This window comes from Primulina tabacum, chromosome 8 (genome assembly GCF_025594145.1).
Source record: "Primulina tabacum isolate GXHZ01 chromosome 8, ASM2559414v2, whole genome shotgun sequence".
Classification (NCBI taxonomy): domain Eukaryota; kingdom Viridiplantae; phylum Streptophyta; class Magnoliopsida; order Lamiales; family Gesneriaceae; genus Primulina; species Primulina tabacum.
Genome location: NC_134557.1, coordinates 15,179,958 through 15,252,046, shown reverse-complemented (window position 1 = coordinate 15,252,046; position 72,089 = coordinate 15,179,958). Strand labels below are relative to the sequence as shown.

At 37.5% G+C, this 72,089-nt stretch overlaps 1 protein-coding gene across 2 annotated transcripts; it reads right to left on the bottom strand.

Moving 5' to 3' along the window:
* Positions 1–70,209: 70,209 nt before the first annotated feature.
* LOC142554827 (histone H2A variant 1) lies at positions 70,210–71,663 on the bottom strand. 2 transcript variants are annotated; one of them, XM_075665500.1, is made up of 3 exons: positions 71,433–71,663; positions 71,153–71,275; positions 70,210–70,656 (listed from the first exon to the last, which is right to left on the bottom strand). In XM_075665500.1, the coding sequence occupies exons 1-3, from the start codon at positions 71,541–71,543 to the stop codon at positions 70,360–70,362; spliced, it is 531 nt and encodes a 176-aa protein (XP_075521615.1). In that variant the 5' UTR covers positions 71,544–71,663; the 3' UTR covers positions 70,210–70,359. The 2 variants fall into 2 exon arrangements, with proteins under 2 accessions (XP_075521615.1, XP_075521616.1); XM_075665501.1 differs by having other exon boundaries at positions 71,153–71,279; positions 71,433–71,572.
* Positions 71,664–72,089: the final 426 nt, after the last annotated feature.

Here is a 72,089-nt window from a genome sequence, read left to right as displayed (position 1 = left end):
GACCGACCCCATGATTGCCGAGGGCTGGATCAAGTCCCTCAAGGTTATCTTCGAGTTTATGGAGCTTGGAGATGCAGACAGAGTCCGTTGTGCCACCTATTTATTCGGAGGAGATGCCCGCTTATGGTGGGAAGGAGCATCAGTAGCCCTGAACTTGGCTACCCTGAGTTAGACTCGCTTCACGGATGTATTCTACTACAAATATTTTACTGAGGAAGTGCGCACCAGGTTGACCACAGAATTCATGAGTCTGAGACAAGGAGATTTGACTGTTACGGAGTTCATCCGGAAGTTTGAAAGGGTTTGTCATTTTGTGCCCCTGATCGCGAATGATGCTAAAGCCAAGTTGATGCATTTCTTGGTGGGTCTACGGCCGATCTTGCGCCGTGATGTTAGGGTGTCTGACCCTACTACTTATGAGGTCGCTGTCTCCAAGGCTCTAGCCGTAGAGCAGGATCAGCGTGATATCGAGAGAGACCGTCAGGGCAAGCGCCCAGTGCAGGTACCACACCGCCCTCCTCCTCAGCAGCACCCTCAGAATAAGAGGCCATTTCACGGCCCGCCTAGAAACAGAGGTCAGCAGCAGCAGCAGCAGCGGGGACGCACAGCCCCGAGGACTTTTGAGCATTCAGTTTGTCCTAAGTGAACTCGCCGCCATCCTGGAGTATGTATGTTCAGCTCAGAAAAGTGTTATAAGTGTGGTAGTCCAGACCACGTGGTACTGCAGTGCCCTCAGAGGAATCTGCCTACCCAAGGTAGGGTATTTGTTCTCCATGCAGCGGAGACGAACCTTGATACCATGCTCATGACAGGTACCTTTAAGCTTTAAGTTTTTATTTGGGATTTATTGTTTTGGGTTGAAATTCTTAACTTAGAAATTGTTATAGGATTGCATGCTCTACTCAGTATTATTTTGGGAATTTAAGTTAGAAGAACTTTGACCTCTGCATGTCTATAGGATAGTTCTTGAGATTATTGGGTTCAGCTTATGTTCCAACTTTCAGGGAGAATCTTTATAGCGGGGTCAGCAACGAAAGCCCTGATAGATTCAGGGGCTACTCATTCCTTCATTTCGGAGACCTTTGCTAATTTTCTCAAGGTCAAGACCATTGGGCTAGACATAGCCTATTCAGTAGTATTGCCTTCAGGAGAGGAGATGGCAGCTACCAACGTGATCCGAGACATAGACCTGGAGCTGCATGGCAATCTTGTGTATGCGGATCTTATCCTGTTGCCGATGCCATAGTTTGACATCATCCTGGGAATGGACTGGCTATTGCGGAACATAGTACTGATAGACTTCCAGCGGAGATCAGTTCTAGTCCGACCGCCTGGAATGGAGCAGTTCTTATTTGAGCCAGACAGGTACTTTCCCTTACCGCGCATTATTCCTTATGTCCAGGCTAGGAAGCTCATGCATAGAGGGTGTCGGGCATTTTTAGCGACCTTTATATATGTCCCCGAGGCACTCAGTCAGTCAGCCGCAGATGTTCCGATTGTCAGAGATTTCTTAGATGTTTTTCCTGAAGACGTCTCTAGTATGCCACCTGAGAGAGAGGTAGAGTTTTCCATTGAGCTTATGCCAGGTACGGTTCTGATCTCAAAAGCACCGTACCGATTAGCGCCGACAGAGATGGCAGAGCTTAAGAATCAGATTCAGGAACTTCTTGACAAGGAGTTCATTCACCCAAACATTTCACCATGGGGCGCACCAGTCTTGTTTGTGAAGAAGAAGGATGGCTCTATGAGACTTTGTATTGATTATCGGGAGTTGAACAGGGTTACAGTGAAGAATAAGTACCCACTTCCGAGGATTGAAGATCTATTTGATCAGTTGCAGGGAGCTTCGGTATTCTCCAAGATTAATATGCGTTCTGGTTATCACCAGTTGAGGGTGAAAGACGCCGATGTTTTCAAGACTGCTTTCAGGACTCGTTATGGCCACTACGAGTTCCTTGTGATGCTGTTCGGTTTGACGAATGCGGCAGCGATCTTCATGGATCTCATGAATCACGTATTTCAGCCGTACTTTGATCAGTTTGTGATAGTATTCATCGACGACATTCTCGTCTACTCGAAGAATCAGGAGGATCACAGCAGACATCTGACCACAGTGTTGCAGACCTTGCAGAAGCACAGATTGTTCGCAAAGTTCAGTAAGTGCGAATTCTGGTTAGAGAAGGTGGCGTTCTTAGGCCACATTGTTTCTAGCAGTGGCATTGAGGTAGACCCCGCGAAAGTCGCTGCAGTCAGAGATTGGGTTGTGCCACAGAATGCATCTGAGATTCGCAGTTTTCTTGGCTTAGCAGGATATTACCGAAAGTTTATTCATGGATTCTCCTCTATCGCAGTTCCACTCACAGCATTGACAAAGAAGAATGTGAAATTTGTGTGTAGCGATGAGTGTCAGAAGAGCTTCGATACTTTGAAGCAAGCTCTTATCTCAGCACTAGTTTTGGCCATGCCGTCGGGGCCTGGAGAGTTTGTTCTATATACCGATGCTTTGAAGCTCGGTCTCGGCGCAGTACTGATGCAGCATGGGAAGGTGATAGCGTATGCTTCTAGACAGTTGAAAACTCATGGGAAGAACTACCCTACCCATGATCTAGAGTTGGCCGCCATGGTTTTTGCCTTGAAGATTTGGAGACACTATTTGTATGGAGAGAAGTGCCAGATCTTTACCGACCACAAGAGCCTCAAGTATTTCTTTACGTAGAAAGAGCTGAATATGCGTCAGAGGCGATGGTTGGAACTTGTGAAAGATTATGATTGCGACATTAGCTACCACCCGGGTAAGGCTAATGTAGTTGCGGATGCATTGAGCAGGAAAGTCGCAGTAATGGCCCATTTGACGATTCAGAGACCTCTTCAGCTTGAGATGCAGAGATTTGATCTAGAGTCTTATCCCCAAGGTAGAGTTCCCTGTCTATCTACCTTGACGATTCAGTCCTCTCTTATTGACCGTATTCGCAGTGGTCAGGCAGCAGATGAGCAGTTGGCCAAGTGGAAGCAGAGAGATGAGGCCAAGGGCAGTGTGTTATATACAGTCAGCGACGGTATAGTGAGATATCGAGACAGGATGTGGGTTCCTAGCAGTGATACTATCCGAGCAGATATTCTATCAGAGGCCCACATGTCGCCGTACTCTATTCACCCTGGGAGTACGAAGATGTACAAAGACCTGCAGTTATTGTATTGGTGGCCAGGATGAAGAAGGATATCACACGCTTTGTATCCGAGTGCCTGACTCGTCAGTTAGTGAAGGCAGAGCATCAGAGACCAGCATGTTTGCTCAAGCCTCTCCCTATTCTCGAGTGGAAGTGGGAGAATGTTATCATGGACTTTGTGACCGGGTTGCCGAAGTCAGTCAGAGGATCAAATGCTATCTGTGTGATTGTTGATCGTCTTACCAAATCAGCGCACTTCTTGCCCATTAAGACGACTTTCACCATGGTTCAGTACGCAGAGTTGTATATCCGGGAGATAGTCCGACTTCATGGTATTCCAGTTTCCATCATATCTGACAGAGACCCCAGATTTACTTCCTCATTTTGGAAGAGTTTGCATTCGACGATGGGTACGAAGTTGCTGTTTAGCACAGCTTTCCATCCTCAGACAGATGGGCAGTCAGAGCGAGTTATTCAGATTTTGGAGGATCTTCTCCGTGCTTGCGTTATTGATTTCTCAGGGAGTTGGGAGTCGAAGCTGCCATTGGTGGAGTTCACCTATAACAACAGTTTCCAGTCTTCTATAGGTATGGCTCCGTATGAAGCGCTGTATGACCGTAAGTGTAAATCTCCTGTTCATTGGGATGAAGTATGGGAGAGAGCAGAGTTGGGTCCAGAGATTATTCAGCAGACTGTCGATGTAGTAGCCCAGATCCGTGATAGGATGAGGATTGCTCAAGTCGACAGAAGAGTTATACGGACTAGCGGAGGAGAGATTTAGAGTTTTTAGTGGGTGACCATGTCTTTGTGAAGGTGGCACCTATGAAGGGTGTCATGAGATTTTGGAAGAAAGGGAAGCTCAGTCCGAGATTCAATGGACCCTTTGAGATCCTCGACAGGGTTGGGACGCTAGCTTATCGTGTTGCTCTTCCGCCGAATCTGGCCGGAGTACACAATGTGTTCCACGTCTCCATGCTGAGGAAGTATATGGCAAATCCGTCGCATGTATTAAACTTTGAGCCGTTGCAGCTTACTTCGAACCTGTCTTATGAGGAGAGACCAGTACAAATCCTAGACAGCCAGGAGAAGAAGCTTCGGAACAAGCTGGTTAAGCGAGTGAAAGTCAAATGACTTAACCATTCAGAGGAGGAAGCTACGTGGGAGTCGGAGCCAGAGATGAGGAGTCGTTACCCTGAGTTATTCGGTGAGTTTTAATTTCGAGGGCGAAATTTCTTTTAAGGGGGGAGGATTGTAGAACCCGAAAATTAGACTACGTATAAGCCATGCATAATTCTAGTATTTAAATTAAAATTATTTTTATGGCATGAGTATTTAAATTCTCTTCTTTAAATTTATTTATTTTATGCAGTAGTTTAATTGTTAGTTTTTCAGTTAGTTAAGTGAGGCCGGACTGGAGTTGGAGTAAAGTGATAAATTTTAATATTTAGAAAATATTCCTAGAATCTAATTAAGTTAAATAATAAGTGGATTTAATGTAAAAGAATGTTTAAGGAATTATTTGAATAATTTGAGATAAGTAGTAAATAAAGTTCAATAATTAATTCCTTAATTCTCCAAAATATTTAATGAGTAGATAAGACACTAGAGATTTAAAATTCAATAATTAGGAAATATTTTCCCTTTATTTTACTTAAGAATTTCGGCCCTCTCATTTTTGGTAGGATTTAAAATTGGTCAACTCACCATTTAATTGAGTTCCTTCCTTAGCCATTTTTAGGAGATAAATCCCTCACTTTTTAATTCTTCAATAATTAGTAATTAAACCATTTCCTATCCTATTTTAATAAATAAAAAATCGATCACCCCTCTCCCTTATTTTAAAAGATTTAATTTAGTTGACAACTCATTCTTAATTACCTTCCCTTAATCTTTTCTAGGTAAATATTCTCCCCACATTAAATCACTATCAAATAATTTATTTAAGCAATTGTTTCCCTTGTTCCTAGACCATAAAAACGTCCAAATGCACTCCTTAATATCCCTTGATATCAACTAATATCCCAACCATTTCCTTATCCCTCAATCTCTAAGATAGAAAAGAATTTCCTTGCCATTTAATCTCCCACAATCTTGCAACCTCCCCTTTTTATTTTCCCTAGCCATCTCTCCACTACCATACTCGAAATTTCAGAATATTTTGAGAGAAAATAATTGAGAGGTAGCTAGAGAAAAACCGAGAGAAAGAAGATAGAAAAGGGCACTCCTCTTCCTCCTCCGCGCCGCACCGTTGTGTTTCTTTTGTTTTCGTCAAAACAAATTTCCAGGCATCTTTCTATCATTCTTGACTCTTCAATCAAGTCGTATAACTAATTTTAATTAGCATCAGTACATGATTATGAGGGGAAAACGAAATACTTGACAGAATTTTCAAGGAAAGTTGCACAGATTTTTCTCGGCCCCTCTTGTCTTTCACGTTTTCGGTTGTTTCTGTAGTTGCAGGGCATGGCTCGATCCTAGGCTCACCAGGCTGCATCTAGATATGTACTAGGACATGTTAAGATCATATGGGTCCATTCGTTCAGCCCCCATGCTTGCTGGAAATCGAAATGACAGCAACCTCCCCATAGTGCAGAATTGGAGTTCGAAAAATCTGTTTTGCTTGTCTAAGGATGGTTCGAACCTTGGTTGGCTCTTGGGCCTGTAACCCTAGTTTGAACCCTTACCTAGCATGTCTAGGACGTGACCAAGATGTCCTTTCATGGCTTGGTTCACGTCTCAATTGGTTTCAAATAAAAAGAAACAAGAACAGCGCCCCCCCCCCCCCTTCTCGGCCCTTCTCTTTTTCCAGCAAGTGTAGTTTTGAGTTTTGGGTGTCAGTGTGGATCTTTGTTGGCTCTTTAGCCATTAGCCATGGTTCACACCATGTCCCATGAAGTCTAGATTGTGCCATGGTCAATCAAATGGCCACTGAGACGATCCATGACAGCAAAACAATAGCAACACCCCACGCGCACAGAATTGCTCTCGGGTGGGACTTCTCGATAATTTCATGGTGTGGTTCGAATTGTAGCTGGCCTAGGGCCCTTAGCCATGGTTCAAATCATTCCTTAGGGTGTTTATAAGAGCCTCTGGTCGGTGGTTCAAGCCCCAATGGCCGCTAGTCTCGAAAACGACACAAGAAATCGAAGGCACAGCTGCTCTAATTTTTAACAGCAAGCGTGTCGCGGGTCAGAGGCGTGTTTCGGGTTCTGGGTTAGCTTTTAGCCTATGGCCTTGGACTGGACAGTGCCTCATCAAGTTATGAAGGCCATGTTTTTGGTCGTTTGTGATTCGGATCATTTTTGAGGTCGTACAAGAATTTACGGTTCAATGTATTAAAAGGACTCTCGAAAGAGCGTTTCACGTTTTTGGCCTCCATTCACTAAATTTCAAGTACTGTAAATTTAGGAGCATTATTTCATCATTTTAGGCGTATTTTAATCATGACCATATGATGGTTCGGTGTTGGTTCGGGTTGGTACGGAGTCATGATTAAATACGAAGTCGTTAGGCGCAATTGTCTCAGTTTTTGGATTCAATTGCAAGTTTGGTCAAGTTAAACCATATGCATAATTTTCATGTTAGATTAAGGTCGCAGCGAGCCTGGGAGCGATCCAACTCAATCAGTAAAATTTTTTTATAGGATATTTAATTATGTTATTTAATTATATCACGTGCAAAAATATCCATTTTGAGATTTATGCGATATTGCTTGTGGCCACTTTACTATCATTACTTCACCCGGTCGCCAGTTACCGGTCAGTTCAGTTTTGTACCACCCAGTATACTGTGGCATTAGTCTGATCAGACGATTATTATTTCACCCGGTCGTCAGTTACCGGTCAGTTCAGTTCAGTTCAGTTCAGGGGCCACTTGCGTAGACCATAATCTCACCAGAAAATTATTACATGCTATTTCATTACAGGGCTCCAAGGAGCAAACATTTTCACTATGATTTTCAGTTCAGTTATGCACGTACTATAAATAATCATGACACGATATTTTACGTTATGCCTCAGGACATGATATTTTCACTTGCATGCGATTTTATTATTTAATTTACTTGTTATTTACGATATATGCATGCTGAGTCTTTAGACTCACTAGACTTGATTGTTGTAGGTACTCACGATGTCGGGACCGAGGGCGGGGACCAGTGAGCTAGCTTGGGTTGGCAGTAGTGGAACCCGAGGACCTCCTTTTTCAACATTTATTATTTTATGATCATATATTTTTATCTGTCGTTGGATTTTTTTTTTACGGTTATTTTGCAAACATTAAATTCTTCCGCTGCCATTTTGAATATTAAACATTATTTATCAGTTTAATTTGTGAATGAGACATTTTAATTATTTATAAAAGAAAATTTTTAAATTTTTCGCAAATTTTCAAGTACGTATTTTCGTGCCTTTATAGTTTTTGATGGAGGAAAGTACTTCAAGAGGAATGCCTTGGCCATATCCTCCCAAGTTGTGATTGAACCTACAGGCAAACAATTCAACCAAGATTTAGCTTTATCACGCAAAGAGAACGGAAATAAACGTAGTCTAACAGCATCATCTGAAACTCCATTAAATTTAAAAGTATCGCAAATTTCTAAGAAGTCGGCGATGTGAGTGTTCGGATCATCTAGAGCATTTTCCCCAAATTGGACAGTGTTCGGGATCATTTGAATTATTGCTGGCTTGATCTCAAACTGGTTTGCCCTAACAGTTGGTCGCACTATGCTTGGACGTGCTCATCAACCGATGGTTGCGCATACTCAAGCATGGGTATGCGCATTGGCTCTTCGATCCTTGGATCTTCGTGATGCTTCTCCTCACGTTCGTTCGTGTTCATTATGTCTCTTAGTCTTTGCTGTTGTCGTCTTCTACGTAAGGTTCTTTCAATCTCGGGATCGAATGTCTCTAGTTCAGACTCTAGAGACCTTGGCATGCACAAAAGAGATATCTGCGAAAAAAATCGAAGGTGTCAACCAAAGTGAAAATAGAGAATACTAAAGAAAATAACTAAAAATAAAATTGTGAATTAACAGTCCCCGGCAACGGCGCCAAAAACTGATAGAGCAAAACTTGCACTGTGGAATCCTTAATACAATATGGTTTTGTATGCTCAAAAATTAATCGCAAGTGCACGATGTCAAGTAATAGTATAATGTACGTAAGTACGAGTATCGTTCCAGTGAAGACTGTATTTAACAATTATTATTTTCAGTTATTAAATCTTTAGCAACGAAAGTTGATTGGTTGATTATTACTACTCTACTTAATTAAACATGCAAATAAAATGAGTCAAAAATTAGATAATGAAATATAATATCTAAAATAGTTGATTAAAATTCAATGAGAAATGAATTTGTTGGGAATATCGGTTCACCTACCCCTCGTTAATTAATTAATTTGTTCGATAATGATTGTATGCCTCCGACAGGATTTCCTATTCAATTGAACACACTCTCTCGAGCTATGCCAAACTAATTCTACTCAATGAAGTAATTAAATGTCTTTAATTATTTATCAAGAGTGAATTGCATGTCGATTTATGAAATCCCCTAGTTTTCGACCCTCAGGACTATGACTATCGGCGCGTATCCAATTTCATATGTCTATGTAAATTGTAAATCCACGGATTATACTACTCGTTCCTATCACAAGTTATTCTCTCGAACTCACTCGCAATATAAAATCGTTATTAAAGTTAGCTACGCTTTAACAACACGATAACACAGTGGTATAATCAAGAATAACGCAACAATCGAAATATAAATTAATTAGATCAATGTTTGGGGTAGGATCCCCTTAAATCCCAACAAATAATAAAAGTTTAGCTACTCGAGTTCATATTAAAACTAAACCAAACAAAGTTTAAAGAATAGAAACTAGATCAGAAATACTAGGCGTGACGAAAATCGCAAAGACGACGCCCAAAAATCTTCAAATCTTCAACTTCTGGCGCAAAAAATCTCCAAAGCTTGTGGCGGCTCCGAAATTATGTCTGAATATCCTCAAAAACGTCCTCCTCCCCTTTCCATATCATCCTCTCCTCCAAAATAAGGTAGGAAATCGGACAAGAAATCTTCCCAAAAATAAGTGGCGCTCGGGCGGTAGAATATTACCGCTACCGTCCGAGCGCCACACTCTCTGTAAAGCACTTGGGGAATGCGGCTTCTCGCGCTCGGGCGGTAGAGAATTATCGCTCGAGCGCCACATCTTCTGTAACTTTTCTCTTCTTGGATCACTTCTCGCGCCCGAGCGGTAGAAAACTACCGCTCGAGCGCCGACCTCTCTGGACTTAGCTCTTTGCGTGATTTCTCTCGCGCCCGGGCGGTACAATTTCACCGCCCGAGCGCCGCCTCTTCTGCACATTATCTTCTTAGCTTGACACTTGGCTCCGATTTTAGTTTTCCGACCATTTTTCCTGCAAATTCGTCACGCACAAGTGAAAATGATCAAATGCATATGCTTACTCTAAAACGAACAAAATGTGAACAAAATGTACACATGCACAATGCAAACACACACAAACTAATGCAATAAAACACGTAAAAACCACACCTATCATATTCATAGACGAAATTCTCGTCTTCTCAAAGAATCAAGAGGATCACAGCAGAAATCTGACCGCAGTATTACAGACCTTGCAAAAGCACAAGCTGTTCGTGAAGTTCAGTAAGTGCGAGTTCTGGTTAGAGATGGTGGCGTTCTTAGGCCACGTCATTTCTAGTAGCGGTATTGAGGTAGACCCAGCGAAAGTTGCAGCAGTCAAAGATTGGGTTGTGCCGCAAAATTCATTAGAGATCCGTAGTTTCCTTGGGCTAGCAGGATACTATCGGAAGTTTATTCAGGGATTTTCCTCTATCGTAGTTCCACTCACGTCGTTGACAAAGAATAATGCTAAGTACGTGTGGAGCGATGAGTGTCAGAAGAGCTTCGATTCTTTGAAGCAAGCTCTTATTTCAGCGATGGTATTGGCCATGCCTTCAGAGCCCGGAGATTTTGTTTTGTATACCGATGCTTTGAAGCTCGGTTTAGGCGCAGTGTTGATGCAGCATGGGAAGGTGATAGCGTATGATTCTCGTCAGTTGAAGATCCATGAGAAGAATTACCCTACCCACGATCTAGAGTTGGCAGCCGTAGTATTTGCCTTGAAGATTTGGAGGCATTATTTGTACGGAGAGAAGTATCAGATCTTTACCGACCATAAGAGCCTCAAGTACTTCTTTACGCAGAAAGAGTTGAATATGAGTCAGAGGCATTGGTTGGAGCTAGTGAAGGACTATGACTGTGACATTAGCTACCACCCTGGCAAAGCCAATGTAGTTGCGGATGCGTTGAGCAGGAAAGTCGCGGTGATGGCTCATTTGGTGATTCAGAGACTTCTTCAGCTTGAGATGCAGAGGTTTGATCTAGAGACATATCCTCGAGGTAGAGTTCCTCGTCTATCTACTTTGACGCTTCAGTCTTCTCTTCTAGACCGTATTCGCAGTGGATAGCCAGCAGATGAGTAGTTGGCGAAGTGGAGGCAGAGAGATGAGGCCAAGGGCAGTATCTTGTATACAGTTAGCGACGGTATTGTGAGATATCGAGACAGAATGTGGGTTCCTAGCAGCGATTCTATTCGAGCGGATATTTTATCTGAGGCCCATATGTCACTGTACTCTATTCATCCTGGGAGTACGAATATGTACAAAGATCTGCAGTTATTGTATTGGTGGCCCGGAATGAAGAAGGATATCGGAAGTTTTGTATCCGAGTGTCTGACGTGTTAGCTAGTGAAAGCGGAACATCAGAGACCAGCAGGTATGCTCAAGCCTCTTCCTATTCCCGAGTGGAAGTGGGAGAATGTTACCATGGACTTCGTTGTCGGTTTGCCGAGATCAGTCAGAGAGTCAAATGCTATCTGGGTGTTTGTTGATCGTCTTACCAAATCAACGCACTTCTTGCCTATTAAGACGACTTTCGCCATGATTCAGTATGCAGAGTTGTATATCCGAGAGATAGTCAGAATTCATGATATTCTCGTTTCTATAGTGTCTGACCGAGATCCTAGATTCACTTCCTCACTTTGGAAGAGTCTGCATTCAGCTATGGGTATGAAGTTGTTGTTTAGCACAGCTTTCCACCCTCAGATCGATGGTCAGTCAGAGAGAGTTATCCAGATTTTGGAGGATCTTCTCCGTGCTTGTGTCATCGATTTCTCAGAGAGTTGGGAGTTGAAGTTGCGATTGGTGGAGTTTACCTATAACAACAGTTTTCAGTCGTCTATAGATATGGCTCCATATGAAGCACTGTACGGTCGTAAGTGTAGATCGTCTATTCATTGGGATGAAGTAGGGGAGAGATCAGAATTGGGTCTGGAGATTGTTCAGCAGACTATCGATCTAGTAGTCAAGATCCGTGATAGGATGAGGACTGCTCAGAGTCGATAAAAGAGTTATGCGGATCAGAGGAGGAGAGATCTAGAGTTTGCCGTTGGCGACCATGTTTTCGTGAAGATAGCACCTATGAAAGGTATCCTACGGTTCGGGAAGAAAGGAAAGCTCAGTCCAAGATTTATCGGACCATTTGAGATCCTCGACAGAGTTGGAACGTTAGCTTATCGTGTTGCTCTTTCGCCGAATCTGACCGGAGTACACAATGTGTTCCACGTCTCTATACTGAGGAAGTATATGGCGAATCCTTCGCATGTATTGAACTTTGAGCCGCTGCAACTCACTCCGAACCTGTCAAAGACCAGTGCAAATCCTAGACAGACAGGAGAAAAAGCTTCAGAACAAATTGGTTAAGCTAGTGAAAGTCAAATGGCTTAATCATTCGGAGGAGGAAGCTACGTGGGAATCTGAGCCAGAGATGAAGAGTCAATATCCCGAGTTATTCGTAAGTTTTAATTTCGAGGACGAAATTTCTTTGGGGTGGGGAGAGTTGTAGAACCCGAAAATCAGATTACGTATAGCCATGCATAATTGCTATTATTTAAATTAAAAATGACTTTTACATGTATGAAGTGTTTACTTCATTTTAAAATTTTAAGTCATAATTATTTATTTTAATCGCGGATGTTTAGTTTTATCTTTTCGGATAAATACACGAGGCCGGACCGGAGTTAGGAGATCGGAGATAAGATTAATAATAAGAAAATATTCCTAAATTTAATTTAAGCCAAGGAATAATTTATTTTAATGAAAAAAATGGTTTTTTAGGATTTATTAAATTAATTGAATTTAAGTTATTAAATTATTCTTTTATGTCCAATATTTAATTAAAGCCTAAAGTAAAATGTGTAACTAATTGGGATAAATTAACCTAGGCCCTAATATAGCCAAGAAATTAAAACCTAGTATTTTAATACATAATTTTCGAACCAAGCCATGCCATGCAAGATTTTATCCTATTTTAATTTGTTAATTCACTAAAATATATAATGGGTGTTTAAAACCATAAAAAAAATACAAGATTTAATCAATAATATACCTTGCAATATTGATAGCAATTTTTCGGTTATCATGTCAACTCATTCATAAGTCAATTCAAATACTTGGTAACTCCCCCATTCAAGTCACCCTTCAATGGCCCTTCATGGTGTATTCATTCCCTCACCTTTAATTCACCAACTATTGATAATTCAAACACCATAATTCACCTCATTTCCCTCAATCCACTAGTCTAGCATATCAACCTTATTCATCACGTGCAACAAGAATAAGAAACATTTCAATTGTCATTCAAATTCCTCACATGTAACTCCCATCTAAATGCCTTTCATGACTTATTTATCAACTCTTGTAAACTTCACCTTCATTATCTAGCATTACTCCATCCATAACTTCAAAAATTTCTGAAAGGATTAGCAGCTGCAATCGAGAATTAGCAACAGAAATATAAGAAAGAAAATCCGACTCCGCCGCGCCGTGTTCGTCGTATTATTTTGTTTTCTTCAAACAGATTTCCATGCATGTATATATTGTTTATTTTCTCTTCAATCAAGTCCTATAGATATTTTTAAACCATTATATGTTCATGATTCACGAAACAACACAAAATTTGACAGCAAACTTTGCAAAAATCTGTACAGGCCTTCTTGGCCTTTTGTTCTATGCTTCATGGTTGGGGTATTTTGTTGGTTCCAGGAAGTTGGTTCGGTTCCAAGCACTCAAGGCTGCATCTAGGCATGATATAGAGTGTGTTAGAGTATTGATGGTTCATTGATTTAAGTCCATACACTCAGGTTAAAGATTTGACAGCAAAACATTTCCATAGTTGCAGATTTGGCCCACGATTTTGTTACTTGGAGGTTTAAGGTGAGTGTTCGAACCATGGCTGGTCCAAGGACTCTAACAATGGTTAGAACCCTTCCTTAGCATGTCTAGGACGTGACCAAGTCAAAATTTCAAGACTTGGTTCACGGATCCATCAAATTTTTACAACAACAATGCAAAGTGTCCCTCGGTTTTCATTTCTGGTTTTGTGTGTGAGTGGGCTTGCGGTTTTGGGTGAATTGGGTGGATTTTGGCTGGATTTTAGCCCTTAACCATGGTTCACACAATACCTCATCATGTCTAGATCGAGCCATGGTCTATAATATGGCCACTGGAACGTACAAGATAGCAAAAATGTTCAATATAAAACACTGCGCAGAATATTGGTGCTCTCGGTTGTGAGCTTCGGGTTGTCCTAGGTATTTGCATGGATTGTGGTTGGCCTACTGCCCTTAGCCATGGTTCAAGCCACGCCTTAGGATGATGGTAAGGGACTCTGGTCGGTGGTTCGAGCCCAATGGCCATTAGTTCTATAAACTATCCAGCATATGCACAGCTGCTGCCACTGCATTTTTGACAGCAGCATTTCTTCGGTTCAGGGGTCTTGTTTGGGTTCTTGTTTGGCTTTTAGCCTTTGGCCTTGTACTAGACAGTAGCCCAATGAGTTACCAAGGTCATGTTTTTGGCCGTTTGTGATTCGGTCGAGTTTAGATGTCGTACGAGAATTTACGGTGCAAAGTGCCAAAGTGACTCTCGAAAGAATGTTTCATGATTTTGGCCTCCTTTCACTGTTTTTCGTGCATTACAGTCCTTATGGATATTCTTTCAATCATGGCTAAACGTTGGTTCAATGTTGGTTCGAGTTGGTACGGAGCCATGGTTGGAAACTAGGTTGTTGGTCTCGTTTGTCTCGTTTTTGGTTCGGATATGAGGTTTTTGTCAAGTTAAGATATTTACTTATGTCTCATGTTAGAATTAGGTCGCAGCAAGCCTGGGAACGATCCAACTTAACCGGCAAAGCAGGGTTGTAAGTATATTACGTGCATAAGATATAAAATGTTTATTTTTGAGATATATGCAATATGTCTTGTGGCCAACTCACGTTTATGGGTTTGGAAGCCGACATACGCAGTCGGGGACCTCTCCAAGTAGTATGGGTTTTGAAGCCGGGATGCGTAACCGGGGACCTCTCCACCCGTTGACTTACGACCGGTTTAGGATTAGGTAGGGGTACAGACATCCAGTCCATGGGCTGTGGTAATCTCTGTCGCCCAGTATACTGTGGTTTAGTCTGATCAGACATTCATGTTATGTTATGGGCCACTTACTTTGAAACATTATCTCTACTAGAAAAATTACGATATGATATGTTATGACAAGGCTCTATCGCGCAAAGCTTTTACGTACAATTTTCAGATATGCACGTAATTATATTTACTCATGTTACAATTTTCACGTTATGCTTTACGATACTACATTTTTACGTTGCATGCGATCTTATGATCTATATTTACTCGCAATTCAATATATATGCATTTTGAGTCTTTAGACTCACTAGACTTGATTGTTGTAGGTACTGATGAAGTCGAGACTGAGGGCGGGGACCAGTGAGCTAGCTTGGGTTAGCAGTAGTAGGAACCCGAGGATCTCATGTTCCAGTTTATTCGCTTTTTATGTTCAAACTCAGTTTTTAATACGTTGGATTATTTTTAACTTGTTGTTTTGAAACACAATATTTACTTCCGCTGTTATTTTAAAGTTAAATCTTTTATAGGTTTACTTTATGAATGAAGCAAATTATATATATAAAAAAAAAGAAAAATTTTAATAATTCCGTAAGAATACGAATACGAAATACGGACCTTTACAGTTACAATCTACCCCCTTAAATTGAATTTCGTCTCCGAAATTCGCTTATCCTCGATAATCAAAAAGTTTAGGTTTATAATTCTAGTTTCATAATAATTCACGCTTCCGTTACGTCACTCTGATAAAATAAGTTTTAGGTTTTCCTTATGCCTCCTCAATCTTAATTAAATTTGCCTTCAAGATCCTCGTTTGCAAATCACGACTTAACACGACCTATGGTGACTTATTTTTATTTTACTATAACCTCGAATTTTGAATTTTTTTACCATTCTTAATATTAGAAATGAAGGTCCAAACCTATTGTATCTTATTTTCCTTATATTATACCCAAGGTGTTCATCAACTTATTATATTTCGAGGTTCTAAATATCCTTTCAAGTCTAAATCATCGAAAATTCATATCTTTTAACCTATTCAATTCCCACTTATTGCTAAACTAGTCCCCAATTTCTTAACAATTGCAAGATAAATTCCTTATTTTCTCAAAAATTCACCATTTCACCCGACATAATTTTCGAAAGTTGCGTTCCATCCCCAAAGATTTCAAATTCTTACCATTTAGTCCAAATAGTTTCGACGATTTATATCTCAGCCTCATGAATTTCACATTCTATCAAATTGGACCCTAAACTTTCGGAAATCATTGTTTCAACCACTAGATTCCAGAAATTTCGAAGACACCCCTATTTACCTAAGGTTTGCAAAAGAACCCCTAGAATTTTTATAATTTGCAACTTAGTCCCTGACTTTTTTAAAATCCAGATTTTACCCTAGAAATTTCAGTTATCTCAATTCAGTCCCTCGACTTTTAAATATCTCGGGTTAATCCTTGAAACCTTGGCAAAGTACAATTAGGCCCTCCTAGTTTCCGTATTTTGCAATTTGGCCCCTAGCTTTTCGAAAAAGTGCCATACATGCCCTTAAATTCCTAACAATTGAAAAATAAATTCCTACTTTCCTCGTGTATTATCCAATTGGTCCTAAATTTCAAAAATTCTACAATTAACCCATAAGTTCTTAGCATTCTTAATTTCCTTCTATAGATTTCCCATAACATAAATTTCAATAATTTTAAACTTATTAACTCAAAAATGAATATAGTCCAATCATTTCGACCTTTCCTAAGGCCTATTAACAAAATTCTTAAACATGTCCAATTCCACCACAAGGCCACCGTGCATGAAAATCATATAATTTTTTATTTCATGTCGTAATATGCTTAAAAATTCTACAACATCAAATCTTTTACCTTAAAAAATTATTAAACGATGCATGTTTAATCATAATAATCATTTATCATGCAAACTTAAACATAAATGTCATTTAACTTCAAAATTTGTTTAAATATGTAGCTTAAACATATAAACCATGTAAAGATGCATGTGATAACATTGAAAACATTTAGACTAACAGAATTGAAGCTTGATGACTGAGCTTTCCGGAACTGATGGTGGCACAACCCTTCGCATGAACATTTCTCTAATACCAACTGAAACATCCACTACTCGTTTTGCTTAAAAGTACTAGAATTTTTTTCCTACTCCTAATTCGGCCGACACATATATATAAAATATTTTGACATCATTTTAAATTAAAACAACCAACTATATTTGAAAATCAAAAGAAGAATTCAAAATATGAAATCATCAACCGTTTTGCCAAACATAAACCATCAATATTTCAAAATATATTAACACTATCAACCTCTCAAAAACCACTCAAAACCAGTCATAATAAAAGTCGTAAAAATCTTTAATATAAACTTTAAAATCATAAATGCGGAAAACTAGCGCTGGTCATCGGGTTATGTGCACCTTCAGTCCAGCAAGATCAACCATCAAGTCCCTCATTAACATCAACATCATGCTCACCTGCATCGATCACACCTAGTGAGTCTATTGACTCAACAAACCTTAACCATGATAACAAGTAATACATATATATCCACATGTAATAGTGAAAATATTTTTACTAAAAATAAATTTTCATGAACATGCATAAACTTAAACATTTTCATATCATCATCAACATATTCCATATCAACATATACGTATACGTTTTTCTTATCGTTGAATTCAGATCGTTAATTGTGACTTTCGTATTCGTATTAAAGGTCGATGGATCCATCTACATGTAACCATAGTATTGGGTGGCGGGGACATCAACGACACTCTCACCCGTCAACTGAGCCTTGACCTTACGTATTATCATATCATCGTATCATCGTATTAGTCACAATTATTTCACTTCGTTCAACATTTCATATTTTCATCACTTTATCAAATTCATGCATAAAATAATCATTTTTCTTTTAAACCAAGCATGCAACATATCATGTAGAGTTAACGTTTCATCATAAATTTCCATAAACATTTAATAAAATAACATTAACATCTTTTACAGCATTCAGGTCACTGCCAGGACGCCTAACACTTTTCATGTGTAAAATGACTGTTTTACCCCTAGAAAAATAATTTTTCATATTTAACCTCATATTTAGAATACTTTATATTCCAAATAGTTCCTAGTCGATTCAGCCGTCGTTAAGAAGGATAAAAGCCCGCTCGAGTTTGAGACTAGTATATGCGATGTGAGTACCATGTTTCATTGGTGGGGGACATTGTGATGTCCGAGCATGCAGATAGGTGCTCCTCATAGAGTGCACTGAACAACCCTCCATAAAGGACTTTCCAAGTGGTTCTCACTTATCGAGTGGAAACGTCCTAGTTTATGGTTGTATGCCATTAGTCCGTGTGACCCGGGACAACATTGAGACTCTATATGATAGCATTACACTTTGACTTGTTTACCGACTTCATGGGGTCATTAGGTGGCAAGGTTGGGTGTTCTGTCAAAACATATAGGAGTCGATGCATTGTAGTTGGGGATTCACCGCTTACCTTCGGGTATGGATATCCTATGTGATCTCATGTATATGTAGTTTGAAATATCTGATCAGAGTGTTAGTGGTAATTAAGAAAAGGGTTTCTTAGATTACATCCATCGATGCAACTACGACATGACACATAGTATCGATTCTTTGACAACTCTCGATATACCAATTGTTGTCGAATTGGTCGGGATATATGAGATGAAGGGACCGTACTGTACGCTAATCATAATGGAATAGTTCTTACAGGAACTATCATTTGACACCTGGGGAATCATGTAAGTGATGCTGCTAGGTGTTTAACATGATTGGTTGGGTACTATCAGACTTGAGTTCTGACGTTCTTATTATCAAGGAGTTGATAAATAAGAATGAAGAAATTGAGGTATGCTCATATAGGGACATGTTTAGTCTTGAATAACATTGAGATGTAAACCCACGGTTTGTTGTATTATTGAACCATTGAAGGTCACACAAGTGCTAACTTTTTAGATCCCGTTGAGAATGAAAATAGTTCAATGTATTGAACGGCTTATAAAGGAGTTTATAAGCGCAAAGAAAAATAGAAGTATGACTTATATAAGAGGATTATGAGGAATGTAACTTCTAAATTGTAGAAGTGTTCCTAAATTAAAAGATGGATTAAATAAATAATGTATTTTAAAATTGTGATTTTCATAAACATTATTATGGACTAAATTAAATTAATTCAAGTGTTGACTTAACTAAACACTAGTGGACCTAGTAGAGTCCAAATAATTAAATTAATTCAAGTGTTGAATTATTAAATAGCATTGGGTCTTGTAGAGCTCAATATGAAATAATTATTGAACTAGTGGGCTTGAGTAAATTCAAGTAAGATTTAATTGATCTCAAATGTGTTTGAGATATTTAAATAAAATTTCATGGACTTTATAATTGTTACAAGCCCAAATAAATTGCATGCTTGGGAGGTGAAGGGTTGGAGACTACTTTTTCAATAAACAAGGCACGACAGGCACATGCAACTTTTAACTTTTTCAATCACCAAGAAAAATTTTCCTTCCCTTCTCTCCAAGCACTTTGGCCGAAATTTTCATCCTCTTTTCTTCAAAATTTTGCTTCTTCAATTTGTTGATGAAATCACAAACTTCTCAAAGAAAAATGTTGTAATTTTTCTAGTGCAAAATTAGAGTGTATCTTCTTTGTTAGTGATGGACCTAATTTGAAGGGAAGAGTACATTTGAGCAAGGCGTGCTCTTGGAAAGCTTGTAGATTGTCTACCCTCAAGAGCTAAGTTGTTTACAACTTAGTTGGAGCCAAAACATCAATCCTTGTGATTGATAGGTTTATTTCTAGACACACTTTGTATGACATTTGTGAATGTTTTGTTATTTGCTACACAATACACTTGTGGTGCTCGGTTCTTTCTTTTGAAAATATGATTTTTTTTCAAACTTCCATTGCGCTTCTGGGCACCGTAACCGATCCCCTTTCAAGTGGTATCATGAGCTAAGGTTACTTTATAGTGTAGCAAATACATGATATGATATTGAAAACAATGAGAACAATTTCTAACCGCATGAGATAATCGTTGCAACAAATCGAAGGCCAAATGAGGGATGTTCTTCGGCCCCATGTTGCTGCCCATTTCGGGCAGCAAGGGCAGCCCACAGCCCCTCTTTTAAATTAATTTTTTTTGTGCATGTTGGCCGGAATTCGGCGACGGAGCTCCGGCAACGATGACGACGACTATGGTTTCCAAAAGTCTTTTGGAATATCAAAGTGTCATGGGCCTTGAGTTTTTGGGCCATTAGATGGTTAACATATTTTGTGAATTTTAAATGTGCCAAAATATTTTTAGTGAAAAATGTCTTTTTTGGGCCCTTAAGTTTAAATCTACACAATTTGTATATATTTTCTCATAAAATATATAATCGAAGTTGGACTTTAATTATTTATAGCAAATTGAGATTTACAAGAAACTCGGTTATAAATAAATGAATTAGAAAGTAAACAAGGGAGTTTGTTTACTTTGTTGATTTAATTTATAATCGTGGCGGTTAGTGATTGGATAAAGATATATAATATTAGATCAATTAATTATTGTGATAATTAATTGATGGTGTATGATATGTGATATTATGCATGAAGGATGATCAAAAGCCCAAGCCCAATTTTCTAGGTGTATGTTGGGATATTTTGTGTTGAATGATTGTAATAATTATTAATTTATAAGTGGGCTTGGTTTATAGCCCGTTCCCACCCCATGAGATATATACCTATTTGCCATGGATATTTATTTGTAAATATTAGTATAGTGGAAGATCAGGATTGGAAGATGGTGGGCCTTGATAATTATGAATATCGAAGACATGTAAATATTGGAAGCTTATGTAATTATGCATTTGCATCACATGCATTCCCTATAATTGGACCTGAGCCCGTCTTTGGCTCACATGGGCCATTAGTGTTAGGGCGATTGATCATCCTTGTTAAGTTTACTGTTTATAATATATGCATGATATATTATAAATAATGAGTATGTGCGTTATTATTATTATAATAACTAAGTTGCATGAATCCGGAAACATACGATCAAACATGGCAAGATTTTAAATAAAATTAATGATGGGACCTTTCAAAATTTTAAAACCCTCATTCTGAATAAGATTCAAAATTAATTTCAAGCCCGAAAATGAGAATTGTAAAGGTGTTTATAATTTCCTTGTCTTCCATCGACAATGGATGCATGATGAATCCTACCCGTGCTCGGTGCTCGGCTCATATTATTGGGGGAGCCCTGGACGCCAGAAAGCTGTGACATCCATTGACATAGTGATTTGAACTACGTGGAACTCCATTGCAAAGATGAACGACGTCATATTATTGGGTACTAATCAAACGTGAGACAAAAGTTTACGTAGAGGGTTGCATGGAGATGCAATTGAAAACTACCTTTTAGGAATTATGATTTGCTGATATTATTTGGATCATAATTTGCTAATTGGACCTTACATGCCTACCGAGGAAAAGATTTTCCAGTTTTCACTAGAGGGTAGTGAAAAGTGTCAAAACAGTGTGAGTTAAAATTTATGAAGTAAAAGTCCATACTTTATATCTTACTAAATATTTAAATAGTAATTAACATTTATCTGTTCTTACTTTTCAGTACAAATTTGACAATGTCTGTCTTCGATACACAACCCGTTATCTGCTATACTCGACAAACATATTTTGACAGGATCTAATTATCTCAATTGGCTAAGAAACCTAAAAAATTTCTTAAATTCGGAAAGGAAAGCATATACACTGACTGAGTCGCACCCTGTTGAGGCTCCGACTAGCTGCACTCCTGAGGAATTGCAGATTTACAAGGATTGGTGTGACCATGACTTGAAAGCCAAGTGTTATATGCAGGCTTCTATGAATGATGAGCTGCAGAGGCGTTTCGAGGATGCAAAGAGTGCTGCTGACATTCATTTGCATATCAAGAAGATCTTTGGTGAGCAAACACGGCCTCTTAGGCATGCTACCGAAAAGGAGCTGATCACTTTATGCATGCGAGATGGGGCCTCGGTCCATGAGCATGGCCTAAAGATGATTGGGCTTGTGGACAAGCTCGTTGGCATGGATCTTACATTGCCATCGGAGTTGACCACTGAGGTGTTGCTTTTGTCGCTACCTAGCTCATTTAATCCTTTTGTGGTGAATTTCAACATCAACAAGCTGGAGCCTACCTTTGAGGAGTTGGTGAATATGCTTGTTACCTTTGAGTCCACCATCAAGAAAGAGAAATCGGTTCTTTATGTGGGTTATTTTGGTACGAAGAAAGGACCACATGGGAAGGGAAGGAAGCGTTCTTTCCAACATCCCAAGAAGAACATGCCCTTGAAGAGGCAAACTCCGAGTCCCGCTGTGGCAGCCACACAGTTAAGTCTGACAAGACTGTTGATTTCTCTCATCACTGCAAGAAGGCTGGACGTTGGAGGCGTAGCTGCAGAGAATATCTTGCCCAGAAAGGTTCTGGAAACGGTGTGTTCTATAATGAAGTAAACATTTCAATTAACTCTACTTCTTGGGTATTAGATACCTGCTGTGGCTCACATCTCTGTAATGATTTGCAGGTGATTGGAAAAAGTAAGGAGACTTGGGGAATGTGAGAAGTTCTTGAGGATGGGCAATGGAGCAAGAGTTGCTGCCAAGGCTATTGGAGATGTTTACTTACTTTTGAACAATGGTTTTATGTTAATTTTAAGAGATGTTTTGTTTGTACCTGATTTGGTGAAAAACATTGTTTCCATTTCTATGTTTGATAAAGATGGATATTCTTGTTTATTTAGCAAAGGTGTTTGCAACATTTACAAGAATGAATGTTTGATTGGTACGAGAGAACTTGAAAACGATCTCTATAACTTAAAACTGAAATATATTCCACTAAACAATGTCCAAGCTATAACAACAACAAACAAAGGAAAACAAGATAATCTAAATTTGGCACAATTACGGCATGCTCGATTAAGACATATTTTCCTAAGAAGGAAGAACAATCTAGTGGAAGTAGGCATGTTTGATATTTCTGATATTAATTCTCTAACGACTTGTGAATCCTGTCTAAAATGAAAGATGAACAAAATTCCATTTAAGGGCCACGTGGAGCGAGCCAAAGGATTATTGGATTTGATCCATACTGATGTGTGCGGTTCGCTTAGCATCACCATTAAGCATTGACATGCCTACTTCATCATCTTTACCGATGATTTTTCAAGGTATGGGTATGTGTATTTGATGAAATACAAATCTGAAGCCTTTGAAAGGTTCAAAGAATTCAGAAGTGAAATAGAGAAACAGTTGGGACGAAGCATAAAGTCACTTCGATTTGATCGAGGTGGTGAATACTTGAGTGCTGAGTTCCAAGAGTATCTTAGGGAGAATGAGATTCTCTCACAGTTGACTCCGCCTGCTACACCTCAGTTGAATGGTGTTTCAGAGCGTCGTAACCGGATTTTGATGGACATTGTTCGGTCTATGATGGGGTTCACGGAGTTGCCACAATCCTTTTGGGGATATGCACTTGAGACAACGGCACTGTTGTTGAACAATGTCCATTCAAAAGCAGTTGATAAAACATCATATGAGATATGGATGGGTAAGCCTCCCAAATATTCTTATCTTAGAATATGGGGATGCCTTATTTATGTGAAGCATGCAGTGAGAGATAAATTGGATAGTCGATCCATTTTATGTTGCTTTGTGGGATATCCAAGGAATTTAGTTGGATATTATTTCTATAATCCCCAAGAAATAAATGTGTTTGTTTATAGGAATGCAACTTTTTTGGAAAATGAATTTCCATTAGATAGAAAAGAGGATATGATAGAACTCGAAGAGGTTCTAAAGACACCCAAAATTGTAAAACCCACACCCGAAGAGCCAAGAGAGGATATACAAGCTCCTAGAACATCCGAGAGAATCTCGAGACCACCTATGAGGTATGGTCTGCTTCTTGAAGAGGGCCATGATGAACCTAACCATGGATGTGATCCGACTCATCCAAATGGCTTGAAGCTATGGAATCTGAGATGAATTCCATGCATTCGAACCAAGTGTGAAATCTTATCGATCCACCTGAGGGAAGTGTTGCCATAGGGTGTAAATGGATTTACAAGAGGAAACTTGGGGCGGATGAGAAGGTATTGACCTTCAAGGCGCGATTGGTAGCAAAAGGCCATACTCAAATACATGGAGTTGACCTTGAGGAAACATTTTCTCCAGTTGCAATGTTAAAGTATATTAGGATATTGCTAGCCATAGCTACATGGTATGACTATGAGATATGACAGATGGATGTAAAGACAACATTTCTTAATGGAGATATTAAAGAAAAGATTTACATGTCTCAATCTGAAGGGTTTACATCTATCTGGAGTGATCATATGGTATGTAAAATTCAGAGATCTATTTATGATCTAAAGCAGGCATCTAGGAGTTGGAACCTCAGATTCGATAGTACAATCAAAGAGTTTGGCTTTACTAAGAATCCTGAGGAACCCCGTGTGTATAAGAAGGTCAGTGGGAGTGCTGTGACATTCTTGGTGCTTTATGTTGATGACATTCTACTCATTGGGAATGATATAGGGATGTTGCAATCAACTAAAATATGGTTAGCGAGTAAGTTCTCGATGCAGAACTTGGGTGAAGTATATTTTGTATTGGGAATTCAAATCTATAGAGATAGATCAAGAAGATTGCTTGGTCTCACCTAGTCCACATGCATTGATACCATCATTAAGCGATTCTCGATGGATGAGTCTAAGATAGGACATCTACCAATGTATCATGGCGTGTCCCTATCCAAGTCTATGTCTCCCAAGACTGATGCAGAGATAGCGGCGATGACAAGCATTCTGTATGCATATGCAATTGGTAGTATCATGTATGAGATGATATCTACACGTCCTGACGTGACTTTTGTACTAAGTGTAGTGAGTAGATATCAATCGAACCCTGGTCTTCCACACTGGAAAGCTGTGAAAGACATTCTCAAGTATTTGAGAAGTACCAATAATTTGTTCTTAGTCTATGGGGGTGGAGAACTGAAATTGGAAGGCTGTACCGACTCTAGCTTCCAAAGCGATATCGAATGACTCAAAGTCAACCTCTGGGTTCGTATTCATGCTCAATTGTGCTGCTGTCTCTTTGAAGAGTTCCAAGCAAGACAGTACTGTGGATTCCACCACTGAGGCCGAATACATTGCTGCATCAGCTGCAGCAAAGGAGACTGTTTGGTTAAGGAATTTTGTCCAAGAGTTGGGCGTCATTCCTAATGGAGTTGCTCCAGTCCCGGTGTTTTGTGACAACACGGGATCCATTGCTCAGGCGAAGGATCCACGGTCTCATCAGAAATCCAAACATGTATTGAGAAAGTACCATATCCTCCGAGAGATTGTGAAAAGAGGAGAAGTGTCGATTGACAAAGTCGGCTCCGCAGATAATGTTGCTGATCCATTAACTAAGTCTTTACCATGACCATTATTCGAAAAGCATCGCGAATCGATGGGTTTGAAGCATATGGGTAGTTGGCTCTAGTGCAAGTGGGAGATTGTTAGAATAGGTTCCAGTCAAGCCAAGTATTGGCCGAGGGTTCATGTTTAAACTCTATGTATAAACAATCTTTATTTTAATAATATTTATAATTTATTGTTTTGGCACATCTTTATCTGTATACCCATGCTAGTTGCATAGATAAAGTCTTTGAATATACAAATAGTATAAAGAATATGAGATGCTCGTACGATGAGTATCATGAAACTCATATTTAGAATACTTTATATTCTAAACAGTTCCTAGTCGATTCAGCCGCCGGTAAGAAGGATAAAAGCCGCTCGAGTTTGAGACTAGTATCTGCGATGTGAGTACCATGTTTCATTGGTAGGGGACATTGTGATGTCCGAGCATGCATATAGGTGCTCCTCGTAGAGTGCACTGAACAACCCTCCATAAAGGACTTTCCAAGTAGTTCTCATTTATCGAGTGGAAACGTCTTAGTTTATGGTTGTATACCATTAGTTCTTATGATCCGGGACAACATTGAGACTCCATATGCTAGCATTGAACTTTGACTTGTTTACCGACTCTCATGGGGTCATCAGGTGACAAGGTTGGGTGTTCAGTCGAAACATATAGGAGTCGATGCATTGTAGTCGGGGATTCACCACTTACTTTCGGGTATGGATATCTTATGTGATCTCATGTGTATGTAGTTTAAAATCTCTGATCAAAGTGTTGGTGATAATTAAAAAAGGGGTTTCTTTGATTTCACCATCGATGCAACTATTACATGACACATAGTATTGATTCTTTAACAACTCTTGATATACCAATAGTTGTCGAATCGGTCGGGATATACGAGATGAAGGGACCGTACTGTACGCTAACCATAATGGATTGATTCTTGCAGGCACTATCATTTTATACCTAGAGAATCATGTAAGCGATACTGCTAGGAAGTTTAACATGATTGGTTAGGTACTATCAGACTTGAGTTGTTCTTATTATTAAAGAGTTGATAAGTAAGAATGGAGCAACTGTGGTATGCTCATATAAAGACATGTTTAGTCCCGAATCATATTGAGATGTGAATCCACGGCTAGTTGTATCATTGAACCATTGAGGGTCACACAAGTGCTAACTTTCTAGATCTCGTTGAGAAGAAAAATAGTCAATGTGTTGAACAACTTATAAAGGAGTTTATAAGTACAAAGAAAAAAAATAGAAGTATGACTTCTATAAGAGGATTATAAGGAATGTAACTTTTAATTTGTGGAAGTGTTCCTAAAATAAAAGATGACTCAAATAAATAATGTATTTGAAAATTGTGATTTTCATAAACATTATTATGGACTAAATTAAATTAATTCAAGTGTTGATTTAGTTAAACACTAGTGGACCTAGCAGAGTTCAAATAATTAAATTAATTCAAGTGTTGAATTAATTAAATAATATTGGGTCTTGTAGAGCCCAATAGAAAATAATTATTCAACTAATGGACTTGAATAAATTCAAGTAAATTTTAATTGATCTCAAATGTATTTGAGATATTTAAAAAAAAATCCATGGGCTTTGTAATTGTTACAAGCCCAAATAAATTGCATGCTTGAGAGGTGAAGGGTTGGTGACAACTATTTCAATAAACAAGGCATGACATGCACATGCAACTTTTAACTTTTTCAATCACCAATAAAACTTTTCATCTCTCTCTCCAAGCACTTGGGCCGAAATTTTCATCCCCTTTTCTTCAAAATTTTGCTTCTTCAATTTGCTGATGAAAGCACAAACTTCTCAAAGAAAAATGCTCTAATTTTTCTAGTACAAAATTATAGTGGATCTTCCGTATTAGTGGTTGACCTAATTTGAAAGAAGGAGTCTATCTAAGCAAGGTGTGCTCTTGGAAAGCTTGTAGATTGTCTACCCTAAAGAGCTAAATTGTTTACAACTTAGTTGGAGCAAAAACATAAATCACTGTGATTGATAGGCACATTTCTAAACACATTATATATGACATTTGTGTATTTTTTTGTTATTTGCTACACAATACAGTTGTGGTGCTCGGTTCTTTCATTTGAAAATATGTTTTTTTCGAACTTCCGTTGTGCTTCCGGGCACCGTAAACGATCTCCTTTAATTTCAACTCAAATCAAGCCCATCAAGACCCATGAACAAGTCTAGAACATCTATTGCACCCTTGCCTTAATTTCAAAAACCATAGCCTTTGCTATCCTCCAACTTTTGACCCTAGCCCTTATCCACCACGAACAGACCCTAGGCCACCCTCAGGACCCTAACTGAACACTGGGCAACCTACTAGACGAAACTTAACCGGCCTGGAAGCTGCAGCCCCAACAACCGCACCCCTCCAAGCTCGCGCGGCCTCAAAATCGTGCGATCACCCTAGCCTTCACGCCTAGCATCATGCAGCCTACCTAGGATCATGGCTCAACTATATTGGGGCCCCTGGACAAGCCCTAACCGAAGCTAACAGCCGCCTGCACCTAGGAAGAAGAAACAAAACACCTAGCTTCCCTCAAACTCCAAAACATGCAGCCATCTCCTAGATTGTGTCCAGCCCTTACACAAACCATCAAGGACCATCCCTCAGTCCCTTTTGGTCTCCTAGACATACCCTGACAACAGCTAGTAACCTTGGCCCTCGAAGAGTCCTCGTCGAACAGCCCTTGCACACAAGGACTCTATGTTCGAGCAACCCTTTCCTCCCTCATGTCCAGCACTTGTGTCAGCTTATCTAGGCCCTTAAACCCTCTCAAATTCATCCCTTATCATAGCCCTATGATGGCAGCCCTTTTATGCATCATTATCACAAGTTTTAGAAACAAAAACATGAGTTTTAGGCAAGCCATGGCATAAAAACGAAAGTAAAACTTGTGCAACATATTTTTTATGCAAAGTTAGTCAAATATACACAATATGGTGTTAAAGATGTTTGAAAGAAGTTAAGGCGTGCCTTTGCGTATACTACGCACGAAAAACGGCTTGCGATGCGGAGAACGTCGGCGGGGAGACGAGGGGTGAAAACTTGTTGATTTTTCCTTCAATTTCCATGGCTTTTCTTCTTCAAAAATACGTGTGGTGTGCTGTTGGTGGCTGCCAAGAGGAGTCCTTGTGTTTGTGTGTGTGGTGTGCGTGAGTTGTGTGTGTAAGTGTGAGGTTTGATGGCTTTTTATTTAATTAAAACTGAAGTGCAAGCCTAAGCCCATTAATCAAGGTATATTAGGCCTATTAAGTCCCTTAGTAAATATTTAAAATATTTTATTTAGAAAGGGCTGTTAAAATATTAGCCGAGTTCTCAGAAAGTTCATATTTTGTTGAAAATTGAATACCGATAAAAATTATGTCTCGGCGTATAAAATCATCTCAAAACTCCTTATTTCCAGAAATAACATAAAGCATCAACCTTATTTTAAATAATAAAAAACAATTATTTAATAAAAACATTTTCGAATTTTCAGCCATCGTTCTCCGTTCATCGATCGTATATCGAATAACCTTTAAAAATACAGTTTTATGCATTCATGTAGAAAAGTACATTTTAAATGTGTAAACATGCACACAATATTCAATTCATGCAATTAAAATCATTTAATTAAAATACATAAGAAATTTAATAACTTGCATACATGTGGTTCACGTTGACCTTAAAATTTTCGGGATGTTACAATTTTCATGGTTGGACAGGTTGGCCCGACGGTCCTTACCCGTTTTGACTATTCTACTGACTATCACTCAATCTTATAATTAATGTTAGAGCCAAAATTACAAGTTTGATTCTTATGGAATGCGAGTGAAATATTTACAAGAGCAATTATTGGGAACAATAATTGATTGTATTAGGAGAACAATTATCATGTGCTGCTTGAGCTATTAAATGATCTTTTAGGTTGTGAACTAGAAAGTGCACTAGTCAAGTTCTAATATAGTCGGATGTACTCTGAGTCGATCGCATAGACTAATATTTAATTACCATGATTTTATTTACTCAACTTAAGCTGGAATAAAAAAAGTACAAGAGAATAAAATTATAATCCAAATTTGATAAACTAGGACGATTTTCAATTAAATCCAATGGTACTGAATGGTTAAAGAAGAATTCAAATTCAAATAAAGTAAGATATACAACAGTACTGAACTATATTATATTGAAATGTGTTGATATTTAATGAAATTATCAAATTCTTGTAGAATCAAGGTGAAACCCCCTAAAACTAAATATCAATCAATACTTTGTTGATTCTATATTTTCACATTAATATACAACAGTACTGAACTATACCTTGATACTATATTGAAATGTGTTGGCATTTAATGAAAATATAACATTAAAGTTTTTTTAGAATTTAAGTTTTCATCTAAAACCGCACATAAAAATTGAATTATATTCCTATTCGAATAATTTGATTTTACTATGTATTGATTGACGTCTTTATAGGTGATATCACATGGATGAGCCCACTACCCATGGCCCATCCCTAGCCCAAATGGAGGTCCACTACCCATGGCCCATCCCTAGCCCAAATGGAAGACAGGCCTATCAAGGACCCAGATATTCTCTTATAAACACCAGGTGTTCAGTTGATTCATTCACTATATCGTTTTCAGCAGTACCCTTAGCTGCTCCCCCCATATATCTTCAGTCTCTGACTTGAGCGTCGGAGGGACTACGTCAGGACACCCTTCTGGCCCCCTTCTAACGATCTTATTTGTAATTTTAGGCTCAGGATAATTTCAAAACCTGCATCTAGGACTAATGACACTTGCTAGAATCGGACCCTAAATTTCCTGTGAGTATCAATAATGATATTTAATAAATTCTCTTTGGATTCAAGATTAATCCATGAACATGCAGATACATGATCAAAACATCAATCAATAATTGAAAATATGATAAATAAAATATTGAAAACAAATCAAATGTCAAATAAAGTCTTGTGTCGGCACTATCTTAACATTAATTCTAAAAACAATTATTCAATAAAATCAAAAAACAAATAAATAAAATCAATGTCTGAATTCACATAAACAAATTTAAAAAAGGAATAAACAAAATTTAGTGTGGTTAACGCAATCCTCTTTAAAGTCACCATCTTCCTCTCTCAAACTTTAGCTATCACGAATAATGATGAAAAATTGTCAAAATAATTCCCAAGACTTGTATTCATATTTTGCACATAAAAGTTCCAACGTGGATGTCACTTTTGACTCGAGATATAATAAATCTCGAGTTTTATAGAAAATTTCCTTCAAATCCTTTAAAAAAAAAAAAAAAGCCACACACACTTTTAACGTGTTGCAAGGAGTTGACGTCAATTTTTTTTGCCAATTCAGTTGAGCCAATGCATTATCATTAACACTATAATTATTTGGGCACATAATTTATAGGCCAAATGATTTAGTTTAGTCCAAAAAATTGTCCCTCACAAGTTGTTGGACTAATGGGTCAATATGCCTCTATATATGTAGTTTATGTAGGATCTGAGTTTTCTCGTGCTCAAACGCAGCGGAATTTTTAAAAATTTTAGATCTTGACATTCAATATATATTTGGACACTCGTATGGTTTTTATAATTAAACATTCATAGGAAGTTTAAAATTTATACTTTTGGTGAAAGATTCACACGGCTCCAACTATTCCGGGGTTAGAGGAGATAACTCTTAATGAATCCCCAACAAACTTTCTTCAGAAACTCCTTTCTTCAATTCTTCTATCAAGTCCACGACCAGAAGATTTGTTTCTCTTCCAAATAGCACTAGAATATTTGGAAGAAGTTTTAACGTTGAAGATTAAAATCGAGAGACGGCTCAACCCCTAAAAACAATTCAAGGTGGCCGAAATATTTGAGGCTTTGGGAGAAGGAATTTTCGAAAACAACAAGGATTGGAGGCTAGCTAGATTTTTAGGTCTCCCACTTAAATAAAACCTCCATGGCCTAGTTACCATAATATAATAATTGGGCCTATTTAATTAACATTAATGAGCTTGATAAATTAATTGGACTAATCCAACTAGTTTAATTAATCAATCAAAGTTCATTAAAATTTTAATTATTTAGTATGTTGGACTTGTACTCCTACAAGCTCATTTAAACATATTTTTCATTATATTTAATAAACTCAACTAATCCAACTAGTTTAATTAATCAATCAAAGTTCATTAAAATTTTAATTATTTAGTATGTTGGACTTGTACTCCTACAAGCTCATTTAAACATATTTTTCATTATATTTAATAAACTCAACTTTTGAGTTTAATAATTTAAATTCCCAAATAATATAAATTCAACTCCTTGAATTTATTCTCTTCAAATTTTAGAAACTCAAAATTCAACTTCTTGAATTTACTATCTCATATGCGAATGGCATGGAAGACTTTCCGGAACCGTGCATCATCTCCCTATTTATCAAACACTTAGTATGTCCTATCATTGTTTTTCTTTTTGATATGAATAAGTTATATAGGAATACCACTGATAATAAGTTGTTGGTTCTTTCTGTTGTGAAAAATTCATTGCAACAACTTTTACATCTTACTTTAAATAAATAATACTAGAATTTTTTTCTTCATAGAGACGGAACCATATAAAAAAATCCATTTTTAAGAAAAATCGGAATTTGCCATAATGAAACGTCGACTACTCGTTTTTCTTAAAAAGTATTAGAATATTTTTTTCTAATTCATTCGGCCGAAACACTAAGAATTTAAAATATTAATACTTTGCACCATTTTAAAATAAACCAACAAAATATTATTTGAAAATCCCAAAAGAATGTAATTCGAAGTATAAAGTCGTAAAACATCAACCAACCTAACCTAATATAACATTATCTCAAAACAAACTTAACTCTAACATCCTCTCAAAAATCTCTCCAAAGAATCATAAATTATAAAAAAATATTTAAGTGATAATAAATCATAAACATAGTTTTATTTGTGAAAAAATAGCTTCGATCCTTAGGTTGTGTGCACCTTTAGTCTAGTAAGATCAACAATCAAAACCTCCATTAACATCAATATCATGGTCACCTGCATCGATCACACCTAGTGAATTTATTGATTCAGCAAACCTTAACCATGATAACAAGTAATACATATACAATCACATACAATAGTGAAAATACTTTTAATAAAATAGATTTTCATGAATATGCGTAAACTTAAACATTTTTCTTTCAACATGTCATATCATATTTTCTTTCATCATATCATATCATATTTTCTTTCATCATATAAGTATACGTGTCCCTTTCATTAAATCATATCCTTAATTGTGACTTTCGTATCAGCTGTTGGTCGATGGATCCATCTACGTATAACCAGGGTGCTAGGCAGTGGGGACATCAACGACACTCTCATCCGTCAACTGAGCCTTGGCCTTACATATCATCATAACATCGTGTCATCATATTAGTCACACTCAATTCACCTTCTTCAACTTTTCATATTTTCATCACTTATAAAAATTCATGCATATATAAATCATTTTTCTTTTAAACCAAGCATGCAACATGTCTTTTAGCATTACGTTTCATCATAAAATTTCATAAACATTTAAAATAAACATATTAACATTCATTGCAGCATTCAGGGCACTTCCAAGACGTCTAACCATTTTTAGGTTTAAAATTACCGTTTTACCCCTAGAGCATAATTTTCCATAATTATACCAAGACCTCGTAACGACGTACCAAATCATTCCAAACTTAATCTATTACCTTAAAACACTCCCTTAAATATTCCTTAGGATTAAAATTTAGCTTTTCGATTCCTCGATTCATTTTTAACTTAGACGTACATCCCAATTTTGACTCGTATTGATTCGAAACTTAACCAAACTTTGACCAAAGCTTATTAACACCTAATTATACTATATACAATCCAAATCAAGCTAAATAAAACCTATGATCAATCCTAGGAAGCTACAGAATTTTTCTCCACTTATATTTCGAAACCCTAGCTTGCCTAACTTGCACCCTTCGGCACTAGCTCTTAATCAACCTAACCAGACCCTAGCTAACCCCCTTAGGACCATGACCATGTTAGAGTAGGTGCCCGAAAAACCAACTTGTGGCTCCAGTTTTATTGACTATGATGTAAAACAATCTTTATTTTAATAATATTTTACGATTTTATTCGATTATGACATTATACTTTATCTATATACCTATGCAAACTACATAGGTGAATTCCTTGAATATAAAAATGGTACCATGAGGTCTGCGTCGCAACGTAAGATCATGGGACTCATTAGGAAGTGTACCGTGTATTCTAAACAGGTTCATAGTCGAATTAGCCGCCTAAAACAAGGATAAAGGTCGCTCGAGCTTGAGACTAACATCTGTGATGTAAACGCTATGTTTCATTGGCAAGGGCATGGAGATGTACATTCACACAGATGGGTGATCATATGATGATGCACTGAAAAACCCTCCCTCGAACTATCCAAATGGTTCTCACTTATCGAGTAGAATATTCTGCAGTTATGGTTATATACCATTATTCCTTTGACCCGAGACAATGTAAAGGCTATACGTACTAGCATGCACTTTGATCATTTTACTGACTCCATCGAGGGTCATCAGGTGGCGAGGTTGGGTGTAGTTTTGAAATACGTAGGAGCAAATGCATTGTAGTCGGGGATTCACCGTTCATGTAATAGCCGATCGTTAATTTCTTTTATTATGAATTACGGTATTTTATGGTGATGGTTTATGGCTTTACGTTATGATATAAATGGTAATAAATGTTATAGAATGGAATAGATAATGGATGGATAGAATAGAAGATTGTATTTGAGTTAAATAGGTAATGGAAGTGCTGAAACGGTATGAAACTGTGGCAGTAGTTGTTGTTTTTAGCATAATGTTTTGTATTTTGATCCAAATGATGTAAGGACACTTCCATTAGAAAGATAAGATATAAGGCTTTAACTTTTGTGTTTTAAGTTTTGTTCAAATCATTAGGGAAGACGAGCCAATAGCGTCCCGAAATGTGTCGTGTGTATCGTCATTCCTACACTGACACATTGTAACGATCTGAGCCATTAGGCTGAACCAACATAGGCCTCGGCCCATACCCATGCACCACTACTGATCATGGGTCGTTAGGATGATCCAGCATGGCAAGGCCCATGCCCATGCACCTTCACTTATAGAATATCCCACTCCTGGAAATTGATTTCTTTCGCCTCCCCCAACACTTGAACTCAGGACCTCCAGGCATAAGTACCTAGATTCTTAAAGTGTCGGTACCAGTTGAGGAATTGTAAGGTCCAAAATTAAGACGACGTAATCCAACTGCATGCAAATCTAGGAATTATGAAAAATGACTAATTAATTGATTTTAATTGCTTAATTGATTATGTGACATACATGATTATATGTTAAATAGGATTTTATTATCGTTATGCATAAAACTGTATTTTTAAGGATTATTCAAGTTGCGATTGAGGAATGGAGACCGAGGGCTGAAAAACGTAAAATGTTTTTATTAAATAATTAATTTTAATTATTTAAAATATGAGTGATGCTTTTTCATATTTTTGAAAATAAGAAGTTTTGATGTGATTTTATACGCCGGGACGTAAATTTTATCGGTGTTGGTTTTTCAACAAAAATACAAACTTTTTGGCAACCCGGCTATTAAATTTACAAATTTATTTTAACAAAACAATTTTAAAAACTTTAATTAAGCACTAATGGGCCTAATTACCTATCTAAATGGCCTAAGCCTTATTAGTGACCTAATTAAGTGTATTTCAAGTGTTAAATCACCCCAAACCCTACCAGTATTCTCACGCCACTTCTTCAGAATTTTCTCCAATAATTCACAACACACACCCCACGGAGAATTGAAGGGATAAATCGTGAGGTTTGGAGGAAAATTCAAGCCTAGGCTCTCCTCGTCGCCGTTCTTCGTCGTCAACGTATATTTAATACGCAAAGGCACGCCATACATCTCCTTTTCTCATCTATCCATTCGTAGTATCGTTTTAAATATCGTGTGCACGAAAAACATGAAGTTATTTTGTTTATTTTCGGAATATTGCACATACATGTATTAAATTCATGAATTTTGATCCAAAAACTTGATCCATACATGTAAAGGGGCTGCCATGATGTTAAGTTATGATCAAGTATGATTTACACATGATTTAGAGTCCTACACACTCACCCTAAACACCACAAAATCGAAGGAAGTAAGCTAGAAACCAAATTCTGTCAAGGGGAGTCAAGGGTTCGGGTTTCATGGCTTGTTGCTTGGTTGGGTCACGGCATGGGGCCAGGGCTCGGTCAGGGGATGGTTCAGTTGAGGGTAGGGTCCTAACCACGTTGGGGCTCGAGTAGGAGGGCTGGGAGGAGTCCTTGCCAACAAGGACTCCTACCCGAGAGCACTTGCGCAGTGCACAGCTTGCGCAGATGGTGCAGGGAGATGAGCTCGGTTCAGGGCTCAGGGGCTGGGCTAGGGCGAGTCTTTAGGGTCCTAGTAAGGTGCACAACTGGTTGGTTCAAGGGTGGCTCGGTCGTCTAGGGTCCTTGGCACCAAAACAAAGAGTCCATGCAATGGAGGAGTCCTCAATCGTAGCTTGCATCTTTTGGTGTAGCTTCGATTCGAGCCTAGGGGTCATGTCCGTGTGTTCCAAGGGTTTAGGGGGGTGGCCTAAGGGGTTGGTCAGGGTCTTGACCAACATGGTTCGAGGGTAGCTCGAGAAAATCGAAAGATGGCTCGAGGGGTTCAATTATAGGTCAAGTTAGGGTTTTAAAGTTAAAATTAATTTGAAACACGGCTCACAGGGGTCAAGTCATGGTTCACGAGGGCTAAAATAATATAAAAAGTCAAATTTTTGAATTTAGAAATTTTATATTAAAGTTTGTATTTTTTCGGGATTAAAACGCATTCAAAACGATTAATTACAAATTAATTAAAAAGTCTGGTATTTAAGATAAATAAAATTATGAAAATTTTAATTTAGGCTTAAATAATTATTTGGGGCATGTTAGGGTCAATGAAATCAAGAAAAAGTCAAAATCGAGAAATTTTATGTCTAGGGGTAAAACGGTCTTTTTACACCTAGAAATTAGTAAAGATCATGGCAGTGTCCTGGATGCTGTTTTATGAGCAAATATGATTATTTTCAATGGTTATGGGTGTTTATGGAATTTTATATGTTTAGGAACTTTTATGTCAAAATGTTTATTTTAAATGTTTAAGATTTAATATGTCAAAATGTTATTTTAAATGTTTTGATGTTAAAATGTCATTTTAAATGTTTATGGATTTTTAAAATGTTCAAATGTTTATTTTAAACGATTATGAATTTTTATGATAAAACGATAACGTTAAAAGATAAGTCGCATGCTTGTTTTTAAAAGGAAAAGGATATTAAATGCATGATTTTTATAAAGTGGTGAAAATGTAAAACGTTGAAGGAAGTGAAGTAATTGTGACTATTGAGGATATGAGGATAAGAATGGGGATATCGTGAGGGAAAAGGCCCCAGAGGGAGCCCATTTATGAGAGAAAGCCCTAGAGGGAGCCCGACGATCTTATTTCCATTCGATGAGGATAGGCCAAGGCCCAGTTGACCGGTGAGAGTGTTGCTGGTGTCCCCGCCACCCAGTACTGTGGTTTCATGTGGATGGACGAGGATTGAGGAAAGTCACAGTTAACGATCTGAATTCAATAAAAAAGAAATGTTTATGATCATGATGAAAGGATACATGTTATGAATGAGAAAAAGGAAAATGTTGAGGTTTAAAGCATGCATGTTCATAAGAATATGTTGAGGATGATATGAAAATGTTTACGAAAATTTTTATGAAAAGGTTTACGAAAATGTTTATGAAAAGCTTATGAAAATGTTTATGTTTAAAGTTGATGCATCATTATGAAAATGTTTTTATTTAAAGTTTATGCATCATGAAAATGTTTACGAAAATGTTATTGTTTAAATTTTATGCATCTTCATGAAAACGATATTTTAAGTACAAGTATTTTTACGGTGCATGTGATCTGTATATGTAGTACTTGTTATCAAGATTATGGTGTGTTGAGTCTTTAGACTCACTAGGTGTGATTGATGCATGTGATTATGGTAATAATGTTTATGGAGGTCTTGATGGTTGATCTGACTGGACTGAAGGTGCACATAACTCGAGGACCGACGCTAGTTTTTCGCACTGGTTATGATTTATAATTTTAAGTGCTGTTAAAGATATTTTTATGATGATTTATTTACGAGTGATTTTTGAGAGGTTATAATATGGGCTATACTTTTCAAATGTTATTTTTAGGTTTAGTAAAATGTTGGGTAATTTTATGATAAGCTATTTCTTTTGGTTTTCAAATTATAGTTGGTTTATTTATTTTAAAATGATGTCAAAAATATTTTATAATTCGGCCGAATGCTATGTGAGGTTTGAAAAAAAAAATCTAGCACATTTTAAGCAAAACGAATGAGCAGACGTTTCACACATGATCGGAGATTGAGCATAACTCTTTACTAAAATATCCAAATGACATGACGCCAATTGTAGATACAAGCTAAGACATGACGCCAATTGGAGATGCAAGCCAAGACATAGCAGTGAATCCCCGACTACAATGCACTGGCTCCTATATGTGTCGCAACTGTACCCAATCTCGCCACCTGATGACTCTTTTGGAGTCGGTAATCGAGTCAAACACAGCCCTAGCATATAGAGCCTCATTGTTGTCCCATGTCGTAAGGACTAATGGTGTACAATCATAACTACAGACTTATCCTCTCGATGAATGATAACCACTTGGAAAGTCCGAGGGAGGGTTGTTTTGTATAATCATCATATGACTACCCTTCTACATGTATGGACATCTCTATGCCCTTACCAAGAAATGCGGTACACAACATCACAAATGCTATTCTCGAGCTCATGTGACCTTTATCCATGTTTTAGGCGGCTGAATCGAGTAGGAACGAATTTAGATTATACAATGTTTAGAAATGAGTTTTAACATCGAATTACGATTCATTTGTATTAAAATATAATCAAGGTCTTTATCTATGTTGTTCACATGGGTGTACAGATAAAGAAATAACAAACCATGAAATAATAAATTATATTAAAATAACTATTTTTCATTACAACTGAGTAAATAAAATCATTAGCCAACAGTTTTCTTACAGGACATCTACTATAACAATCTCCCACTTTCCCTAGAGCCAACTACCCATAAAATTTAATCTCATTGCTTCGCGATTCTTCTCAAACAATGGTCTTGACAAGGGCTTTGTAAGTGGATCAGCAACATTATCTATGGAGGAGACTCTTTCGACTGATATATCTCCTCTTCCCACAATCTCCCGGATGATGTGGAATTTCCTTAGTACATGTTTGGATCACTGCTGAGACCTTGGTTCCTTTGCTTGCGCTACGGCACCAGTGTTGTCGCAGTACACGGGACTGGATCAACTCCATTAGGAATGACGCCCAACTCTTGCACAAAATTTCTCATCCAAACTGCCTCTTTGGCTGCAGCAATGTATTCAGCTTCAGCGGTGGAATCCGCAACGGTGTCTTGCTTGGAACTTTTCCAAGAGACAGTCGCACCATTAAGCATGAATACAAAACCAGATGTCAATTTCGAATCATCTACGTCACATTGGAAGCTAGAATCAGTGTAGCCTTCCAATTTCAATTCTCCACCAGCATAGACCATGAAAAAGTTCTTACTCCTTCTCAAGTACTTAAGAATATCTTTCACGGCCTTCCAATGCATTGGACCAGGGTTCGCCTGATATCTGCTTGTAACACTCAGAGCGTAAGCAATATCAGGACGTGTAGATATCATACCATACATGATACTACCAATGGTTGACGCATATGGAATACGTGTCATCGTCTATATCTCTTAATCGGTTTTGGGACACATAGCTCTAGGTAGAGTGACACCATGACACACTGGTAAATATTCTCTCTTGGACTCTTCCATAGAGAATCGCTTCAAAATGGTATCGATATAAGTGGCTTGGGTGAGTCACAACATCCTTATTTGTCTATCTCGATAGATTTGTATTCTCAATACATAGGATGCTTCACCTATGTCTTTCATGGGGAATTTACTTGCTAACCATACTTTAATTGATCATAGTAATCCTACATCATTTCGAATGAGTAGGATGTAATCAACATAAAGTACTAGGAATGTCACTGAACTCCCACTAACTTTCTTGTACACGCATGGTTCCTCAGGTTTCTTAGCAAAACCAAATTCTTTGATAGTGCTATCAAATCTGAGGTTCCAACTCCTTGACGCCTGCTTGAGACCATATATTGATCTCTGAAGTTTGCATACCTTATGCTCACTTCCTACTGATGTGTATCCCTCAGGTTGAGACATATAAATATCTTCTTTGATGTCTCCATTGATGAATGCAGTCTTTACATCCATTTGTCATATCTCATATTCATACCATGCTGATATGGCTAATAGTATTCTGATGAACTTAAACATAGAACCTGGTGAAAAAGTTTCCTCATAGTCAATTCTTTGCCTTTGAGTATAATCTTTTTGCAACCAGTCTTGCTTTGAAGGTCAATACCTTCCCATCCGCCCCAAGCTTTCTTTTGTAGATCCATTTGCATCCTATGGGAACGATTCCCTCAGATGGATCCACCAATATCGAGACTTGGTTTGAATATGTAGATTCCATTTCAAACTGCATGGCTTCAAGCCATTTGGTTGAATCAGTATCAGATATTTCTTCTTTGAAATTCATTGGATCACATCCAACACAAGGCTCGTCATGGCTTTGTTCATGAAGAAGCGTATATCTTGCAGGTGGTCTAATAACCCTATTAGACATTCTAGGAGCGTGTACTTCAACTACTGGTTGCTGGGGATTAGGTTCAACTTCTACAGTTGAGGGAGTATATTGAATTTCTTCAAGTTCTATCATCTTGCCTTTTCTATCTAATAGAAATTTCTTTTCCAAAAAAGTGACATTTCTTGAAACAAACACTTTTGCTTCATTCGGAAGATAGAAATAATATTCAACAGAATTCCTTTGATATCCTACAAAGTAACACAAAGTGGATCTACTACCTAATTTGTCTCTTACTGTCTGCTTCACGTAAGTAGGACATCCACATATTCTCAAGTAAGAATATTTGAGAGTTTTTCCCATCCATATCTCATATGGTGTTTTATTCACTGCTTTTGTATGTACATTTTTCAACAACATTTCCGCAGTTTCAAGTGCAAAGCCCCAAAACGATGTAGGAAATTCAATTAATCTCATCATGGATCGAACCATGTCCATCAAGGTTCAATTGCGACGTTCAGAAACACCATTCAATTGTGGTGTTTCTGGTGGAGTCCACTGTAAGAGAATCACATTCTCTTTTAGATTACCCAAAAAATCAGCATTCAAATATTCTCCACCTCGATCAGATCGAAGTATCTTAATACTCCTTTCTAGCTATTTTTCTACTTCAGATCTGAATTCTTTGAACCTTTCAAATGCTTCGGATTTGTGTTTCATAAACATACTCATACCTCAAATGGTCATCGGTAAGGTAATGAAGTAGGATTGCCCATAATTTGTTCTAACACTTAGGGGCCACAAACGTCTGTGTGGATCATATCCAGTAGACCATGTGCATGTTTCTATGTTTTCATTGAATGGAGTCTTAGTCATTTTTCCTTTTAGACATGACTCACAAGTAGGAAGAGAATTTATGTCTAACAAGTCAAATATACCTTCTCCCACTAGCTTGTGCATCCTTCTTTGAGAAATATGACCTAGTCTAACGTGTCATATTTGTGTGGATTTGGATCATCTAACTTTCTTTTGTTTTTTGTCGGAATCATGTTTACTTGGACATTCACTTATCATTTCCAGAGCATTTCTGGCGTATATAATTTCTTATGTCCGGAATTCTTGCAGTGAAATAAATATATTCTGACTTATCGAGCTTTGTAGGCTTTTTAAGTGTTCTTCAGAGTTTGCCTCTTATTGGATTTGTTTTTCTTGTGAGGGGAAGAACATTTTTTTCCCTTACTTTGTGGGCCATTTTTCGTCTTTCGATAGGCCCATTAGAAAAAACAACATTTTTCTCTTTTATGGTGATCTCATAAGTCATAAGCGTATTGACTAGCTCTTCAAGGCTATTATCTATCTTATTCAAATTGAAGTTCGCCATAACCCCGTCAAATGAGGAAGAGAAAGACGACAAATTGATGTCATCAAGTAACTCGTTAAGAATCATATATTTCAGGCCCACCACATTCTCAATAAGCCTAGTCATATGTACACCACGCTCATGGGCCAGAGCCCCATCTTGCATGCATAAAGTCATGAGCTCCTTGAAAGTTGTGTTCATCATTATATTAGTTTCATGCACCATACATTTCTTGCACGTTCATTCGAATGTCAACAGCATTCACAATTTCCTCAAACTGTCCCTACAGTTCATTTGACATAGAAGCGAGCATGTTACATTTTCGCTTGCATACTATGGTCCTATCATCTTGCATGCTTTGTCTGTTCAGCAGGACTGACATTAATGTATATGCTATTTTATCCAAATTCAGAACAATTTCCCAACCAGTCTTGAAAATTAGATTCGATTAGGTTGTTAATAATAAAAATGGATTACGCGACGAAATTGAAAATATACTGATATGGAAACAGAGTAATGGTTGCTGATTATTTTAAAATAATTTTAAGATATAAAATATGGATTTTATTTTATAAATTTCCTCCCACTATTTTGACATTTCCACCACCCTCTGATGAAAAAGAGAAATCATATTTTCTTAGTGGGCACGTAAAGCCCCATTAGACAATTATGATTCCGAATAATATCAGCCAATCATAATTTCTACAAAGTAGAATCCAATTGCATCCCTATGCAACCTCCGCGTGTTTCGCCTCACGTTTAATAAGGACCCAATAATATGACTCCGTTTATTTTCATGTGTCAAATCGACTCATCAACATTGAATTGTAGTGGACGGTCGCAATGAGTCCCTCCAATAATATGAGCCGAAGTCATGGGAGTTCCACTCAGTTCACATCATATGTCCTATGGAAGTCACAGCTTTCCGGTGTCCAGGCCTCCCCAATAATATGAGGTAGAAACTGACTGCGGGTAGTTATCAACTTGCAACCACGGTCGATGGAAGGCAAGAATAAATTAAACTCTTTTAATTTTTACTTTTGTGGTTTGATATAAATTTTGAATCTTACTCAAAATGAGGTATTTTATTTTAAAATTGTCTCATCATTTTAATTTAAATCGTATGTCATATTTGTATGTTTGCCGGATTCATGAAACTATATTATTTAATAATATTCATACGTGCATACTACTATATATCGCATATATAATAATATGACATTCAACAATAAATAAGGATGATCGATTACCAATACTATTAGATCCATGTGAGCCATACATGGATCCATGTCCAAAACCTAGGTGAATGCAGGGATGCAAATGCAATTTATTACATGAGCTTCTAATATTTTACATGTCTTCATCTTGTGCTTCGGGTCCACCATCTTCCAGTCTTGATCTCCCACTATTTCTAATAATTACATTTAAATAGTCATGGCACATAAGGGATACATCTCATGGGGTGAGAACGGGCCATAAACCGAGACTAGATAAGACATGTGAAATCAACGTAGCTCGGGCACTTCCGGATTTGGTCAAAATTGTATGCTAATTTGATTGTAAACGGGCAAACGAACGAAAACAATCTTTATTTTAATTTAATTTGACTTTTCATGGTTTTGTTTTACTTTATCTGTATACCCATGTAATCAGCATAGATAAAGTCTATCAAGAAACATATTATCTATCCAACGTTACTTTGAGAAACCGCGAACCAATCGTTATCTTCCAAGCTCAATTTGCCACTTTAATAATATCAAATATTAACAAAATGAATAAAACAGTAAAATATCCTAACATACACCTAAAACATTAGTCAAAGCTCTCGATCATCCTTCATGCATTTAATATCAAATATTAACATCAATTTAATTAAAAAAATTAACTAATTGATAAATCATGTATCTAATAATTTTATTATTAACCATCACAATTATTAAAGAATTTAATAAATTAAATAAACATCTTTATTTAATTTACAATTCATTCAATAATAATTGATTTCTTTTAAAACTTATTTTACCATAAGTAATTAAAATCATATTTTAATTATTTATGTTACAATAAAATTATTAAATTTCTAAAAATTAATTTTTTAAAAGAAAAATTGAACCAATTTTCATAAAATATCAATTTTGTCCAAGGTTTTGAAAAATCACAAAATCGCACCCTAGGCCCAAACAATTCAAGCCCATTAATCCGAACAGTGCCGAGACCTTCCCGGGAGGCCGCCCGCGCCACCCGAACGTTTCGGGCAGTCGTAGGAGCCCTATGCGCGCAGTGTGCGCGGCGGCACACCGTGGGCGCAGCGGGCGGACTGCGCACGGACGTTCCGCAAGCTGCAGCGCGTGCAGCCGCCGCAAGCTGTGCGAATGCTCTGCACAGCGCGCGCAGCCGCCGAAAGCTGTGCGGACTCTCGCGCGCTGTTCCGCGCACAGCGCACTGCCCGGAACAGTTCCTGGCAGTCTAAATTTTTTAAAAAAAATTAAAAATCAAATTTCTAGAAAAATAATTTTTTTTATGGTGCTTCAATTTCCTGAAATCTTGTGAGGTTAGAAATAAATTATTCAATATGATTTAAAACCATACGATATAGAGAACCTGGCTCTGATACCACTGTAGGATCTCGGTTTTCTCTTGCCCAAATGCGGCGGAAGTTTTAAAAATTTTAGATCTTGACATTCAAAATATATTTGGACACTCGTATGGTTTTATAATTAAACATTCATAGAGAGTTTAAACTTTATACCTTTGGTAAAGATTCAAACGGCTCCAACTATTCTAAGGTTAGCGGAGATAGCTCTTGATGAATTTCCTACGAACTTTCTTCAGAAACTCCTTTCTTCAATCCTTCTATCAAGTCCACGAGCAGAAGATTTGTTCCTCATCCAAATAGCACTAGAATATTTAGAAGAAATTTTAACTTTGGAGATTAAAATCGAGAGACGGCTCCACCCCTAAAAACAATTCAAGGTGGCCAAAATATTTGAGGCTTTAGGAGAAGGAATTTTCGAAAACTACAAGGATTGGAGGCTAGGTTTTTAGGTCTCCCACTTAAATAAAACCTCCATGGCCTAATTACCATAATATAATAATTGGGCCTATTTAATTAACATTAATAGACTTGATTAATTAATTGGACTAGTCTAACTAGTTTAATTAATCAATCAAAGTCTATTAAATCTTTAATTATTTATTATGTTAAATTGTACTCCTACAAGCCCATTTAAACATACTTCTCATTATATTTAATAAATAAACTCAACTTTTGAGTTTAATAATTTAAATTCATAAATAATATAAATTCAACTCCTTAAATTTATTCTCCTCAATTTTTTGAAATTCATAACTTCAACTTCTTGAATTTACTATCTTATAAATTCAACTCTTTGAATTTTTTTTCTCAAAATTTAATTATCATAAATTCAACTCCTTGAATTTATTATATCATAATTTTATATAAATTCAACTACTTGAATTTATTATCTCAACGGGAACAAATGATCCAGTGCTTGTGTGACCCTCAATGGTTCAGGGATACAGCTAGCCGTGGGTTCACAACTCTTTCTGATTCAGGACATAATCATTTATTCGGGCTTACCATAATTCGCACATTCTATGTATCAACATTTGATCATGAGAATGTCAAAAATCATATTTCTGATTAAACCCATCGAATCATGGTAAGAGCATCTAGTAGCATCGCCCCATGATTCCCTAGGTATCACTGATATTGCCTGCAAGAACCAGTAGATTATGATTAAAGTACAGTACGGTTCCTTCATCTCATATATCACGATCGAATCTGCAACCATTGGTTCATCGAGGGTTGCATATTAATTCGAGAACTATGTGACACATATAATAGTGGCATCGCATGTACTATTGGAGAACTCCTTCTCCAACGCACATCTCATGCTCTGGCCAGATATTCCATGCACTATTATTTTATCAGATCACATAGGATATCCACACCCATAGGTGAACCGTGAATACCCGACTACAATGCACTGGCTCCTATATGTGTCGCAACTGTACCCAATCTCGCCACCTGATGACACTCCTGGAGTCGGTAAACGAGTCAAAGCACAGTCCTAGCATATAGAGCCTCAGTTTTGTCCCAGGTCGTAAGGACTAATGATGTACAATCATAACCACGGACTTATCCTCTCGATGAATGATAACCACTTGGAAAGCCCGAGGGAAGGTTGTTCGGTATAATCATCTTATGACTACACATCTGTATGTTTGGACATCTCTATGCTCTTACCAAAAAACACGGTACACAACATCACAGATGCTAGTCTCGAGCTCAAGCGACCTTTATCCATGTTTTATGCGGCTGAATCAACTAGAAACGAATTTAGATTATACAATGTTTACAAATGAGTTTCTTTCATATATATAGAAAGGAACCTTAGTTCCCCCAATCAGAACATGAAGGAATGATGGGAAATGGATGATAAATGAAATAAAAATTATGGCTTGGAACGTAAATATTGGGGATTATGTCATGTGACTAATGACATGGATTGATTTGGGTCAAAAACTGAAATTTTGAAGACTATTTTGGCCTATGCAATACATTGAGGACTACAGTGGGGGCATTATTCCTAATCTTTGGTGAATGAATGAGAAATATGCTTCTTCCTGCTGTTGTCGAGGATTGGATCAAATTAATACTGGTTTATTCTGGTGAACATGATCTCATACGCGAATGGCAAGGAAGACTTTTCAGAACCGTGCATCATCTCCCTATTTATCAAAATACTTAGTCCGTCCTATCATAATAATGAAACGTCCACTATTCGTTTTTCTTAAAAAGTATTAGAATATTTTTCTAATTCATTCGGCCGAAACACTAAGAATTTAAAACATTAATATTTTGCACTATTTAAAAATAAACCAACCAACTATTATTTGAAAATCCCAAAAGAATGTAATTCGAAACATAAAGTCGTAAAACATCAACAAACCTAACCTAACATAACATTATCTCAAAATGAACTTAACTCTAACATCCTCTCAAACCCCTCAAAAGAATCATAAATTATAAAAAATATTTAAGTAGTAATAAATCATAAACATAGTTTTATTTGTGGAAAAATGGCGCCGATTCTTGGGTTATGTGCACCTTCAGTCCAGAAAGATCAACAATCAAAACCTCCATTAATATCAATCTCATGCTCACATGCATCGATCACACCTAGTGAATCTATTGATTCAGCAAATCTTAACCATGATAACAGGTAATACATATGCAATCACATACAATAGTGAAAATACTTTTAATAAAATAGATTTTCATGAATATACGTGAACTTAAACATTTTTCTTTAAACATATCATATTATATTTCTTTTCATCATATCATATCATATTTTTTTTCATCATATACGTATATGTGTCCCTTTCATTAAATTCATATATTTAATTGTGACTTTCGTATCAGCTGTTGGACGATGGATCCATCTACGTATAACCATGGTACAAGGTAGTGGGGACATCAGCGACACTCTCACCCGTCAGCTGAGCATTGGCCTTATATATCGTCATAATTTCGTGTCATCATATTAATTCACAATCAATTTATCTTCTTCAAATTTTCATATTTTCATCACTAATAAAAATTCATACATATATAAATCATTTTTCTTTTAAACCAATTACGCAACATGTCTTTTAGCATTAATGTTTCATCATAAAATTTCATAAACATTTAAAATAAACATAATAACATTCATTGCAGCATTCAGGGCACTACCAGCACGTCTAACCAAATGACCGTTTTACCCCTAGAGCATAATTTTCCATAATTATCCCTAGACCTCGTAACGACGTACCAAATCACTCCAAACTTAATCTCTTGCCTTTAAACACTCCCTTAAATATTCCATTAGGATTAAAATTTAGCTTTTCGATTCCTCGATTCGTTTTCAACTTAGACGTACAACCCGATTTTAACTCGTATTGTTTCGAAACTTAACCAAACTTGTACCAAAACTTATTAACACCTAATTATACTATATACAATCCAAATGAATCCAACTAAAACCCATGATCAATCCTAGGAAGCTACTGAATTTTTCTCAACTTATATTTCGAAACCCTAGCTTTCCTAACTTGCACCCTTCGGCACTAGCTCTCAATCAACCTAACCAGACCCTAGCTAACCCCCTTAGGACCATGAGCGTTTTAGATTAGGTGTCCGGCAAGTCAACTTGTGGCTCCAGTTTTATTGACTATGATGTAAAACAATCTTTATTTTAATAATATTTTATGATTTTATTCGATTATGGCATTATGCTTTATCTGTATACCTATGAAAGCTACATAGATAAATTCTTGAATATACAATAGGTACCATGAGGTCTGCGTCTCAACGTAAGATCATGAAACTCATTAAAAAGTGTGTCGTGTATTCTAAACAGGTTTCTAATCGAATCAACTGCCTAAAACAAGGATAAAGATCGCTCGAGCTTGAGACTAGCATCTGTGATGTAAACGCTATGTTTCATTGGCAAGGGCATGGAAATGTCTATTCACACAGATGGGTGATCAAATGATGATGCACTAAACAACCCTCCCTCATACTATCCAAGTGGTTCTCACTTATCGAGTGGAATAGTCCGCAGTTATGGTTGTAAACCATTACTCCTTTGACCCGGGACAATGTAGAAGCTATACGTACTAGCATGCACTTTGATCCGTTTACGACTCCATCGAGTGTCATCAGGTGGCAAGGTTGGGTGTAGTTTTGAAATACGTAGGTGCAAATGCATTGTAGTCAGGGATTCACCGTTCGCCTATGGGTGAAGATATCCAATGTGATCTGATGAGTTAATAGTGCAAGGAGTATCTGGCCAGAGCAAGAAATGTTCTTTAGGGAAAGGTGTCTTCCTAGTTGCACATACCATGCCACTATTAGTACTCAAAGATAAATCACATCGTTATCGAAATCATATGCAATTCTCGATATACCAATGGTTGCAAGATTCGATCGGGATATATGTGTTGAAAGGACCGTACTGTATTCTAACCATGACTAAATGTTCTTGCAGGCACTATTAGTGATACCTAGGGGATCATGGGGCGATGCTACTAGACGCTCTTACCATGATCCAATGGGTGCAATCAGAAAATGAGTTATGACATTCTTGATCAAGGAGTTGACGAAAATAATGGGGTTAACTAGGGTAAACCCGAATAAAAATAAATTTTATTCTAAATCACATGGAGATGTGAACCCACGACTAGTTGTATCCATAAACCATTGAGGGATCACACAAGTATCAGATTCCGTGTTCTCGTTGAGAAAGTCAAATTTCAAAGATTTGGAATTTGGCGACGATAGTTTGATGGAGATCAAACAGAAGCTTATAAAGGATTTATGAGCTGATTCCATAGGATGGAAGAAATGGAAGTTAGCATGATTGCTAAATAAGGAAGGAGAGTGGAACTGCATGTTTTGTGAAGGAGTTCGCTAAAACTGGCAGCTGTCAAATATGATAACTGATATATATGGTAAGTTCTAAATTTGGTAAATGAAAATTTTGATCTTCGAAATTTTCGATTTTCATTATATGAACAAGACTTGTATCCTTGATACATCGACGCTCTCGGATCGTCAATCGAGATTATAATGAGTTCGAAATCATTTATTTAGTGAATTGAGAATTTATTAATTAAATGATTGTGCTAGTAGTGGTGACTACTAACATGCACAAATTCTCATATATGTTCTAGAGGAGACTAGAATTAAATTAACCAAGGAGTTTAATTTATAAATTAAATAATTGTTATTTAATTTAATGTACATATATATTTTATATAGTGATATAAAATATGTGTATATGGTATTATTATATCATGTATTATTAAAAGTTAATGAATACATTATATATTAATTATATATATGAGAATTTTAATATAATGAAATTATTAGAGTCCTTGTGGGAGAGGGACTCCTAATTGGATTAGGAGTCTCACTCTATATATATACCACTAAGACTCATAATAAAAAACCTAATTTTGCACAAAAACATTAAACCCTTCCTTTTCTTTGAAGCAATCCCAAAGCCACAAAAGAAAATATCGGCGAAAGATTTTTGATTGAAACTAATTTAGATTCACTTAATTGTTGATTAAGTATCAATAATTACAAAAATTCATGATTCTCCCTTGGCCACTTCATCTAGTTTGTAGAACAAATATTCGGCCAATTTGAAAAGGTAAAGAAAAATTTGGCCACAAGTTTCTTCCTTGTGTTGCATCATGCCGTCTCTGCACCGAATCCGGATTTTGGTAATTCGGAGGCCATACTCTCAACGCACAAATCGCTTGTGATTTCTAGTGCAATCCAAGTGAGAAACAAAGATTTCGACCATGGACCTAATTAGACGATCAAAGGAGAAGAGTCATTCGTAGGGATTTACAAGAAGGGCTATATCCGCCTAAACACCAGAATAGTTTGGAGTCCAAACATTAAGAACGCAAAGGTAAAATTCTTAGAACGTTCTATGAATGTTTCTAAATACACGACGCCCAATAACACAAATTTTGAACTTCTGCTGCGTATTGGGTGCGAGAACATGATGTCCCAACAGACCGAGCCCATAACATACTGCTGGATAGAACCTAACATCCCTAGGTGCCAACCTCCCTCACGCAAGTCACTTCCTAAGGTTTGCGCGACTCCCATGATGCGGCTCGTGCCTAGCCTTTGCTCCAGCCCTCTTGTGATCAGCCTAGGACCTTGGTTAGCCTCTCCTAGGATCCTCTAACACGTCCCTACAACACCAAAGTGCCATGCCCTTCTAAGAAGCCATGGCCGAAACCCTAGTCCCCATAAACTCCTTGTTTTCGTTCAGCTATGAAGCCTTCACTTCCAGCCCTTATGCCGACTCCTATATGGCTCCTAAACCCTCTGAAATTCATCCCTTTTAGTGTCCCTACCATGGCAGCCCCTTTAGGTATCCTTAGCATGAGTTTTTGAATCATAAAAAATGAATTTATAGCATGCATAGCATGGCATAAAAACAAAATTAATACAAGGGTTCATATTTTCTTCATGCAACCATGCATCAAACATATAATATGGTGTGATAGATGAGAAAAAAGAGATTAAGACGTGCCTTTGCGTTTATTACGCATGAAAAATGGCTTGGTGATGCGAAGACGTCGATAGAGAGGACCTGGCTGAATTTGTTTGCCCTCAAATTCACGTGCAGCATCCTTCAAAAGGTGTGGTGTGTGTGTGTGTGATGGCTGATGGGGGAGTCCTAGTTGCTTAGAGTGTGAGGGGACGTGAGTTTTATAGTTTTAGGTTAGGGTTTAGAGCTTAAAGTTTAATATAAACATGTGGAGAAGGGCGCGGCTTGGGCTTCATCGGTCAAAGGGGGCTGCATGGTATCTTAGCCATGGTATTGAGGGAAGGGTTAGAGTCCTAGGAAGGTTCATGATGGGTTCGGTCAGGGCTAGGAGGGGCTTGGTGAGCGCTGTAGTCGAAACACCACAAACATGCACACATGGTGCTGTTTTGGTGCATGGTTATTCCTAGGGCTGAGGGGTTGGTTTAAGGGCTGGTAAAGGGGCTAGGGACATACCTTAGGATCCTAGTGAGGGTCTAGTGTGAGCCATGAGGTGAGCCAAAGGCTCCCACAACTACTGGAGAGTTTGTACCCAGGCTGTATGCAAGGAGCCATGTGGAGTGCTGCTGATGTGAGGTGTTTAGAGCATAGAGCGTTGGGTTTGTGTCCAAAATTCCCTAACCATGGTCCTGTTTAGGGTCTAAGGAAGGTGTCTAGGGCATGGTTTGGGGTTGTTTCGAGCCGTAGTCCGTTCGGGGTCGTAAATTGCCTGAACGTATCAAAAAAGGGGCGAATTGAGTCGATGTTAAATTTTAAGTTCATGTTTCGGTTTTGGCTTGGGATTGGGGACTTCCAGCAGCCTAAATTGTGTCTTAGGATTTTAATAAAGGTTTGGTCTCGGCTCAATTCGAGTCGAAGGGTTAGTTTGGTAATTTGTTTAAACAAAAACACGAACATGGTGTGAAACGAGTCGTCCGATAAGCGAATTGAGTCGTTTTTGAAACGTAGGTCCTAAGATTAAATTTCCAGCAATCTAATGGACAATTTTTGGGTGTTTTGAAAGTTTTGAAATAGATTCTTCTTCTTGAGTCAAAGTTTAAGGTCATCCAGGTACGTATAGCGTTGAATCGTGAGATGTCGATTCGAGGATAAATCTAGGGCGGTTTGCAACTTCCTAAAACAATTCCACATCATGTAAAATGTTGTTTTTAGAAGTTTTAAAGTATATGCATGATATACTCCATTTTTAGAAGTTTTAACGTATTTGCACGTATATGCTATTTTTAGCAATCTGGACGTATACTGATGGTATGAGCCATTTTTGGAAATTTTAAAGAATATGAAAAGTTATGAATGTTTTATGAAATGATAAAGTAAATGAAAATATTTTTGAGGAATGTGAATTGATCGTGACGTAAAAGTATTAAGGGATCCATTGAAAACGGGAACGGTGAACTTACAATGACAAAGGGAGTGAAGCGTCGAAAACTAGGACGGGAATCTCAATGATAATGAATACGTTGAAAAAGTAAATAGTGAAGTTATTTTTATGATAATCGGTGGGATCGTCGAAAAAGTGGACGTTAAACATGACGGGCCAGTACTATGGTTTATAGATTGATCAATCGAATAAATGTTCACTTTCGAGGATCGAATTTCATCTAAAAATGATAATTTTAATTGGAAAATGTTCATATGTAAGCATGGTTTTAAAAGTTACATATTTATTTGAAGGTTTCATGTTTGCATGGAGAAAAGCTATTTTTAGTAAAACTAATTTTTATGCATGTGATTGTATATTTACGTACTTGATATATGAGGTTTGAGCATGCTGAGTCATTAGACTCACTAGGTTTGAATGATTGCAGGTGATGACAATGTTGAGTCGTGAGGTGTGGACTATCGAGTAATCAGGGAGGCGCAGTGCACACATAAGAACCTAGAAATTCTCATATGTTAATGACTTTTGATGATTTTATTGATTATCGCTTTTATTTATAGGCTGTTAAGATGCTAGAATTTATTGAGTTGAATTTTAGACTTTTATTACTTTATTTACTTATTAGGCATGAATGGTTTTTGATATTATGAAATTAATTTATTGATTATTTATGCTAGTTTATTTATGATAAATTAATTATGCATGGTTTAGAAAAAAATATAGTGTAAATTAAATGAATTTAGAAATAGGGTCGTTTCATATCTTTTATTCTATGTTCGATTGATCAATCTATAAACCATGGTACCTGGCGGCGGGGCGTCGGCAACTCTCGTCAATAGGCTGTGACCTAAAATAAAGTAAGTTCACCGCCCCTTTTTAATACGGATCCCCCACAAAACCTCTGAATAACAGTTAATTAACATCCTTCAAAATAATATTTTTACTTTTTATTTATAACATATCATATCCTCCAAAAATCGTAAAATAAGCATTTTTGGAAAAATCGCTCAATTGTAGCATTTATCGTAAAAATATCATAAATTCACCATAATTATTTTAAAAATCATTTAACATATATTATGACCTCTCGGGACACTGCCAAAACATTCAAACTACTCGAGATGTAAAATGACCATTTTACCCCTTGACCCCGAACTTCCCGTTTTTTACTTTTCCCTACGTTTCTTGACTCGAGCCTATCCTGAACCATCATATAACCTTATTTTTTACTTCAACTAATTTTATTAAACATAAACTTGCGCTCTTAGATTTATTCAACTTAATCGCTAAACCGTGATTCTGTTTCGTAACTCGATTTAACTAAAAATTAATAAAAAAATTTCCCAAACTCGAACCACGACTTACTAGACTCTAGTTCACCCTCGTGAGCCACGGTCCAACCCAGACAAGACCACGGTCCAGCCTCTTCCCTCAGCCCTAGCCAAACCGCATGTCTTCCCCATGATTAGCATCGCGGCCCAACTTTTACCCCGAGCCACCTTCTACCAGTCCCTAGCAAGACCAACTCCAGCCATTTAGACACCCTCCTCAGACCCTACTGGACCCCCTCATGCACCAGCTCCCATGCACAGCCACCATGCGCAGCCTTTCTCCCTATCTTTCCCCAAACCGTGCACCCTAGACCACAAACCGAGCCTCATGCTTCCCTATCTTTCTACTCTTGTTTCTAGCACGCTAGGGCTCTCTAGGACTATGAATCGACCCAACACAGGGCCTTGATCACCGCTGGACAGCCTGCACACAGCCTTCCTTCACAAGTGCCAAAACCGAACCTTTACATGCAATAAACCTTAACCGAATCTCGCGCTTTTCACTCTCGTTCCAGCCCTTTTCTAACATACATGGGACTCCTTTTATGACTTCTTAATATCATCACCCTTCCCCTTAATGGTATCGAGTCCCTAGAAATCATAATGCGTCTCAAACATACATTAAAAACTTTGAAACTTTAAAATAAATTATTCATAACGTTAAAAAAACTTGATCATCATGTTTTTCATTGAAAATATCATGAACATGCATAATATGGTTTGAATGATACAAAAAGAAAGGTTTAGAACATGCCTCTGCGTTTAAAACACTCAAAATACGATTATCGGTGCGGTAAAACGTCGGTGACAAACAGATGACGATTTCTATCATTTTTTCTCAACAAAAACCCATCGAAAACCCACTTGGGATGTAAGAGAGTCGGGTGATTGTTGTTGGAAGGATTAACGAGAAAGAAAATCACGAAGGAGAAAAAAATCGAAACTTCCTTGGCTTGCAAGAGGAAATTGGCACCTGTTTTTCCTTCAATTCACGTGAATGTGTGTGTGTGTTTCGATGTGTGTGTGTGTTTGGCTCAGGGTTTTAATTATTAAAAAAATGAAAATGCTTTCTAAATACTTAATTAATGGGCTTAATTAATCTTAGTTTTTAATTAATAAATTAGGCTCATTAAGATCAATAAAATCATTAGGCCTCAAATTCAAAGATTTAAAAACACCTATAAAAAATTCTCTTATAAAATACATAATTTCCTTACTCCAGTAATTAATTTAAATTTTACATTAAAAATGTTAAAAATTTTAAATTATTTAAAATAAATATTTTTTTAACTAAAAAAAATCTAGCTTTTTAAATATTTAACACCTTAATCATGTTTGGTCCTCCGTCCTCGGCTAAACACCGATATTCGCCTGAAAATCTTTAAATCATTTAGCAATCAAAATTACACAATTAATCATTTACTAAATCAAAATATATCATTCATACACCGAAATCATTTAATTAAAATAGTTTCACAATTTAATAATTATCAAGCATGCGGCTTACTTAATCGGATTTTTGGACGTTACATCCATATAAACCAAAGAATCCATCATGCTAAATCATTAAAAATTTGACTGAAAACTTGGGTGGAAGTACACCTAAAGCATAATCCTGAATTCTTTAGAATGCGTCTTGATCTTCCAGATCTACGCGCTCTTTCCTTGAGAGGGTCATTTAGATTTCTCTTTTGAACTATTTTTTAACGGGGGAGATAATAGAGAACGTGATTGCGCGTGATCTGGGAATTATGACCCGTATATAGATAATTTTAATCATTATCTTCTGGTTTTTTTGTTTTAACATATCATAAAAACAAAAATTACAGATATATCTCTATACATTAAAAAAATCACAACATACTAGATACATTAAAGCCCAATATCCAAAAATTTAACCGATCAATTTAATTTTCAAGCTTAGATTAATAGACAAGCCACAACGCATAATTATTCACATATAAGTCTATATAAATAAAATTGATCTAACAATCTCCTACTTGGGCTATATATGTAAATTTATAATTGTGTTTGTAAAAATAACCATATGAGTTCAAAAATGTTGTCATTCCGAAATTTACCTGGTCCATCAACCACATTAACATAGGATCAAAGCAATCTACACTACACTCAAGATCACTAGACTCATCAATGGTCATTTATGCCAACGCAACAAAATGACATTGATTATAAAGTGGATGTGTAACATGAAAATTTCATGCAATGTGATCATAACATACTTATTTTCAACTGGTCCTCCCTCAAACCTTATTGAGATCAAACTTAAAACCATAATCAGAGTATAACTTAACTTGGCATTTATTTCTGCAGAAAATAAATTTATATAACCATAAACCGAATTACTGAACATGTCTATAAAACATTTAAAATTACAAACTCCCGCTGAAACTGAATATCTTTAATTGACCAAACACTCTTACAAATAATGTTCACAAATCTTTTACCGAAGTTATTTATAGATAACTATCCACTCTGAGCTATTCATTTAAAAACCATAAACTTGATTTGATGCAACATAACAAGCTATAAAATCTAATGTCATGATAAAATAGGCTATAATAAATAACCTTTTAGCATTTTTTCATGAGACAATACCTTCTGCCAGCAAATAAATATTGCCCAATGTAGTTCTTCATACTATACTAGAATCCAATAAAATCAGAGTTAGTATACCAAATGATCTCTAACTAATCTAATCTATTATGTATGAGCATGTAAAATTTTGTTATCTATAAATACCATAATAGTCGTTTGACTGTTTTACATTACTTTACTCTTGAATTACTTAGATATCTTCCCAACATTCTTGTCCTCAAAATCATTCTTAGGACACTGTTTGAGACTAAATTTGTCTTTGTTAGCCACAGAGGCATTCGTTGGTTTACATTCTTACATCCCATATCATTGAGTACTTTATCGATATGGTCTTTCTGAGATAATCCAAGAATACCTCGAGAGCGATCTCAAAGCATTTGGATACCCAGTACAAAAGATGCATCACCAAGATTTTTCATCTCAAAATTCTTAACTATAAATCTCTTGGTGTCATGAAACAACTTTATATCGTTGCTAACAAATAGGATTTCATCAACATATATGAAACAACCTTTACTTTTTAACTTTGAAATTCTACTAATTTTTTTTATATCTATTAATTCTAAAATCACCATTTATAAATAACTTATCATTTTTATAAATCACACTAATTTAACAATTTGAATCTCAAGTGCATAAAATCCCTAAAATCGTCGATTTCCAAAAATTCAACTACTACCTTTAACATGATCAAAATTAACTTCAAAATAAAGCATAAAATCTCTAATAACATCCTTAACAAAATCGTTTAAACTTTGCCTATCAATCTAGTGCGTAAATAAATGTCTCTCGTGAATGTATTATCGTACTCGAACCGCTCAAGTGTCAGTGCCTCCCTCAATATCATCATCACCTGCAGCATTCAAACCTAGTGAGTCTAATGACTCAGCACGTTCTAAACATGAGTAGCAAATAATACATAAACAAGCACATGCATTAAAAAATACTTTTATTTAAAATAATTTTTAAACATAAATAAATCATATATCGTAAAATCATAAAATCGTAAAGCTTTGCATTCTTTATCATTTTGGGTGAAGTTTGATCCTTGAAAGTGACTAGCCTTTTATCCTCTGGTCGACTAATCAATCTTAGCTCACCATAGCGCATGGGGACAGGCACTAGGCACCGCCATGGAAATTCGATCGTCGGGCTCTCTCTGGGCCTTGTCCCGTAAATGGGCTCCCTTTTGGGCCTTTTCCCTCACGACATTTCCATAAAATTGTAAGTTCATCGTTCCTTCTTAAAACAAATCTCCCACATATCCTCTATATCATTTGTCACAGTCAATTCACATCCCTCAAAATATTTTTTCTTTTTTCTTTTTAAAGCATAAAATAACATGACTATCCAAAAATAGCATTTTAACATTAAAAATTGCACAGCTTTACCATAAATCATAAAATTCTATTTTTCCATTAAAATCATCATTTTATATCATTTATAATGGGCTATGATCCTTCAGGACGCTGCCAAGCATTTTCGTACTACTAAGGTGTAAAATGATTGTTTTTCCCCTAGACGTAAAATTTCTCGTTTTTTTTTACTTTTTCTTACTTTTATTAACTCTAGACCATCCCAAATAAATATTGAAGCTTAAATTAAAATTTAGATATTTTTTTGACGTAAATTGGGGGATTTCGATTTAATTCTTTAATTACTAATTCGTGAAACGTTTTATTCCCGAATTAATTCAAACTTTAATATTTTCTTTCCAAATTTTAAACGTAGACTTTTTATACCTAAAAAACCCTCGTGAACCATGAGTACACCACCTAGGACCACGATTCGAACCCTTTTCTCTTTTTTTCCTAGCCATAATTCGAACCCTACCTTATTCCCTCGAGCCCTCTTGTGTTTTTCTCGAGCCATCACCTGACCAAACCTCCTAGGGACCCAAACAAACCACCTTGAATCATGCACGAGCCCCCCAGCCCACACGAGAATCCCCTGCGCCCAGAACAAGAGCCGCGCGCTTTCCTCAAGCTTTGGTCGAGCCACCATCGAGCCACCAAGCACCAGACCTGACCCGACCCTAGACCATCCTCCCTAGACCCTATTGGACCAGTCCAGACCCTCGCCAGCCCAGCTGTGCACCCTCCTTCACCAGCTGCTCCCATGCGTGCACGGGAAGAGTCCTTGCACGCGTGGGCTCTTCCCCTACCGGCTGTACAAGAGTCATAACCATGCTAGGAATCTTCCTAACCTCTAACCATGACCAGCACGACCCCCTTCCCAAGCCCAGACCGAGCCACAAGTCTCCTTTCCCCTTAGCCGCACCCTTACAACTCGAGAAGTCATGAAATCCCTAGGACTCCTCTTAGCTATCCAATCTCAATTTACAACCTCGTTTCCACCTCCAATCATCCTTGTTCTATCCATAAAACATACTAGATGGACAACGTACTCATTGGAAATCATAACATGATCATATGCATGTAAAAATCTTCAAAACTTCGAAAATAATTATCAAAACGATAAGCACTTCGAACACCAATATTTTCATGCAAAAATACATAAAACATGCCTATAATAGTTTGAATGATGCGTCAAAAGGTTTAGAAATGTGCCTTTGCGTTTAAAGCGCTCGAAATACGATCGTCGGCGAGGGCCACGAAAAGGGACGAATGAGCGACGAAGAACCCTAGCTTCTTCCTCCTTGAATTTTTCGAAAATATGAGGTATTGTGTGTGGTGTTTGGTTGATAGGTGTCTCCGATATTTTATAGATTTTATTTGCATGTTAATGGGCTTAGGTTTTGGGCCTTCAAGTATATGAGCAATTGAGCTTACTCAATTTAGTTAAATTGGGGCCAATAAAACTTATTTAGTTATAAAATAAAATTTTATAATATTTAGTTTTTAAAAATGATGCATTTGATATTTTAAAAGTCTCATGTTTTCCCAAAACCGGTTTCCCTGATAAAATCGAGCTCGTCTCGTAAAATATTTAAATTCTAACATTTTTAGAAAAATTTAATAGTTTTTAATCATATTAAGAAGCCTTCAAAATATTTATTGAAAAATATTTATTTTTATCTCCATCGTCCCCGGTCTCTTTTCCCCAGCCTATTATCGAATATTCGGTTAAAATCTACGTTTTCATGAAATCATGCCATGTAATCATTTAATCATGCAATCATACCTATAATCATATAATATGCATCAAGTAAGAATTTAAAATCAATTAATAAAACAATTATATAATTTAATTCATTTACATGAATGTGGTTTACGTAGGTTGGTTTTGGACATTACAATATAAAATAATAAAAATACGCTTACTCCCACTGAATTTATGGATACACAATAATAGACCAAATTTATCTCGAAACCAAACGAGATGATCACTTGATGAAATTTGAAATACTATTGTCGAGATGCTGCTTGAGCCCAAAAATGTTTTCTTTAATTTTCAAACCACATTATTTGTGTCTTTGGACACAAATTTTTCTGGGTGCACCACATAAATCATTTCATCAATGTTGCCATTTATAAACACAACCTTTACATCCATCTGATGAAGCTCAAGGCTGAAATGCATCACAAAAGCCATTATAATCCTTAAAGAGTCTTTCGAATAAACCTGAGAAAAGTCTCTTTATAATCAATGTCTTCTTTCTATGTAAACCTTTAAGCGACAAGGACGAGCCTTATATTTTTTCAAATTGCCTTTTGAATTTTTTTTTTGTTTTAAATATTCATTTGCAACCAATGTGCTTCGTACCTTTAGGCAATGTGACATGATTCCATACGTCATTGTCCTTAATGGAATTTATCTCCTCATTCATGGCATCAGTCCACTTTTGAGAGTTAGAACTTTCCATGACTTGACGAAAGAAGATAGGATCATCCTCAATCATTCAAATTTTTGCCTCATATTCTTCAAGAAAAACAATGTAATCATCTTACATTGCATTTCTTCGCTCTCTAGTGGATCTCTTTAATGGAATAGGCTCTGGATGTGCATGAGTTTGTTCATCTGAAATGGGAAGATCTCTAATATTGTCATTCTGTATTGTGTCTTGCTCAAAGTGAGTAATGTGATCCTGATTAATGTCCAAGACACCTGTGGGATTATTTACATATTCCTCTTCAAAGACAATATCCCTTACTTTATCTCCCCCTACAAACTCAACATCCTCAAAGAACCGGGCATTTCCTTACTCAAAATAGACTTACTTGTAGGATCATAAAACTTGTTGCAGTGTCCAAAAAACCAGTACATGTAAACCTCATGCATGATTATAATTGTTAATTTATTTAATTAATAATTTAAGTGATGCATGCTATATATTTAAATTATTTTAAATGTCTATACATTTATTTTTATGTAATTTAAAATGTTTTCTCGAGTTTTAGTTTTTCAAGCGAATATTCGATGTCGGACCGGGAAAGAAGACCAGAGACGATTGATGTGCTAAAATTAAATGTTATATTTTTATTTTAAGCCAAAAAAATATTTAATTTAAATGATTTATGAATTTTAACATTTAAAAGTCAAATTTAATTTATTCAGTGAAATAAAGAATGTTAAGCATTTTAATTAGAAAATTTTTAAAAGTAGGGGATTTAAATCCTTTCTCTTGAGATATAATATTTTATAACTATTTAGTATTAATTAATTAGTTTGGTTAATATTTAATTTATTAGCTGAATTTAAGATTTTATGTATTTTTAATTGCCAATTTTAAAATGTGAGATTTAATTATTGATCATGGAATTTTAAATTTTAAATAAAAGTTGCGAATTAATTTAAATAACTAGTTAATGTAAACGAATCGATTAAGTTTTGAAACATGCTCAAGTTTACGTCTAAGAAATACTTTTAATTATGTTTTGGGATGTTTTAAGAAGTTTGGTAAGCTTCGGGTCGAAATTTAGAGGACCATGGTAAAATGGTCATTTTGGGTTTCCAGGGGCAAAATGGTCATTTTGCACCCGGGGTGAGATTCTTCTCCTGACAGCGCCCTGAGCATATTTTATCATGTTTTCAAGTGTTTATGCAACATGATCACATTTTTTATGAATTCATGAAATATAATTTGCATGCTTGATTTTAAAAAAATTCACGCTTGTGCATGATTTTGATAAGTGATGAAAATGATGATGTTTTGAATGAGAATTAGTTGTAGCTATCGAAGTATATGTAAATGCTTAAGATGTATATGTAAATAATGATGATGAGGCATAGGCACAGTGGATAGGTAACACTGTCACTGTTGTTCGACAGCCGTCGGGTACCGCGATTCTATGTATGATGGATCCATCGTAAATGATGAATGATGTACGACAGTCACAACTAATGAACTGAATTCACCAAAGAGAATGATGTATAATGATGAATGATGATAATGATGAGCTGTTTTGACATGTAACGATTTCATATGACACGTCTGCATTTACGCTTTTTATGTGCATGAAAGGTATGTTGATTACCGTATATTTTCACTGCTGTGTGCTATGTATATGTACTTTTTATTTCTGGTACAGGTGTGTTGAGTCTTTAGACTCACTAGGCGTGTGTGATGCAGGTGAGCATGTTTTTGAATGGACTGGAGGTGCAGAACTCTGAGTCAGAGGACTGGATGTGCGTGCACGACCCGAGGACCACATTTCTTCCGCACATGATGTTTTTATGGGTTTTGAGAGAGCATGAACATTTTATACACTGTTTTTTTTATACGTTGTTGATTTTTAGAATTTTTACTCGGCTATGTTTCATATATTGTTGGTTGAACTTGGCCGTTTTAATATGTTGTATTTTTACTGTACAAAAATTATGATTACTTTTAAACTATATATTATTTAGTAGGGTTGCATGCATGCAAAATATTCAAATGAGATTTTCGAAATGTGAGCTTTAAAAAAAATATATTTCCGTATTTTAAGTTAGTAGACATTTCATTCCTAGACCTTACAATTCTCCCCCTTTAAATTGAATTTTGTCCCCAAAATTTAAAACGTACCGAATAACTCCGGAAAGCGACTCCTCATCTCGGTCTCCGTCTCCCAAGTAGTCTCCTTCTCGGAATGATTCAGCCACTTGACTTTGACCATGTGGGTCACCTTGTTCCGTAGCGTCCTCTCCTGCCTATCCAATATCTGAGTGGGTCTCTCCTCGTAAGACAAATTCGGTGTCAGCTCAAGTGTCTCATAGTTTAGCACATGCGAAGGATTCGACATGTACTTCCGCAGCATAGAGACATGGAACACATTATGAACTCCCGCCAGATACGCCGGTAATGCAACTATGTAAGCGAGTGTCTTAACCCTCTCCAGGATCTCAAACGGCCCTATGTATTTAGGACTGAGCTTGCCCTTCTTCCCAAATCTCATCACACCTTTCATCGGTGCGACCTTCAAAAACGCATGATCCCCTACGGAAAACTCAAGATCTCTGTATCACTGATCTGTGTAACTCTTCTGCCAGCTTTGAGCGGTCTTTATCCTGTATCGGATCTTGACCACTAACTTTGCAGTCTGACTGATAATATCCGGCCCCATCTCTGTCTTCTCTCCTACCTCATTCCAATAAACTGGAGACCTACACTTCCTCTTGTATAATGCCTCATATGGAGCCATATCGATTGATACCTGATAATTGTTGTTGTACTTGAACTCCACAAGAGGTATCTTCGGCTCCCAAATGCCCTGAAAGTCAATCACACACGCTCTGAGCAGGTCCTCCAATGTCTGAATCACCCTCTCTGACTGTCCGTCGGTCTGAGGATGAATGACAAGTACTGAATAACAATTTGAACCCCAATGCCTGATGCAGACTCTTCTAGAAGGCAGACGTAAATCTCATATCCCTGTCGGACACGATGGACACTGGAATCCCATGCAACCTGACTATATCTTTGATGTACAGCTATGCGTACTGAGTCATGGTGAAATTCTTAATGATCGGTAGAAAGTGTGCTGATTTAGTGAGTCGATCGACTATCACCCAAATGGCATTATAACCTCCGGTCGTCCTAGGAAGCCCTGTCACAAAGTACATGGCAACGTTTTCCCATTTTCACTCGTGAATAGGGAGTGGTCTCAGCTTCCCTGCAGGTCTCTAATGCTCTACCTTGACATGCTGACATGTCGAACACTCTGAGACGAAATGTAGAATATCCCGCTTCATGCCTGACCACCAATAAAGAGACTGAAGATCCTTATGCATCTTCGTACTCCCTTGACGGATGGAGTACGGGGTGCTGCGGGCCTCATTCAACATATCTGCTCTCAGGGAATCGCTTCTAGGAACCCATAGTTGGTCACAATATCTGACTATGCCGTCCAAAAAAGTATATAACCTTCGGCCCTTAGCCTCATCCCTCTGTCTCCACTTCTGTAACTGCTTGTCAGAAGTCTGTCTCTCAATGTCGAATGTACTTTCGGGGTCGAAAAACTAGGGGCACTGCCCCTGGCATAAACTGTAAGCTCAAACAGCTGAATATCTGCATGCAGCTGTCTCTGTACTGACAACTGAGTAATCACTGCAGTCTTCCTGCTCAAGGCATCTGCAACTACATTAGCCTTAGCCGGATGGTAGCTAATGTCACAGTCATAATCCTTCACTAGCTCTAGCCACCTCCGCTGTCTCATGTTAAATTCCTTCTGTGTGAATAAGTACTTCAGACTTTTGTGATAAAAAAAAAATTCATGCACTTCTACCCATACAGATAATGCCTCCAAATCTTAAGGGCGAATGTCACTGCTGCTAACTCGAGGTCATGAGTCGAATAATTCTTCTCATAACCTTTAGCTGTCTGGACGCGTAGGAATAACTCTGTCATGTTGCATCAAAACCACGCCCAAACCGAGCTTCGAAGCATCTGTATTAACCACAAACTCTCCTTGCCCCGATGGCATAGCTAGAACTGGTGATGTGGTCAACGCCTGCTTCAGCATGTCAAAACTCTACTGGCACGTGGGTCCCCAAACAAACTTCATGTTCTTCGTCAAGACGGTCAATGGCACCGGGATGGAATAAAAACCCTGTATGAACTTCCGATAATACCCTGCTAGACCCAAGAAACTGCGAATCTCTGTCACACTCTTAGGCACTGGCCAATCTCGGGCTGCCTCAACCTTGCTGGGATCGACCTCTACTTCATCTTGGGATACAATGTGGGCCCAAGAATGCCACTCTGTCTAGCCAGAACTCGCACTTGCTGAACTTGTCATACAGCCGTCTGTCCTATAAAGTCTGCAGTATGGTCCTCAGATGCTGACTGTGCTCCTCTATGCTCTTCGAATAGATCAGGATGTCGTCTATTCAAACTATGACGAACTGATCCAAATATGGCTGAAACATGTGATTCATGAGGTCCATGAAGATTGTCGGCACGTTCATCAATCCGAAGGGCATCACCATAAACTCATAATGCCCATAACGCGTCCTGAAAGTCGTCTTATGCACGTCAGACTCTCTCACCTTCAGCTGGTGGTATCCTGATCGGATATCTATTTTTGATAATACTGATGCTCCCTGAAACTGATCAAATAGATCCTCGATCCTAGGCCGTGGATACTTGTTCTTGATTGTGACATGGTTCAGCTCCCTGTAGTCAATGCAAAGCCGCGTGCTGTCATCTTTCTTCTTAAAAAAACAGTACAGGTGCGCCCCGTGGAGAAAAGCTAGGGCGAATGAAACCCTTATCTAGCAATTCCTGAATCTGATTCTTCAATTCCTTCATCTCTGCAGGTGCTAGACGATAGGGTGCCTTAGAAATTGGCATTGTACCTGGCATGAGCTCGATAGAAAAGTCCACATCTCTGTTCGATGTAATTCCTGAAACATCGCCAGAGAAAACACTGGGAAAATCTCTGACCACTTCGACCCCCTCTATCCTCTGACTGACTAGCTCGATCACTGTCATGATACTGGCCAAAAATGCCTGGCAGCTTCTCCTCATGAGCTTCCTTGCACATATGCAAGAAATGATGTACGGCATATGCTGATGTTTGGCTGCCTCAATTATAAATGACTTACCACTGGTCGGTCGGACAGATACTGACCTCCGTCGAAAATCTATAGCAGCTCCATTTGTAGAAAGCCAGTCCATACCGAGAATAATATCAAACTCTAGTAGCGGTAGTACAATCAAGTTTGCTTGCACCGCATTTTTCTATAATCGAAGCTCCATTCTCCTCAATATCTGAGACATAAAGATCTGATCTCCAGACAGAATCGATACTCTGAATCTCAAATCCATAGTCTCTGGTATGATTCTTAGTCAGTTGACAAAAGATTCGGAGATAAACGAATGGGTAGCTCCAGAGTCTAGCAATGCATACATGGCTACACCTGAAAATATTATTCCTGCGACAAAGCATACCCTCAAATCTAGTCATGTTGAAACTTAAGAAATTTTCCATCAGCAATTAACCCAAAATCCTCCAAACATTTCTGAATTACTCCAAGTACCCAATCAAAAATCTCAAAAATTTTGGAATTTGTAATTTGGCCATTAAAGTTTCGAATTCTTTACAATTTGGCCCTATGATTCTCGAAAATTGCATTTTGGTTCCCAACAGATTTCGAATTTAGCGACAATAATTCTTTAAAATTTTTCGAAATTTACGAAATCAATCCCCAAAAATTTGAAAAATTAGAAAACAATACCTAAACTTTCGATTTTTGCAATTAGGTCCTTAAAATTTCCAGCTCATTTAATTCAATCCTTAAGTCCAACTAGGTAGAGCATGCAACCTGATTTATTCTAGGTTCTCCATCCCAAAGTAACTCAACAACCAACATAATAATTCATGAATTTGAGGCAGTAACTAAATGAAACTTTTAAACGTAAAGGTTTTCGGTGATAAACGTAGAGTCTAGCTCGGCTTCTGCCTCATCGGCATGCATCACGTAGGCCCTGCCAGTAGTGGGGCCCTGATTCCTCGTGCAATCAACTGCTTTATGCCCCCTCTTCTTTGCATATAAAGCACTTGAAAGTCCCCCACATACACTTGACATATTGAAGTTTGTTGCACTGTTTGTACAGCGGTCCTCCCTCCGGCTTAGGAGCCCCTGGTGCCTGAGGTGGCCGCTGCTATCCAGGCCTCTTGAACTGACCCTGGGACTTCTGCTGCCCCTGCTGCCTCGGTGGCCCTGAACACTACTTCTTCTGAGGCTGAGTACTCTGTTAGGTTTGATGCCTCTTCCGCTACATCTCCATATCGATATCCCTCAGAACCTGCTTCGATTGAAATGCACAAGTGGTGGCCTCATCATAGCTCGCCGGTCTCATCAGCATCACATCCTGGCATAAAGTGGGTCAGAGGCCATACCATGAAATGCCTCAACTTTGGTGCAGCGTCTCTCGCGATAAGAGGCACAAAGTGACAGCCCCTGTCGAACTTCCGGATAAATTCTGCTACTGATGAGTCCCTCTGTCGAAGACTCATAAACTTTCTCATCAGACGGCCCCTAACATCTGCTGGGAAATACTTGTTGAAGAAGATCTCCCTAAACTGGCACCAAGTGAGGGTAGTAAAATCCACCCCATGAGCAGCTCCCTCCCACCATAGGGATGCATCATCCCTTAGCATATACGTGGCACACCTGACCCGGTCACCATCCCTCATATTCGGATACTAATAATGTAGTTCCAAGGATCGAATACAACCTTCCGCCATGAAAGGATCTGTGGTACCCCCGAACTCCTTCGGGTTGAGCTGTCTGAACTGCTCATAGATGTCAGTCTGGGGTCGGGGAGCCTGCTATGCCTGTTCCATAAGCCTGAAATACCCTCTAGTACACGAGTAACTGCGTCTCCTGGCGGTGGCGGTGGAGGTGGGTGGGTGGCCTCTATCGCCTCCAATAGTATCATCCTGGTGATCAGTGCTAGGAGCGCGTCTGGGAGGCATGGTATCTGAATGCAGTCCAAATTCTAAACGTAACCCACCGTGCAATTTAATCTAGGGTTCAAAACATTTAATCATTAAATCATAAAAGCATCAAAACATGTATTGTAAATCGCTGTAAAACATGTATCATCTATAGAAGCTGGCGGTGGCACAACTCTATACAGGACCCTTGCTCTGATACCAACTGAAACGTTTACGGTTTTAAATAATACAAGAATTTTTTTTTTGAAAGCTGATTCTCGAAAATGAACATTTACAAGCATGCATGCAATAACTGCTGAAACTCATATTTTAAAATAAGAGAAATTTCGTACAGAAAAATTATTGCAGTTAAAAATATTACAAAAGCTCATGTCGTACCATCAACATATAAAAAGACAAAGTATTAAAATATCTGAAACACTCGTAACTCAAAACATGATGTGCGGAAGAAATAAGGTCACCGGGTTCACGTGTGAACATCCACATTTGCCTACTCAGTCTTCGACACCCCCGATCTCCTTATCAATAGGCTCACCTACATCATTCGTACCTACTGAATCTAAAGACTCAACACATCTGTAACGTTATAACAAGTACATATACATAACAAACAACAGCGAAAAATACTGTAATGAAAAAAAATTTCATGATCGTAAAATTCACATGCATAATCATAACATGTCGAAGCATAAATATTTTCATAACATATCACATAATATCAGCATATACGTGATCGTTTTTCTTAATTTGAATTTCGTTCATTAGTTGTGACTTTCGTATCATCGTGTCAGTCGATGGATCCATCTACATCTAACCGTGGTACCAGGCGACGGGGACATCAGCGACAACATTACCCGTCCACTGAGCCTTGGCCTTACATGTCAGCGTGTCATCGTATTAGTCACAACCAACTCACATCCCTCAAAACATGTCATCATATTCATCAATTAATAAAACTATGCATATATGTAAATTTTTTTTAAAATCAAGCATGCAACGTATTTTTTCATAATTACATAAAAATTAATATACGTGATAACATAATAATTTAAAACATGACAAATCGTTTTTAGGGCGCTGCCGAGACTAAAAACTCAACTCAGGTGCAAAATGATCATTTTGCCCTTCGAACCCTAATTGACCATTTTACCCCTGGACCTCTAAATTTTGACCCGAAGTCAACCAAACTCCTTAAAACACCTCAAAACATATTTATAATTATTTCATAGACATAAACTCGAGCCTGTTTCAGAACATACACGACTCGTTTTAAAACTTGGACCGAGGTCCCGATTTTAACCTGAATCAACCCGAAACTTAACGAAACTTTTCCAAATTTTATCCACGAATTATTGACACCCTAAGAGTCCCTAATAAAACTAAATCAGGCCAATTAGGACCCTCATGAGTAGCTAGAACCTCGTTCGAATTTTCTGTGCGTTCAAGTCGTAACTCTAGTCGCACCAAACTCACGTTTTATTAATCCTAGATTTAAACATCGAGGACCAGCCCCAAACCAACTCTCCCGAGCTCACCTCGAGACCCTCTTGGACCGACGTAACCCAACCTCTCAGCCCCATGCACGCTGTGGAGCGCACAACCGCGATACACGCGAGATGCGAGCAACCGAGACCAACCTTCAATCAACTCGCTCGAACGGATTCGTAGTCAAATCCAGCAGCGTTTGAGCCATCTTAGACCATGACTCAGAACTACCAGGGTCTGGTCCAAGGCTAGGAACGGCCTTTGCACCTCTGGCTCGCTCATATCGTCCGATCTAGCAGCCACCGAGTCAGGTAACCAAGAAATACCCTACGGCCTTTGCTAGTTCTCGACCCCCCAACCGACTCCAGCCCCATGACATCCAATTCCTCGACGTGTACAGCTCCCTAGGGTCATGATTCGGCAGCCCCTTACATGAATACAAAGAAAAATCGTGAGTACATGCATAAACATACGTATTTCATGACAATCTGAAGTCAAAAATGTTTCAACATGCAAGGACCGAGCCATCTTCATACACGGCACACATATCAGCATATATACAACATGAATGATGAGCAAAAGAAGATACATGACGTGCCTTAATGTTTTTATGATAAAAAAACTCGAAGGTATGCGCGTAGGACTTGCACCAGAAAAGCGGGGAAGGAACTTTCTTGAAAACCTTTGAAGAATTCGAAGTGGCTGCTGAAGAACAATTGAAAAGCTGTTGTTTTACGTGAGAATGGCTGCTGGAAAAATGAAGGCGGCGGCGACCAAGTGGGAGTTAGGGTTAGGGTTTACTAATGATGTATTTAAGTCAAAATATCACACACTAATGGGCCCTTAATTAAAATTTAAAGGGTTAAAAGGGTTTTGGCCCCATTAAGCACTAAAATAAACCCATCAAGCCCAATAACACTCCCGAAAAATATTTCGTTTAGGTATGTTTTTGAAAATGTTACCCGAACCCTCAAAAAGTCTCACGTTTCGATAAAATTTTTTGTACCGGTTAAAAATACTGCCCGGCGAGTAAAAATATAGAACCAAGACCCATTTTCAAAATTCTCCCTTAAATATACCTTATATTAAATAATTAACATAGTTATTCAATAAAAATATTTTTCTTGATTATCCTCGGCCTCCGTTACTCGTTCGAGCGTGAAAATGCAACTCAAAACCCTAATGTATAAAACTTTAAAATAAACATGAAATAAACATCTATCCAAGCTATACTCACGCAACAAAATGCATAAAAATCATTAAACACATATTTTAAATAAAACTCTAGATTGGATGCAATTGGGTTACGTAGTTCGAATTTCCTACACCTTACAAAAAACTCTCTTCAAAACAACAAATTTAACCACATTGAAGATAAAGAAAACTATAAAATCTAATATCATCTATCAAAATCTAATTCAAATTCAAAATTGCAACAACTATATTATTAAAAGTTAAAAATACTAATATGTTTGCTTTTAAATTAGAATTTGGTAGTTCTTGCTTGCATATATTTTTGTTGGCCTAGACTATCTAAACATTTTGGCCAACAATCCTGCCAGACAATTGCCCATACTTCTCCGCCCCTGCGAATTGGGAATCGAGGTTCCAACCCGATATGAATCATTGTCCGTGATGATGGATGAGCTGTCTTTGAACCGGTGCTGCTGTTGACTAATAGGACATTTTGTATGAGTTTTATCTTTCAACAATACAAGCAGTGAGGATTGGATTTGTTTCGCTTGTTTCATTTGAGTTAATGACTGGAGATGAAAGTACTTTGGGGTCATCCTATCCTATGTCCTATGAGAAATAACCCATCAACATATTCCTCACAATTTTCCTTCTCAAAGGATTCTCACGAACGTCGTTAATTTTGGTGGATTAAAAGCAATTTTCTAGCATCCAAATATTTTAAAAATCAGGTAAATTTTGTATGTAAACCATCCAGGTGTATTGGGTAAGCGTCCATAAACACCACACAGGCCCGAAGATAAAAACAGTCACGAAAGCAAACGAGTATCATCAATCACACTAAATGTTAAAGAAAACTACACCGAGGAGAGTTACATGTTCACAACTATGTCATGCAGTCTAATTACTAACATAAGAGATTAAAAAAGGAAAAAAAAAAAGACGAGAAATACAAGAAAGCAAATCACTCCTTGGTGGTTTTGTTGATGAGGGATTTGTGGATGTGAGGGATAACTCCACCACCGGCTATGGTACCTTTGATGAGGGTGTCAAGCTCTTCGTCTCCGCGAATGGCAAGCTGCAGGTGCCTCGGTGTTATCCTCTTAACTTTGAGATCTTTGCTGGCATTTCCAGCCAATTCAAGCACTTCAGCTGTCAAGTATTCGAGAATTGCAGCCGTGTAAACTGCTGCAGTGGCTCCAACTCTACCATGGGCGTTGGATCTTGACTTGAGGTGACGGTGAATTCTGCCTACTGGGAACTAGAGCCACAGTGCGAATATGCCAGGGTAAGTTTAAGGATACATAAGATGCATTCCAGCATGTGCAAGTAATGAACTTGTTTGGTGGCTCAACAGTTAACAAACGCAAGAGAAGTGAATCGTGCAATCAATTTCCTGCAGTCGTATTCTCTTTCACTCAAAAAAAGGTCAAAATACCGAAATACAAGCAATAGAGGTATTACTTTCTAACCATTAAAGATAGGTATCGCGTAGAGTGAACACAGATGCATCAAATCTGGGAGTTGTTCACAAATTTATCTATACAATTTTAACTATTATTCTTAAAGTTTTATCTCGACGTATTTCCACAGTTAACAAAATTAAAATTCAGCAAGTATATTTTTCTAATGCACAAACTATGATAGACCACAGCAACTTCTATTGAATTAGTTGAAAACAATAATAAACATAATAATCTAGTCTAGTGCTAAAAATGAAGAAGAAAACAATCAACATTAATGAAATTATTTGGTACCTGTAAACCAGCACGAGCAGACCGAGACATAGGCTTTTTCTTATCCTTCTCCTTAGCGGCTGCAGCTGCGGTTGTCTTCCCCGCCACAAGCCCTTTTCCACCTTTTCCGGCCATTTCTCCGAACTAACTGCCATCTCAAAAATTAAGAAAACAGATCTGAACAAATATAACTTCCAGATAGCAAAAAAGACCGAATCCGAAATATATAAACTTTCAGAAAAGGGTAGGGAATAAATTCATAAATCTAAGGATCTGAAAAGCCCTAGAAAGTAAAAAGTACCTGAGAAATGAATGTCCACAGCACCGGGAGGAATAGAACAAGAGATCGAGTAGACAAATGTGTATCTGATGTGATAAACGGAGACTGTAAGTAGTACAAAGAATAGTGCATTTATTTATCGCTTTGCTGTTTTTTGAATGGAAAGAGAGTCGTTTTGGCGGGAACGCGAAATTATTAGCCCGCTGTGTTTTTGCATGGTGGAAACTGAACTGGACCACTGAAAATCGTCAGCCCAATCTGATCTTTCTTTCGAGCCCACTACATTTGGTAGCCCATTTTAACGGCTATCTTCGTCAAAAAGTTTCGATCCTCGTCGTTTAGGTCCGGTATGTTATATGGATTCGAATGTTAGGCAGTGAAGCCAACACATATGAAGAAAATATTACAGTCGTAGAGAGAAAGATGCTAAGGTAGATATAATGACCCGATACTAATTAGTTTTTTTATCCGGCAAGAATTGAAATTAATTATTTTAAAATGAAGAATTTAAAATAATCAAGTTAAATAATTAAATTATGTTTTAAAAAATGTGTTAAAAAATATCGGTTTATAGGGCGACGTTAAAATGCATATTTGAAATTTATAGCACAAGTGGAGTTGCAATAAAATAGACTATGTCAAGTTTTGAACCCCTAATAATAAAAAGAGAACATACAT

Bases quoted from the DNA above. Each gene is read 5' to 3' on its own strand.
- LOC142554827 (XM_075665500.1), bottom strand. From the start codon at position 71,543: ATGCACTATTCTTTGTACTACTTACAGTCTCCGTTTATCACATCAGAT. The intron at 71,276-71,432 runs GTACTTTTTACT...GATGGCAGTTAG, and splicing joins TGTGGACATTCATTTCTCAG to TTCGGAGAAATGGCCGGAAA. The intron at 70,657-71,152 runs GTACCAAATAAT...CTGTGGCTCTAG, and splicing joins CTGCTCGTGCTGGTTTACAG to TTCCCAGTAGGCAGAATTCA.